This window comes from Papio anubis, chromosome 18 (assembly GCF_008728515.1).
Source record: "Papio anubis isolate 15944 chromosome 18, Panubis1.0, whole genome shotgun sequence".
Classification (NCBI taxonomy): Eukaryota; Metazoa; Chordata; class Mammalia; order Primates; family Cercopithecidae; genus Papio; species Papio anubis.
Window position 1 is genome coordinate 2,693,253 of NC_044993.1, and position 71,024 is coordinate 2,764,276.

The following is a 71,024-nucleotide window of genomic DNA, read 5'->3' on the forward strand; positions in this document are numbered from 1 at the left end:
GGTGGCTCAAGCCTGTAATCCCAGCACTTTGGGAGGCCGAGACGGGCGGATCACAAGGTCAGGAGATCGAGACCATCCTGGCTAACCCGGTGAAACCCCGTCTCTACTAAAAAATACAAAAAACTAGCCGGGCGAGGTGGCGGGCGCCTGTAGTCCCAGCTACTCGGGAGGCTGAGGCAGGAGAATGGCGTGAACCCGGGAGGCGGAGCTTGCAGTGAGCTGAGATCCGGCCACTGCACTCCAGCCTGGGCGACAGAGCGAGACTCCGTCTCAAAAAAAAAAAAAAAAAAAAAAAAAAAAATCCAGAGTATCAGAGTCTGCATGAAAATACTGAAAAGTGAGGGTATACTCAACCGTTTGCAAGAAATACAAATGGGAACTGGCAATAACTTAAGATAATTAGAGAGGCAGAGAGCACTGGGTTTTACTAAAATATTAAGACATTAATATTTTATGCGTCCTGTCTCCATGTCGGCAACTGCGCAAAGTACACGCGTTCAAGCGAAAGTGGGAAGGCTAATGGCCAGCCAGAGCTTCGGCGCTTGCACGCTCAGGCCACCGGGTGACGGCTGCTTCCAATTCCGCGGCCTTTAAACCCCAGGTTGTTTTTTAAAAAACAAAACAAACAAACAAAAACACTATTTCTCTAAAAGTCACGATTCGAGCCCCACCTGAGGACGCAACGATCCGGCGCCAACTCCTTTATCTATAAAGGAGTGACTTTACCAGAAGCGCCTATGCAAGACGCAGGGCCCCGCGCGGGCTGCTCCCACCTCTTTCTCTCCTTGCAGGGTACCGAGACCCTGGCTGGTGCGGCCGGCGGCCCCTCCGGCCCCTCCGTCGGAAATGGTGAGCGGCTCCAGGGGCCGGGGTCTGCAGAACCTACCCCAGCGGGAATAGCAGCCCTACACAGCCGCGCTCTGACCCGCTGACCCCGCGTCTCTGCGCGAGGGACCAATCAGCCGCCAGCTAAGTTCACATACCCAGAAGGCCATTTTGGATTGGCTGGGCGCGGGCCAATCAGCGGGACTGGCGGGCGCGCGGGGACTGTTGGGCTCCTCAGAGGGTTTGATGTTGAGGTTTGGGTTGGTCTCGGGCTGGCTTCGGGCTGAGGCAGGAGGGAAAGGCGGGAGCCGGGGCGTCAGGGCCTGCGGACGATGTGTGTGTGAAAGGGCGCGTCAGCCATAAGAAGCCATACGCGTGTGAGCCGGTCCCCACTGCCCCCGCGGCGTTGTCACCATCATCATGAGGCCACTGGAGCAGCCTCGGGCGCTGCTGACGGGGATCCGGGCGCGGGGTGCGTCGGGCTCTGCAGGTTGGCACTCACACCCGGCGCGCAGGATGGCAGGCAAGTGCGTCCTGAATCCTGCCCGCGGGCACCCGACACCGCGTCTGTGAGTTCCCGGCCCGGCATTGCTGCATTACCTGTACGTAGGCAGAACTCTTGACCGCGACCCACAGGAACCTCACATTGGCATAAGCACAAAAACGCAACCGATGGTTCCACATAACTGAAAATATCAGAAGTAGGCCTTCAGGCATGGATGTATCCAGGTACGCACTGACCATGGTCCTGGAAGGTTTCTCTCCATTTTTCAGCTTCCTTCCCTTTTACTGGCTTCCTTGCGGAGGCAAGATGATCACCAGGACCTCCTGAGGTTTACATGTTATCAGATTATCAACCTCAACAGAAAGGAGTTTCTTTTTCCCCCAGCCTTCTAGGCTGGGCAATGGTGAGTTGGGCCCACCTGAACTACCTGAGATGGGTGTGGGCCCCCTCCCCTACCAGGAATATAGCAGTGCTGTCTTTACCAGAAGGGGCCTTGGATGCTGTGGAGGGCAATGCCCCTATCCTCTGTTTTCAAGCATTAGCTGGGAGAGTTGATGCTTGAATCTATTACTCTAACAAAAAACAGCACTAATAATAACGGTTATTGTGACAATGAAACCTGAAAACACTTGTATCACTCTTACGGTTTCCACAGTACAAAGCACTTTGACCCACCACTGTCAGGGAAGCAGGGCTTTGCACCCACTGGAGACGCTTTATCAGTCAACATTCAAGCAGTTTGTTGTGGGGTGGAACAGGGAAGAGTAACACAGACTGTGTAACCCCAAATGCTTTGTCATCCCAGAGACAAAGCGCCTGGGTTTTTATAGTAGAAGGAGGTTCGTTAATGGACAGTTTGACGATATTTTCCTTCAGTATTTCAGTAAGCTGGGGGTGTCTGACAAACCATCCTAGGTGATGTGATTGGCAGCTCCATGTCTAGGAAGGTTCTCACCAGGTTGGAATGCTCCCATCTTTTCTGATGGTCCAAGCACAAGTTTAGCTGGAGTCAGCTTGAAGTTGGTTGGCTTGGGAATGCGAGATTCCACGACAACCAGCCCCCAGGATCCCCTAGACATGAACGTGTGAGCAAGCACACACCTGCTTCTGATGTCACCCTCTCACTCTTCTTGGGCTCAGAGGATCCTCCCCTGTCCCCGCCACCCCTGGGCTTTATTGTTAAGAGTCAGTTCTGAGAAGGCAGGCCCAGGCCTGTGCCCTAGCATCCCTGCCCCCTAGTTTACACAAACCCTAAGCTTTTCTGTTCTTCTTTTCTAGGAATAGCCCATTTCAAACCTACAAGAAAGAAGTGTGCCTCCCAGGTCATTCGGTAAGGAAAGCAAATCCTCAGCCACTTGGCCCTGACCCCAACATGCCCCTGTGGGGTGAGGAGAGCAGAGAATGTGGGTCCAGAAGCTGCATCCCATGAGAGAATGCGCCAAACACAAAAGTGTGGTTGCAGGAGCTATCCCTGGGCCTCCAGAACACCTGCCAGGCTGTCACAACACCTCAGAGTTCAGGAGGCCACCTAATGTACCTGCTCTGGGCATCAGCTTCTCCGTCTGCCCCTGGAGGTGATGGCAGCCCCTCTCCTTCCTGCCTGAGGGTGTTGCGAAGGTCACACGGGATGGATGTGGAAGCTCTTGCAGACCAGAGTGAGACAGATGGCCATAAAGGCAGTACTCATGTGCCCATAAGCTCTAAAGCTGCTTGTACATCCCCATTTTCAGAGGGGACCATGAGACTTGCTCATTGTAGCGTGGCAGTAAATGGCCGAGAATCCCAGTGCACCTGGTTTGCAAGCTCTGGCAAATCCCCCTCCAAATGACCTTGGAGGCCTCAGGGCAAGCCATGGTAGCCTGCCTCTTTCCAAGCTGCAGTAGGAGCCAGGGACCCTGCCCCTGGACACCATCTTCCTGAGCACGGATCTACTGTGCCTGAGAGCCTCCTGTATCCCTGCAAATGCAGCATCAAACTCAGTTCTGTTGTTTCTGGATCTTACTCAGATGCACCCTGGCCCCTGGGCCGTCTGCTGTGAGTGCCAGACCAGATTCGGGGGCCGCCTACCTGTGCCCAGGGTGGAAGCAGCACTGCCTTACTGGGTCCCTCTGTCCCTGAGACCCCGAAAGCAGGTAGGTAACTTGAACCAGGAGGTCTTCACCTAGGGTCCAGGGTGAATGTCAGGGGACCAGTCACCCCTCAGAATTAGAAGTATTATATGAATGGATATTTTAACATTTCAAGAAGACAGTTTGAGATTATTTATTTATTTTCATGTCAGATGGGTAATGTGCTGACATCGTAGCAAGGCCTGAGGGAGGCACACCTCACACATGTGCATGAGTGCCCAGTTATCATACTTATGAACTGTAAAAGGATCTGTGATTTTTAAACAGTTTTTTCTAAAAACTAGACTTTTAGAGGTTTGATTGGCATATGATAAACTGCACGTGTGGAAAATGTACCATGTGGTAAGTCTTGCCATAGGTATTCCCCCCTGAACCCACCACCACCATCAAGATAATGAGCATATACACAACCCTTAACCATGTCCGTGGGCTCCTTTTAACTTTACCCAACATTCTGTACCCTGACATCCCCAGGCAAACACTGACCTGCTTTCTGTCACTGTAGATTAATTTGCATTTCTGAGAATTTTATATAAATGAGGTCATAGACTGTATACTCTTTCGTCTGGCTTCTTTCACTTAGCATAATTATTTTGAGATTCTTCTACGTAATCATGGGCATCAATAGTCATTCTTTTTATTATTGAGTAATGCTGCATTATATGAATAGACCACGGTTTATTCATTCACCCAGAAGGACATTTGGGTTGTTTCTGCTTCTGATGTGTTACACACAAAGCTGCTATGAACATTTGTGTACAAGGCTTTGTACGCACATATGCCTTCATTCTTCTTGGGTAAATACCAAGGAGTGGAATTCCTGAATCATATGGTAGGTGTATATTTAACTTTAAAAAAGAAGTCTGTTGACTGTTTTCCACCATTTTACATTTCTGCCAGCAGTATCTAAAGTTCCAATTCCTCCACATTGTCACCAACACTTGGTTTGGCTGATCTTTTTAATTTGAGCCGTCTTAATAGGTGTCTATCTCATTATAGTTTTCATTTGTATACCCATCATAATTGGTGATGTCAAGGATCTCTTCATGTGCTTTTGATATCTGATGTCTTACTCGATGAAGCATCTGTTTAATTGTTTTGCCCCTTTATAAGAATTGCTTTTTTAAATTACTGAGTTTTGATAGTTCTTTATATATTCTAGATGCAAATTATTGATCTGAGATTCAATTTTTAAATATCTTTCCATGTCTTTGGCCTGTCTTTTTTTTTTTTTTTCTGAGACTGGGTCTCACTCTGTTGCCCAGAATGGAGTGCACAATCTTGGCTCACTACAAACTTGAACTCCCCAGCTCAAGCAATCCTCCCGCCTCAGCCCTTCAAGTAACTGAGACCACAGGTGTGCACCACCATACAAGGCTAATTTTGTTTATTTTTTATGGAGATGAGGTCTCACTTTGTTGCCCTGGGTGGTCTCAAACTCCTGGGCTCAAGTGATCCACCTGTGTCGGCCTCCCAGCGTGCTGGGATCAGGGTGCGAGCCACCACGCCTGACCTGGCTTGTCTTTTTATTCTCTTATCAGTATCTTTCAGAGAGAGAAGTTTTACCTTTTGGTGAAGTTCAGTTTATCAATTCCATGTTTTCTGGATCTTGCCTAGGTGTGCCTATCCCCAGCACAGCAGTGGATCATGCTTCAGGTGTCGTAGCTAACAGATCTTTGCTGAGCCAGAGGTCAGAAAAGGTTTTTTCTTATGTTTTCTTTTAGAAGTTTTATAATTTTATGTTTATTTCTGTGATCCATTTTGAGTTAATTTTTGTATATAGTGTGAGGTATGGATTGAATTTTTTTTTTTGGAGATACAGTCTTGCTGTTTCGCCCAGGCTGAAGTGCAGGGGCATGATCTTGGTCATTCTTTTTATTACTGAGTAATGCTGCATTATATGAATAGATCACAGTCTATTCACTCACCCAGAAGGACATTTGGGTTGTTTCTACTTCTACCTCCACCTCCCAGATTCAAGCGATTCTTCTGCCTCAGCCTCCCAAGTAGCTGGGACTACAAGCACGCACCACCATGCCTGGCTAATTTTTTGTATTTTTAGTAGAGACAGGGTTTCACCATGTTGGCCAGGCTGATCTTGAACTCCTGATCTCAGGTGATCCACCCACCTCAGCAAAGTGCTGGGATTACAGGCATGAGCCACCGTGCCCAGCCTTGAATTGGGTTTGTTTGCATATGACAGTCTAATTTTTCTAGCACCATCTATTGTAAGGGCTGTATTTTCTCTACTGACCCACCTTTATACCTTTGTCAAAGATTAGTTGTTGCTGTAGTTTAGATGTTTGTCCCCTCAAACCTGATGATAAAATTTGATCACCAGTGTTGGAGCTAGGGATCCCCAGTGTTGGAGGTATTCGGGTCACGGGGGGCAGGTCCCTCCTGCGTGGATTGGTGCTGTCCTTATGGTAGTGACTCAGTTCTCTCTCTACTAGTTGCCAAGAGAGCTTGTTGTTAAAAAGAGCCTGGCATCTCCTCCCTTCTTTCTGGCTTCCTCTCTCATATGTGATCTCAACATATGTGGGCTCCCCTTCACCTTCCACCATGAGAGGAAGCAGACTCCCAATCTCGAACTTTCCAGCCATCAGAATCGTGAACCAGATAAACCTCTTTTCTTTTCTTTTTCTTTTTGAGACGGAGTCTTGCTCTGTCGTCTACACTGGAGTGCAGTGGCATGATCGATTTCAGCTCACTGCAACCTCCGCCTCCCAGGTTCAAGTGATTCCCCTGCCTCCTACCTCAGACCCCTGAGTAGTTGGGATTACAGGCGCTCGCCACCATGCCCGGCTAATTTTTATATTTTTAGTAGAGATGGGGTTTCGCCATGCTGGCCAGGCTAGTCTCAAACTTCTGACTTCAAGTGATCCACCTGCCTTGGCCTCCCAAAGTGCTGGGATTACAGGCATGAGCCACCACCACACCTGGCCAAGCCTCTTTTCTTAATAAAATACACTGCCTCAGGTATTCCTTTATAGCCACACAAGTGGACTAAGACAGTTGTTCATATATGTATGAATTTATTTCTGAACCCTCTTCTGATCTAATTGTCTATCTTTATGCTAATACTACACTGTCTTGATTATTGTGTCTTGACTTTATAATGTCTGGAAATCAAGTAGGGCTCATTTTCAAGCTTTGTTTTTCAGAGTTGGCTATATATATATATTTTTTGCATTTCCTTGTGAATTTTACAATCAGTTTGTCAATTTCTGCAAAAGCACCCTACTGGGATTTTGATTGGTACTGTATGGGCTTTGTAGATCAGTTTGAAGAGAATTGTCTTGTGAAAAATATTGAGTCTTTTGACCCATAAACATGATACATTTCTACATGTATTTAGGTTTTCTTTAATATTTCCCAGAAATATTTTGCAACTTTTATTATATAGGCTTTATACATTTTTTTGTCAGATTTACCCGTAAGTATTTCATAATTTTGATGACATTGTTTTTGAATTTCAATGTATGACTTTGCATTGCTGGTATTTAGAAGTACAACTGATGTTTGTCTGTTGTTCTTGTATTCTACAATATTGCTAAGCCTATTTATTCTAGTAGCTCTTTTTGTGGATTCCATCAGATATTCTACACAGATGATTGTGTCATCTGCAAGTAGAGATGGCTTTCTTTCTCCCTTTTCGATTTGGAGACTTTTATTTTTCTTGCTTAATACACTGGCTAGACCTTTCACTACAATGTTGAATGGAGCAGTGAGGAGACATTCTTATCCTGCTTATGAGGGATGGCATTCCGTTTTTGTTTTTCTTTTCTTTTCTTTTTTTTTTTTTTTGAGATGGAGTCTCACTCTACCGCCCAGGCTGGAGTGCAGTGGCATGATTTTGGCTCACTACAACCTCCGTCTCCCAGGTTCAAGTGATTATCTTGCCTTAGTCTCCCAGGTAGCTGGGATTACAGATGCCTGCCACCACTCCTGGCTAATTTTTGTATTTTTAGTAGAGATGGGGTTTCACCATATTGACCAGTCTGGTCTCGAACTTCTGACCTTAAGTGATCCACCTGCCTTGGCCTCCCAAAATGCTGGGATTACTGGCATGAGCCACTGCTCCCGGCCTTCCCCCATGTCTGATAGCCCCTACCACTACGTGCAGGGCTGTAACTCCTCCTCCTGCTGTAACCTCCTTCTCATTCTGTTGCCCAAACCATATGCCTGGTCGAACCCGCAGCTGAGAGGTGGGACCACCCTGTCCTTCCGCTGGAGAGGCTGCAGGGTCACAGTGCCAAGGGTGGGCTGTAGGGAGGGTGAGGAACTGAGGCAAGAGTGTCATTTGCTATAATTCACATACATACGATTGCGTGCACATTCTTTTTTGAAAAATGCACATGGTAGTGTACTGAACTCACAGTGCTGCATTTTCTTCACTTTACATCCTGTCTCAGAGTTTATTCCATGTCAGTCCAGACAGCTCTGTTCCATTCTTCCCAAGGCTGTCTGTACCCTATTGCCCGATGTCTGTCATTTATTGTCTCTTACTGAAAGACATTCAGACTGTCCAGTCACTCCTGATAATGGTGCAGCGAATATTTCTGTGCAGAGTAACTTTGCAGATGTGAAAGCATCCTCATAGGAAACATTCCTGCAAGTGGAATTGCCGCATCAAAGGCTGTCTGTTTTAGAACCTGATAGACTTTGTTAAGATGCCAGCAGAGCCCTCTTCATAGCTGAGAGCACCGAGGCACAGGGATGCTAAGTGTCGTGCCCAAGGGCCCCAGCTGGAGACCACCAGGCCAGGACAGAGCCAGGTCTTCCAATACCAACCTGCGTGCTCTGCCAGGGCACAGGTGCAGATGAGGGGTAGAGAATCCAGGTGAGCCACGGAGGTCCCGTGTCTCCCAACAGTGGGCATGTTGTAGACGGTAGACCACAGTCCCTTATCTGGAGTGGTTGGGTGTGCTTGTGGGTGGGAACAGCTCTCCAGGGCCTGCCCTGATGCTAAGACCGAGCCAGGAGTCTTCTGGGGAATGGCTCCATCAGGGAGTCGCTGGGGGCAGGCGTGGCTCCATCCCCTTCTGAATATTCTCCTCCCATCCTCTCTGTTAGAGTCAAAAGATGGTTCAGTTTTATGTCCCCCAAACCACCAAGATGTGCCCCTGCCTATGCCATCGCTTTGGGGGCCGCCTCCCGATGCCTAGGGACCAGGCAGTGATGCCCTACTGGGTGCCCCAGGTTCTGAGGTCTCAGCAGCAGGTAAGGAGGAGGCGCACACTGCAGTGAGGACTGAAGAGTGAGGTGGGGGCCGGGAAAAGGGGAGATGGGAGGAAGACGGGGAAGAGGGGTACCTGGGCTCTGCTCCCACAGAGGCCTCTGTGGTGTCCAGAGAAGATCCCCTGGCAGTTGTGGCCATGGGCCTGGGAGCACAGAGGGCAGGTGTGGCTCAGGGAGGCCAGCTCCATTTCCCAGTTGGCACTGGAAGGGCAGGGCCGCGCTGCTTTCTGCAGAGGGCTGATTGTTCTGGCCCTCACTGCTGCTGCTGCTGCTGCTTTCCTCCCTCTCTTCCTCCCACTCTGCATTCTCCTCGACCTCTCTCACCTCCCTGCCTCCTCCTTCTCACACCACCTCCCTTCCCTGGCCGGGCCCCTCCTCTGACTCTCTCTTCTGGCCCTGGCTGCATAGAGGGAGGTGAGAAGGAGGGTGCCCCGGATGGACCACCACCAGATGGCCTGTCCTCTCTGCTCTTGCTGGCTGCCTCCACAGCGCTAGTTCTGGGCAGCGGCAGCAGGCCTCTTCCTAGCCCCCTGGGCCTCTCACTCCCCTGCTTTCCCCGTGTCCTGGGTGGTAGACAAGAGCTTCCTTCCTTCCCCCTGGCTTCCAGTTGCTGGTTTTCCATCATTGGGTGGCAGGCTGTCCTCAGAGAAAAGAGCCTGCAGGCCTCATAAGGAGGAGCCCAGGGCTTTTATCTTGAGGCAGCCAGCACCCCTCCTGGAGGTTTGGAGTCCCAATCACCAGGCTCTCCCCCCTTGGAGGGTCACCAGGCTGACTGCTTGCCTCCATTCTTGTCTTTTAGATGGTCAGGAGGCAGGAGAGTTTGAAAGGCATCCAAGGTAACTCCAGTGTGCGTGTGTCTCATGTCATCCCCCTCCCCAGAAAGGCGGGGTTCGTGAGCATCATGGTGGATGGCGGGGGAACCTCTCATCCCCAGACACCTGCCCACAGTGTAACAGTGACATGCATGTGGCTTCCCTCCCCTGCTCAACAGCCATCCCTGGTCACCCACTACGTTCCCCCAGTGAGCCCAGAGAAACCTCTGCTCTATAGCAGACCCTACCCATCTGCCAGCAGCGGCTCTCCGGATGAAGCCAACTCCCAGCCTGGGCTTAGATGAGACCTAAAGTGGTTTTATTAAGCTCTAATCTTCTATAATTTATGACATAGTATGTGTGTGTATATATATTTATGACATAGTACATATTCCTATATATATCCTATTATATACTCATACATTCATATATTCATGGCACATTGTATATTCAAAACACAAAACTTACGTATCTATTCATTACATAATATGCTCATGCATTCATACATTTGTGACCTGGTGTATATACATTCACATGTTCATGATAGTCATAGTATATACTCACATTCATGTATTCACAATACAATATGTATTCATATGAGGGGCCTTGAAAAAGTTTATGGGAAATGCATATAATATACCAGGTGCTGTGGCTCACTCCTGTAATCCCAGCACTTTGGGAGGCTGAGGAGACTAGATTGCCTGAGCTCAGGAGTTTGAGACCAGCCTGGGCAACATAGTGAAACCTTGTCTCTACTAAAATACAAAAAGTTAGCTGGGCGTGGTGGCACATGTCTGTAGTCCCAGCTACTTGGGAGGCTGAGGCATGAGAATTGCTTGAACCCGGGAGGCAGAGGTTGCAGTGAGCTGAGATCATACCATTGCACTCCAGCCTGGGCAACAGAGTAAGACTCTGTCTCCAAAAAAAAAAGAAAAAAGAAAAAGAAAATGCATATAATAAAAAAAGCGATGAAACAATGTATGGATTTCAATTTTTTTTTTTTTTGCACCAAACTAAACTCATATTAACTTATTATAACATATCTGAACAGGGTCTAGTTTGAGGTGCTAAGAAGGAGAAGACATCAGTTTAAAAAGAGTCGCTATCAGAGTGACATGAATTCTGCTAAAATCGAAGCCAGAACAAACATCATCTTTATGGTGAAGTTTGGGTGGAACAATGGTAAAGTCATTGATACTTTATGACAAGTTTATGGTGACAATGCACCACAGAACAGCAGTTTCCAGATGGGTGACTCATTTAAGAAGGGATGAGGCGATGTCGAAGGTACAGCCTGCAGCGTCAGCCCATCCACATCAGTTTGTGAGAAAAAACATTCATCTTGTTCATGCCCCAAATAAAGAGGACTGATGATTACCAGCAGAAACACTAGCCAACATCACAGACATCTCAACTGGCTCAGCTTACACAATTCTGACTGCAGAATCAAGGTTGAGCAAACCTTCCACTCAGAGGGCACCAAACCCATTGTGTTCAGATCAGCTGCAGACAAGAACAGAGCTTTCAGTGGAAATTTTAAAGAAGTGGGATCAAGATCCTAAAACATTTCTTTGAAGAATTGTAACAAGAGATGAAACATGGCTTTGCCAGTACCATCCTGAAGACAAAGCACAACCAAAGCAATGGCTGTCGAGGGCTGAACGTGGTCCCATCATGGTAAGAGTGGATGGGACAAGAGCAAAGGTTATGGCAACAGTTTTTTGGGATGCTGAAGGCATTTTGCTGGTTGACTTTCTGGAGGACCAAAGAATGATAACATCTGCTTATTGATTGATTGATTGATTGACTGAGATGTAGTCTCGCTCTGTCGCCCAGGCTGGAGTGCAGTGGCACAATCTGTGCTCACCACAACTTCTGCCCCCTAGGTTCAAGTGATTCTCCTTCCTCAGCCTCCCGAGTAGCTGGGATTACAGGTGTGCGCCACCACCCCTGGCTAATTTTTGTATTTTTAGTAGAGATGGGGTTTCACCATGTTGATCAGGCTGGTCTCAAACTCCTGACCTCATGGTCCTCCCGCCTTGGCCTCCTAAAGTGCTGGGATTGCAGGCATGAACCACTGTGTCTGGCCAACATCTGCTTATTATGGGAGTGTTTTGAGGAAGTTAGCCAAAGCTCTAGCAGAAAAACACTCTGGAAAGCTCCACAAGAGTCCCTCTCTACCACAGCAAGGCTCCCGCTCATTCCTCTTGTCAAACAAGGGCAACTTTGTGAGAGTTTTGATGGGAAATTATTAGGCATCCACCTTATAGCCAAATTACAGTCCTGATTCGGCTCTTTCTGTCTTCTTTGTTTTCTAATCTTAAAACATCTTTAAAGGGCACCCATTTTCTTCAGTTAATAATGTAATAAAAGACTGCATTGATGTATTTAAATTCCCAGGACCCTCAGCTCTTTCAAGATGGATTAAACGGTTGGTGTCATCACTGACAAAAGTGTCTTGACCTTGTGGAGCTTATGTTGAGAAACAAACTTGATATTTTTTATTTTTTTTATTTTTATTTTGTTTTGGGATGGAGTATCATTCTGTCATCCAGGCTGGAGTGCGATGGCATGATCTTGGCTCACTGCAACCTCCGTCTCCTGGGTTCGAGCGATTCTCCTGCCTCAGCCTCCTGAATAGGTGGGACTATAGGAGCGTACCACCACACCCAGCTGATTTTTGTATTTTTATTAGAGATGGGGTTTCACCATCTGCCAAGCTGGTCTTGAACTCCTGACGTCAGGTGATCCACCTGCCTTAGCCTTCCAAAGTGCTGGGATGACAGGCGTGAGCCACTGTGCCTGGCCTATTTTTATTTTTTAATTCCATCTTCTACATACTTTTTGCAGTCCCCTTATGTATTCGTAGTTAAGTATATTTACGTATTTGTGTGTGTGTGACCTGGTATGTAGATTGATCTGTCTGTGACCTGGCACATACGTGTATTTCTGCTCTCATGACATAGTATATGGGGAGATCAGGACCTCCACCCCCACCATTACTTTCTTTGTCTCTAAAAAGAGTGGGCTGGACTTGATCTTGAAGGTGTTTCCCGGTGCGAAGGGCTGCCGTGTCTGTGTTTTCTGGGCCGGCATCACGTCCTTCCCTTGGTGCGCCAACTCTTTGCAGTGGGTTTGCTTTGATGGAATGTATGAATGAGTAAATCTATGAATGGGGTTGGGGTCCCTGGAAAAGGTGAGTGATCTGAGTGGAACCCCCAGAGGCAGGAGTCGGGGAATGCTTGGGAAACAAATAATCACCAAACAACTGCTCACCTCTTACGGCTCTTCGAACCGTATAATCACACATTTTTGGGTTTATTTTTATTAAATATTTTTGGCTTTGAAAACTTTGCATCTTTAAGAAAAGCTAAAAGCTTAGTTGACATGCATCATCTGGTATCTGATACTTAAAATAAAAACAGCATTAATTTTTACTCCAATCATTGCTTTGCAGTTTAAGTGACTTATGTAAGTAACGTTTCAAGCCTCAAACCCATTCACGCCAGAAGATTTCCCAGCAGAGTTAAGAGAGCAGGGCTCGTTGCTGCCAAGAGAATTATGATCGTTCTCCCCTTTGGCCTCCAGTAGGGAGTGATTTAAAACTGTGAGACATTTTCTTTGGCCTCAAATCTGACTGATTTCCATTTTAACAAGAAAGTTCACATTTCTGATCTTACATTTTTTCTTGTAAAGACAGATGCTTTTCTCCTCTATGTTTTTGTGCCGTAATTTTTCAAAAGGAAAGTATATTTATGATATTTATGTTAACATAATTAGTATATATTTTATATTAGTAGCATATTAACAGTGTAATAAAAAATAAAAACAAACTCTGGTATCTGGAGGATCACGTGCTGACCAGACCCCGTGTGGAAAGTGCTGAAGAGCATCAGGGAAATGGAAATGCCAGAATTCCATCTGTGCTTGTGGCTTTCCTTAGATTTTTATCATGGAAAATTTCAAATACTCCCCGAAGTGGAGATTGGCTTAAATCCGCATCACTCAGCTCCAGTCATTGTCCAGTGTGGCTCCTCTGATCTTCACCACCCACTCCCGCTCCAAAAAAGATGATTTGGAAGCAAATCCTAGTTAGATGTTGTACACGTTCCATATGCGGTTCTAAAAGAGAAAGCCTCTTGAAAAACAGCCCCAAGGCCGGAGTTACCCAGGAAATCATAAACCCGCAAGATGGCCTTTATCTCGCTAGCTCCGGATCAGTGTCCCCACCCCGGGGCTGTGGCTGGGCCCTGGAAGTCCCCGTTTCCCAGAGGCTCTGGGGCTGGTGTTGCAGCCTCCTTGTGGCTCACAGAGTCCTGGGGAACACGCCCTGTCCTCATCCCACCTTTTCTGTGCCTAGCACCCCCGCTGGATGCATGCTCCTGGCACAACTGCTGGCGGATCTGCGGTGACGAGCGCCTGCTGCCCAAGTGCCAGCAGCTCCAGGCCCCCGACCGGGACGAGCTACCGGCTCGCCCAGTGTGTCTGCTGCGCCTTGCCCTCCTGACCCTCCTCCAGGCCATCCCGAGGGTCATTGTGGCCATTCGGTGAGCAGGTGGGGAATGGGGGACAGTGGGTGGCCCTGGCATGGTGATGTCCACCTGAGGGACGCTTGGTGACCGAGGGAGAGTTGGGGGCAGGGGTTAACTTGACAGGCAGCTGAGGCGGGGCGCTGTGAGTGTGTCCTGTGGCGCTCTGCATGGCACAGGCTCTGCCCCGCCTCACCTAGAGATGCCAGGGCAGTCTGGGGGCGGCGGGGGCCTCGTGGGGGCGGCGGGGGCCTCGTGGGGCACTTCCACCCCTTCTCTGTTCCCAAGTTCTAAAATGGCCCTGCTCCCAGCAGGACACGGGTCCCAGTTTCCACACATTTCCGTTGTTATGTTGGGGTCGTTTCCATACATTTCCATTGTTATGTTGGGGTCGATGGCGCATCTTAACAGCCACTCGCCCTCCAGCCTCTGAGCTCTGAGCACCCCTCCGGTATAGGGACCTCCTGCCTGTACCCCCAGCTCGAACCCTAGCCGCCAGGCTCCATACTAGAAAGCCCCTTTCCCTGGTCTCTAGTCCCTACCCTCACCTAGGCTTCGAGTTTTGCCCCTGGCACTCTTGCTGCTCACAGCCATGGCTTTCTGCTGGGATCCCTCCTCCAGGAAGCCTCCAGGGCCACTCCCCAGGCCGCAGCAGGACTTCATGGAACAGTTGCTTCTTCCTCCCCATTTACTCTCGGCCTAGGCAGTGGCTCCTCTGCAAAGCCTCCCCTCCCCTCCTCCTCCCCATCATTGCCCATTGCAGCTCCTTCCTGCCTGGAGGCCTGCGTCACCCTACGTGGACGAGGAGACCTGTGAACAAACGTGCACACACCATCGAATTTACATGCATTTACTTGTTTGCTCCTTGTCTCCTCCACGCAATTGGAAGAGGAAGATTCAAAATGTGCAGTGTCTGCAGATAGCTGCCAGGTGTCCTGCCCTATTTTCTAGTTGTTCACAGCAGGAGCTTAGCCCGGTCTTGGTCACTCTGCCACGGCTGGGAGTGGGAGCCCCTCCCCTGTTTTTTGGGTTATCCATTCTCATAGAGTTGGACATTACCTCCCGCTCCCTGGGCAGTCACAGTCGAGGCTGTGATGTGCATCAGGTAATGTGCATCAGGTTTGGGTCCCTTGTGGGCCTGGGGGCCAGCCTCTCCAGGCCATGGATGGGGAAGGGGGCTGGGAGCGGGTACAGTGAGCTCTGCGTGGTCTCCGAGCATGAGCAGTACCTGGGCAACAGTGAGAGCTTTCCTTTGTCATTTTTCTTGCGGATTTATCTTTCTTTTTGTGTTTGGCAACTTGATGATCACATTTTGTTTGACTCCTTTGTACCCACACTGGGAGGAGCAAAGAAGAACACGTGGCCTTCAAGGATGGGCGAGGCCGGGTGCTGTGGCCCACACCCGCATCCCAGCCTTAAAGGATGGGCAAGGTGTGGTGGCCTACACCTGGATCCCAGCACTTTGGGAGGCTAAGGTGGGAGGATCACTTGAGCCCAGGAGTTCAAGACCAGCTTGGGCAACATAGCAAGACCCCATCTCCATACAAAATTTAAAAATTAGCTGACTGTGGTGCTGTGGTCCCAGCTACTTGGGAGGATGAGGTGGAAAGATTGCTTGAGCCCAGGAGTTTGCAGTTGCAGTGAGCTGATTGTGTCAGTACACTCCAGCCTGGGCAACAGAGCAAGATCTTATCTCTAAAAGAAATTTAAGAAACAATTTTAAAGGATCAATGTTAAGTAGATGGTCAGGGAACCCAAAAAGGAATTGCTGAACCCTGGCCTCAAGCTCAAATTACCTGTAAGATGGAAGGAATGGAAGGAAGGAGGGAGGAAGAAAAAGAGAAAGATGCCTGGGCTTCATCTAGAGATTTGGGGTAACTGTTCTGGGGAGGGCCTGGGCATGCTTTTGTTGTGAAGTTCCCCAGAAGTGCAGTCCAGGTGGAGACCCACCTGCATGTCGGTGCAGCTTCCTGTTTTTCCAGCCCCCGAATCCTGGCACTTGGAGGCCCCCATCTTTTCCCATCCTCATCAACAGCTTGTCTAGAAAGTCCCAGGAAGCCACTCACCCTGTGGTGTTGGTGGTCCGTACGCTTCCATAGCAGGTGTCTGCTTCTGAGCCAAGCTGCCAGGGCAGCGGAGCAGGCACCAACCAGCATCCCAGGGGAGGGCACAGCTTGTCCGGCTGGGATGTGTGGGTGCCCTGTGAGGTGCCGCAAGCCACACACCCAGCTTATCTCAGGGGAAGCCTCGGCTGGCGGTCTGCTGGCCTGGAGAGATGTGCTGCAGCAGCCGGGGGTGGAAGGAGAGAGTGGACTTAGGATCTCTCGGCAGGGAGCCCCCAAGAGCAGGGCGAGACCTGCCTTCATTTCACCTGTTCCCTTTACAGTTCTGCAAAGCCAGCATTATCATCCCTTTTCAGAAGAAGTGGGCACTCAGAGGTGGAATGCCTTGCCCTGGTCCCACAGCTGGAAAGTGATGTGGCCAGGACTGCATCCCACCCCTCGTCCCCGCACCCCTTTCCTGCCTGGGATTCCTCCAGCCCTGTGCACCGTGGGGTGCCTTTGCCTTCCACTCCTGGAGGTTCCCCAAGGGCATGCTGAGGGCAGCTGGTCTCAGCCTGGGGCCGGGTCCTAGTAACTGTCTCTCGCTTTGCTTTCCAGCCAGTTTTTTGGGATTTGAAGTTGGAATCTTCAGCTACTGTCAAGAATATCCACAAAAATGTGTCACAATCAAGATCTTTAACGAGAGTCCTCCAATCAGGAGGCGTCTGTGACAGCCACTGTTTTCTCATAGAACAGAATCCACACCCAGGATTCAACCCAAATTATTTCTCATCAGGTGATTCTTGGTTGTAGCGACGTTCATATGAATGTGGGTGAGATTCTGTTATGAATGTGGTCAATAAATGTTATTCGTGAAACTCTAAACTGGCCACCTCTTAAATGATATCCTCTGATTTCCCTTCATTAAGGGGGGACTTGTCCCCATCTCCGTGTCCCTGGGGGAGGGCAGCCATTTCCGAGTGTCTCTTCAGGGACAGCAGATCCACTGGACAAGGGTCCGAAAATGGTATCAGCACCTGTGTCAGGTGGGTCTCACTTTAAGTAGCAGAACATTGTATATGTGAATTGAATTTTAAAATCTGAGATCTCTTTTACGTGTCGTAAAATTCACTCTTAGAGTATACAATTCAGTGGTTTTTAATATATTTACAGTGTTGTGCAACCATCACCGTTCATTCTAGAACATTCACCGCAAAAAGTCCCATACCATTAAGCAGTCACTCCTTCCCGTCTCCCCCAACCTCTGGTGACTTCTGATCTACTTTCTGTCTCTGAATTTGCCTGTTCTGGGACATTTCATCTCAATGCTGTCATCCGATGAGTGGTCTTTTATGACTGCCTTCTTTCACTTGGCATTAAGCTTCATCCATGTTGAGGCGTATGTCAGTATGTCATTTCTTTTGATGGTTGAATTTTGGGTTGTTTCTGCTTTTCGGTGATTCTACTTTGTGAATAATATGGTTTGAACATTTACGTGCAAGTGTTAGTGTGGACAGAGGTTTGCATTTCTCTGGGGTGTACGCCTGGGAGCAGAACTGCTGGATCATATGTTACTCCATTTTTCATGTTTTGAGGAACTGAGCGGAACTGCCGGATCATATGTTACTCCGTGTTTCATGTTTTGAGGAACTGAGCGGAACTGCTGGATCATATGTTACTCCGTGTTTCATGTTTTGAGGAACTGCCCAGCTCTTGTCCACAGCAGCTGCGCCATTTTCTATGCCCACCAGCAGTGCACCAGGGTTCCCATTTCCCTGCATCCTCACGACACTTGTTTCATCTGTGACTTTGCTGATAGCCATCCCAGCAGGTATGGAGTGGTGTCTCATTGTGGTTTCCATTTGCATTTTCCTAATAACTAATGATGTTGAACGTCTTTCCATGTGCTTGTTGGACATTTGTATAACTTCTTTGGAGAAGCGTCTATTCAAATACTTTGTCTATATATAGATACATAGATACACACACACATACACACACACACACACACATATATATATATATATATATATAGATGTGCCCCTACACACATATATGTAGTTTTTAGACAGGGTCTCACTCTGTCACCCAGGCTGGAGTGCAGTGGTGCAGTCATAACTCACCAAAGCCTTGGCCTCCTGGGCTCAAGGAATCCTCCTGCTTCAGCCTCTCATGTGGTTGGGAACACAGGCACATACCACCATACCCGGCTATTAATAGTTTTTTTTTTATTTTTGTGGAGACGGGGTCTCGCTTTATTGCCTAGACTGGTCTTGAACTCCTGGGCTCAAACGATCTTCCTGCCTCTGCCTCCCACAGTGCTAGGATTACAGGCATGAGTCACCATGCCTGGCCTTTTGTCTACATTTTAATTGTCTGTCCATCTTTTTATTATTGAGTTGTAAGTATTCTGTGTATATTCTGGATACTAGACCCATTTTCTTGATGATGTCCTTTGAAGTAGATGTGGGTTTTAAATTTTTGTGAAACACAGTTTATTTTTTCCTAGGTTGCATGGACTTTAGGTTGTATGCTTATAGCTAAGAAACCATTGCTGGATTCAAGATCACAGGGACTTGCACTTGTGTTTTCTTTTTTTTTCTATTTTTTTTGAGACAGAGTCTTGCTCTGTTGCCCAGGCTGGAGTGCAGTGGTGTGATCTTGGTTCACTGCAGCCTCCACCTCTCGGGTTCAGACGATTCTCCTGCCTCAGCCTCCCAAGTAGCTGGGATTACAGGTGCCTGCCGCCATGCCTGGCTAATTTTTGTATTTTTAGTAGAGACAGAGTTTCTCCATGTTGGCCAGGCTGGTCTCGAACTCCTGACCTCAAGTGATCTGCCCGCCTTAGCCTTCCAAAGTGCTGGGATTACAGGTGTGAGCCACTGCACCTGGCCCTGTGTTTTCTTCTAAGAGTGTTATCGTTGTAGCTCTTACATTTAGGTTTTTAAAATCTATTTTGAGTTTAGTTTCTGTATATGGTATGAGGTAGATGTCCAGCTTCATTCTTTTGCTTGTGGATATCTAGTTGTCCTGCATGACACCATGAAATGATAAAAGTATAGAAATGGAGAGCAGATCAGTGGTTTCTGGGAGCTCAGGAAGGGTCTGGGTCTGGTGGGAAGGAAGGGCCTGTGGTTATAGAGGGGCAGCATGAGGCCTTCTTGTGGCTGGAAACACATCAGTGGCAGTATTCTGGTTGCAGTATTGTACTGTGGTTTTGCCATGTGTTACCAGTTGGGGCAAACTGAATAAAGGATAACGTGCGGTTTCTCTGTATTATCTCTCTCTCTTTTTTTTTTCAGACCGGGTCTCACCCTGTTGCCCAGGCTGGAGTGCAGTGGCACGATCTTGCCTCACTGCAACCTCCGTTCCTTGGGCTCAAGCAATCCTCCTGCCTTAGCCTCCTGAGTAACTGGGATTACAGGCTTCCACCACCATGCCTGGCTAATATTAATATTTAGTTTCACCATGTTGGCCTGGCTGGTCTCAAACTCCTGACCTCAAGTGATCTGCCTGCCTCTGCCTCCCAAAATGCTGGGATTACAGTTGTGAGCCACCACTCCTGGCCTGTCTGTATTATTTGTTATATGTGTATGTGAGTCTATAATTATCTCAAAATGAGAAGTTTAATTATAGAAGCAACACAATTCACTGTGAAAGACTTTAAGGATACAGAAAGGTACAAAGAAGAAAATAGAAACCACTCAGTTCCTCCCCGTGAGCAGATCTCTGTTATTACTGCCTGGGCAGGAAGGAAAGGACACATTCCTCCGGGGGTGACCAAAGGGAGGACGTAAAGGTGACAGACAGGCTTGGACAGTAGTTCGCACCTGTAATCCCAGCTACTCAGGAGCTGGGGAAGATTACTTGAGGCTGGGAGTTCGAGACCAGACTGGGCAACATAGTGAGAGTCTGTTTCTACAAAAAATATAAAAATTAGGCAGGCATAGTGGTGCATGCCTGTAGTCCCAACTACTTGGGAGGCTGAGGCAGGAAGATCTCTTGAGCCCAGGACTTTAAGGCTACAATGAGCTGTGATCACACCGCTGTACTCCTGCCTGGGCAACACAGCAAGACCCTGTGTCTCTAAAAAAAAGTGTCAAACAGGAACCAGACTCTGGGATGCTCGAACTGGGGGGTCCACTTTAGAGACAAGGAAGAAAGATGTGGGGGTCTGAGATACACAGAACAAAGAGGGCTACAGTGAGTGGGCCAGGGCCTCGGGGTATCTTGGGCACATCCGTATCCCTGCAGTGGCCACCATGGAGGGCCCCTTGTCTTCCCTGGGGGAATGGAAGCTGTGTTCTCCTGGGGCACATCTTCAGTGGCCCTAGGGCAACATTAAACATCATTTATTCAATCAGCAGATATTTATTGGATGCCTGGCACCAGGGAGACAGCATAAGAAGACATATGCTGCCCCCAGGATGCCACTGGCCTGCGGGGGTATTGTAATTGAGGCGAGGGTCGTTGTTGTCATGACTGAGGCACACATGAACACAAGGAGGGCCCAGGAGCCCTGTCAGTGACCCTGCTAACCATTCCCACATTGCCACAAGGACCAGCAACCTCTGTCTGGGGTGTTCTTGCTGCGGGAGCCACTGCAGGGACAGGCTGGATGTACAGGAGGTGATGCCCCAGGAGCAGCCCTTGGTCGATGATGGGTGGGAGGTGTGGGTCAGCACTTCTGTCCCCTCGCCCTTCGACGGGGATGACTCTGGGCTGTGTTCCCAGCAGGACTGAGCCCCTACCACCCACAGGGGCCACCTTCTTGCCAACGTCCTTCATCCCAGCTCTCCTTCCTTGCCTCACCTCCCTACTCACTCACAGGGCTTCCTGCATCACCTCCCCCAAAAAACACTTGCACTCAATCCTTGCCTCAGGCTCTGCTTTTGGGGTGAAATCAAGATAAGACAAGGTGAGCAGACCCCATCTCACCAGTCAGGGAGGAAGCGCCATTGGAGCAGAGATCTGAAGACAATTCCAGGTAACCTGGCAATGAGAGGTGATGCCAGAGTGCCCGGGCACAGGCACAGCGCGGGGGGGACAGTCTGGAGGTGACAGGTGGGCGCATTCCGTCCACATAAGCCATTTAGGGTGGCTGGGTCGTGGCATGGGCAGCCAAGAGCACTGGAGGATGAAGCGGATGGCAGAGAGCCGGGGAGGCTGCCAGGGCATCACAATTGTGTGGCTAAAGCCTGCACCACAGCCAGGTTGAGGGCATATTCGAGAAGGCTGTGAAGTCCTGGGCCCCCTGGCCCTGTCAGTGGCCGGGGAGGACAGGTCAAGGCAGTGGCCACAGCAGCCTGTGCCCACAGGCTGCATTTTGGAGAAACCACTCCAGCTGAAGTGTGTTGGATGGAATAGAGTGGCGAGAGTGGACACAGGAAGCCAGCTTGGAGGCTGCAACAGGAAACCTGGTGGGGGACAACGGTGTCTGGACCTCGGTGGTGGTAGCAGTGGCTGTGTTCCAGGTGCATAGGGGTATTTGGCTCTGTTGTCTACAGCTGTGAGGATGTGCTCTTGGGGAGTGGTACCTGAGGCTGCACCACATGTCCTGATTAACCCAGGGACAATGTCGCTGCAGCCCACACGGGACCATGGCTTCTATAGACGGACCCCAGGCAGCCCTCTGCCTGCAGGCATCGTCTTGAAACTTGGCGTTAGGAGCCACAAGAGGGCACTGTTGAGAGACTTTCGCACAGAAGCCCCAGAAGGCCAGGGCTGGAGGGGGCTTCAGTTGCCCGGGTCAGCCCTTGGTTTGTGGGAGAGGGAGCTGTGACTTCCTGGACCTGGTGAGGCCCAGGGAGGTGAAATGTGGGGTAAAGCTGTTTAAAGGGTTTTGGAGAAGATGCTCCTGTTGTCTGTACCCCAGACTCAAGTCAGGAGCCCAGAGAAACACTCTGTCCCTCCCTCCCCATCTCCCCTCCACCCAGCCACACAGCCCTCCCTTCCTCCTCCCCTGCTCCCTTCCTTTATCCTCCCCTCTGCCTCTCTTCCCCTCACTCTGCCCCAGGCCATTAACTGGGTAATGACCACACAGCCCGGCCCTGCCCAGTGGAACTTTCTGCGATGGTGGAAAAGGTGGTCTGTACCGTCTGGTTCAGGGGCCATGAACCACATGTGGTCGGAATCCCACTGGCCCAGCCAGGCTGCCATGGCAGGTGGAAGCACTGCAATCTGTCCAGCCCAGCCCAACCCAGGTCTTGGTGGCTTCTCGGGCTGCTCCTGGCAGTGCCTGGCCCCATCTTCTGAGAGCGCTCTGGTGACCTATGTGCCAAGACTTGGGGCCTGGGAGGGTCCGTGGGGACACTGGTCCAATCGCCTCATTCACAGATGGGGACACTGAGGCCCAGAGAGGGCCATGCCCTGTCCCAAGCCACACAGAAGCTGGTGGCACATGCGAGACTTGGCCTTGGCTCTCCTGCAGCCCATCCAGGTCACCTTTCCTTCGGCGGCCTCCCAGTTCCAGGTGGTGCCTCTCCATTTGTCCGCTCTGGGGAGACCCTTTCTAAGCCTCCCCGTCAGAGGAACTGCAAATGGGTTGTGCTGCCTGGACACTGTAGCAAAGACCCCTGAGGTCACCCAGGCCCTTGAGGAAGCACCTCTGTGATCACTTAGTGATGTTTGGTGCAGGCTGGGCTGAGGCTCAGTGGTGTGAGTATCATGGGGCTTTTGCGGCTGTCCCAGGGACTCTTGCTGTGCTTGACACACAGTAGGTGCTTCGTCAGTACTTGTTGATTTTGGATACCTGCTGTTTTCTCTGGTGGGCATTGCACTGGGGGGTCTGGGAGCCCTGGGAGCCCACCGGGGCACTTGGAAGCTTCCTGTTTTCACTTTCGTCATTTCCAAGAGAGAGAGTGCTGTTTGAGACCCTGTTTTTTTTTTTTTTTTTTTTTTTTGAGACAGAGTCTCGCTCTGTAGCCCAGGCTGGAGTGCAGTGGCGCGATCTCAGCTCACTGCAAGCTCCGCCTGCCGGGTTCACGCCATTTTCCTGCCTCAGCCTCCCGAGTAGCTGGGACTACAGGCACCTGACACCATGCCTGGCTAATTTTTTGTATTTTTAGTAGAGACGGGGTTTTACCGTGTTAGCCAGGATGGTCTCGATCTCCTGACCTCGTGATCCGCCTGCCATGGCCTGCCTCGGCCATGACAGGCGTGAGCCACTGCACCCGGCCGAGGCCCCGTTTTTATGTGAAAACAACAAACCTTCAGGCCAACCCATGGGCAGTGGAAGGGGCGGCATTCTGGAGGAGGCCAGCCTGGCATTCCAGATGTGGGGGATGTTGTCTCAGCACCAGTCAGGCAAGTGTGTCCTTCCCAGCACACTGGCAGGGTGTGAGATTCCAGGAATCACAGGACACCAGCTCCCGGGTCCCAGGTGGGGAGCAGGAGGTGGCGGAGAGCAGGTGTCCGTGTGCGTCTTCGTCCACTCTACCCTGGCTGCTGGGGTTCGTCTCTCATATTGCCGACAGCATGGGCTTTGGGCAGTGGGAGATCCTGGGTGCTGGGGTGCTTATAGCGCCAGGCAGAGTCCTCTAGGAGGTGATTGTGAAGCACAACTCCTCACCCAGGTGAGCTTCAGGAGCCTCAGCCTCCTCCCTGCACCCCCAGCTGACCTCTGCTCTCTGTCTGAGCAAGGCCCCCCACCCACTGCCCTTTATCCTACCTTCTCTCCTTCCTCCCAGAAACCGTTCTGCCTATAAAAACAGGTATATGGATCTGAAATTTTTAAAAGGGGCAACGATAAAAAAAAGAATCTAACCACCATGCATTTTCCCTCTTCTCTGCTCTGTGTTTCCTGTAAACTTGTAGTTGACCTAAAAGTTTGATAGACTGGCTTGTCATATTTTCTGTAAGGCAGCTTCCTGGGCCGGGCTCTGTGCCCGCCATACATGTGTCAGCAGGCTTGCGACGCTGTTGGCCTCACTCTTGAAATGCAGAGACTGACCAGGAGGCCCCGGCAAGTCAACCTGGGCCCAGCAGACCTTGCCCATGTCTGGCATCCCTTGGTGATCACGAACTGGATACACTGTTTCACTGGGAGCTACAGAATAGGACTGAAAAGCTTTTAGAGCCGGGCACAGTGGCTCATACGTATAATCCCAGCTCTTAGGGAGGTAGAGATGGGAGGATCGCTTGAGCCCAGGAGTTTAAGAACTGCCTGGGCAATATACCAAGACCCTGTTCTCCACAAAATGGGGTGTAAACTCTTGTGGTGTAATGAATATTCAGCAGGCTCCTCCGCTTAGATAAGGGAGTGTGTGTAAATTCCTGTGGTATAATGAACCTTCAGTAGGCTCCTCCCCCTCGATAAGGGAGTGTGTGTGTAAACACCTGTGGTGTACTGAACCTTCATCAGGCTCCTCTGCTTTGCTGTCTCTCTGTTTCAGACATGAACTGTGAGTTGAATAGTCTGGTTCACATCCTGATTCCACAGCTTACTGTGTGTTGGATCTCCATGCCTCAGTTTCCTCATCTTTAGAATGAGGATGATAATAGCTCCTACCTCATAAGATTGCTGTGATGATTTAATGAATTAATAATTATCAAGCACTTTTAACAGTGTCTGGCAGGCAAGTGCTCAGGAAGTGTTTGATAAATAAATGACTAAATCGTTGGTATTTACCATTGAGGTGCATTGTTTGCTCTGTGTGTTCACGAATGGTTCTGGACTCTGAGCATTGCGGTCCATGTTGCACGCGGCCCAGGGGATGGTGAAGGGCAGCGTTCTGGACAGCCCTGTCATTGGACTGCTAATCTGACTCTCTTGTTTTGGTTTACACATTTTACGAGGTGCCTACTATGTGCTAGGGGACGCCTCAGCACCTTGTGGGCTGCTGACAACCAGTGTGAGGCCTCTTAATTGGCTTCTAACATAACTGCACTCTTCCTGAGCTGTTTAATGGCCTTGGATAACGAGCTCTCCCCATCTCAGTATTTGTTTAATGCTGTATTCATGGTCATGAATAGTGGCACCATTACTTTCAGGAGAACTGTAATGATGTATGCGTTTGGCGAAGTTTCCAGCTCCTGACCCCTAGGTGCTAGATCTGTTTGAGGCCATGTGAAATGTTTTGCGTCACTTGCAAGAAAGAAAAAAGAGGTGCTGTTTTTCCTCAGAAAAGGAAGAGGCATTTTACAGCCAAACCTTGTTAAACTGTGGAATATTTATCAAAGACTATAGAAAACGAACATGGACATTTCCAGTACTTCTCCTAAAGGAAGGAGTTGGACTTCTTACAACCAGAACAATGATTCTGTTCCTCCATTTGCTAATCTGTTCATCAGTACCCTCGTCCACTCATCCATCCATCCATCCATCCATCCATCCATCCACTCAACCATTCACCCAGCCAGCCAGCCAGTCACCATCCATTCATCTTCCTATCGCTCATCCATCCACCCACCCATCCACTCAACAATTCATCCACCATCCTTTCATTTACCCCTCCATTTACTCACCTACTCACCCACCCATCTACCCACTCATCCATTCATCCATTCACTCGCCCATACTCTCATTCACCCACCCACTCATCTGTTCATCCATTTATCCATCCATCTATCCATCCATCCATCCATCCACCCACCCATCCACCCACCCATCCACATACTCACCCATCCACCCAACCACTCATTCATCTATTATCTGTCTATCCATACACCTACCGATTGACTCATCCACCCATCGATGTAAAGTCAAAACATGGTTAGACCCAGCCATCGTAAGCCAGGGCTGCCCGTGTGTTTTTTTCTTTTGTGCATCTTGTGTCCCGTGTGTCTCCTTGCACTGGAGTGTCAGCTTCCAGAGACTGGGTACCACAGATGATTTGCTCATCCTGAATGGGACATAGGTGGGGACAGGATGGGGGAGGGGGCAGGTAGGGCTGTGTGGGGGAGGGGTGGGGGCAGGGGAGTGGAGGAGAGGAGGAGCTTAGTTGGAGGGGCGTCTGAGACACTGAGGGATGACACTGGCTCGCTGGTTGGATGAAGAGTAACACTGAGCTGCCCAGGCTGAGACGCAGTCTAGGGTCCAACAGCCCTGGGGACAATTGGTGAACGTAGCCCTCTGGGCAAGGCCAGCGACTTCAACTTTCTGGATGTTCATTTTTCACCTGCTAAGTGAGGTAGTGCTGGTGACATGCTCAGCCAGTGCCAGGCACAGAGTGAGCTGCAGGTATTGAATGCATCCTCCATAGTAAGGTCATACTCTGAAGTAGGTACCACTGGCATCCCCATTTTCCAGATGAGGAAACGGGGGCACACAGCTTGGACTTCGGCTCTGCTGCCTCTCACAGCGTAGATGTGAAATGTGCAGGGCCTGGGGCAGCCGGAGCCCTGGACTGCCCTTTGCTACCCAAGTCACTGTGACTTCCTTCCAGATCCCTGGGGTCCCTTAGGGTCCTGGTTCCAAGGGCTTGCTTGGAAGGAAGCCAAGAGGCTGTAATTTTCTACCTCCGGAAACAGTGAAAAGATGAAAAATGAAAAGATTATCATGTCATCATTTCTTTTCTATGGAAATAGTTACTTTCCTTCCCACCCACCCCACCTTCAACCACTCTAAATACGTTTCTTGGGATTTCCAAACATCTCTTTTACTTTTGTCCTCCCAGGTGAGAGAGAAGCTGATTATGACCAGGTCTGGCACAGAAAGCCCCTGTTTGTGCAATCCTGCATTCTTCCTTTTTAAATAAAATTTAAGACCATCTGAAACGACTTGCCATCTTGACCTCCCGGCTCTGGTTCTCGCTTGCGTTTCTGAAATGCATGAGTCCAGCCTGCTAATGTGCTGAAATGACTGTGCTCACCTTAGGGAAGTGTTAATGCCTTGAGCATTTTCCCACCAGTTGTCTTGCAGCTGGTGAGAAACATACACAACAACCTCGGCCATGAACTATGAGGTCACAGCCTTCCCATCCTTTTCAGGAGCTGCTGTCTCAGCTCTTGATTCTAATGGATGGCAGCTACACTTGAAGATGCACCAGAGGAAGATGTAGATGCTCCCATCTGTGTTACCAGATGGGATGGTGTCTTTGGGAACTGATCTCAGACATGTCGTGGTGGCCAGCCTCCAGGATAGCCCCCAGATGCTGCCATCCCTCTTTATAGAGAAGGCTATAGAAGCCCCCAGAGCCATCAGGAATTGGAGCTGATGCCTAAAGCCGGCAGCGACCAGAGCAGGGCGTTCAACCTTGCAGGGTTGTTAGGGCAAGAGGATGGGGACAGGGGGTGGGTGCAGCACACCCTCCTCCCTATACCACCTCACTTTGTCTCCCACTGCCCCTCCCAGCATCAGCAGCCCAGGCCACTGTGTGTGCCAAGTCTCCTGTATACCTTTCTCCTTTTGCTGAGGAAATGCTATTATGAAGACAAAATGAGAATCAGTTACTTAGGGGCCAGGTGCAGTGGCTCATGCCTGCAATCCCAGCACTTTGGAAGGCCAAGGAGGGCAGATCACTTGAGCCTGGAAGTTTGAGACCAGCCTGGTCAACATAGTGAGACCCCATCTCTATAAAAATTAAAAAATTAGCCGGGCATGGTGGCACACGCCTGTAGTCCTAGCTATTCAGGAGGCTGAGGAAGATCTCTTGAACCTGGGAGGTCAAGCCTGCCATGAGCCGTGATCGCGCCACTGCACTCTAGCTTGGGTGACAAAGTGAGACCCTGTCTCAAAAATAAGCCCCACCCCCCAAAAAAACCCAGTTACTTAGAGCTTTGCAGAAATCTTCAAAATCTATCAAAACCATCCCATCCAATATAAATTACTATACACATTTTAACGAGCTAAAATAGGCACATTTTTGGTAAATTATCAAATTTGGTAAGTTCCACAAGTTGGTTTCATCCAGCAAGATGCTCCCTTTGGGTAAGTGGCACGAGGAGAATCAACTCCAGTCAGGGCTGCCGCTCGCCCTGGCGGGCAGTCGGGACCCGGTTCTGTTGGGCTTTCTGAGGATGTGTGCAGGCTGCACCCAGGAAACTCGACAGGGGTTACTGCTGTCTGCCCACACTGTTGTGGGCTGTCCCACAGGGTGACGTGTCCTTGCATTTCTGTAGCTGGATGGCTTCTGCAGGTCCCATGAGGCAGTGGCAGAGAGGCTGGGCTGAAAGCAAGATGTACATGGTGCAGATAGGCAGGGTGTTGGCTATACCTGTGCACAGCTGGTTGGTGCAGAAATTGCTAGAGCAAAATGGCATCAAGGGCATGGAGTGTCCAACATGCCAGCCTCTGAGACTGACCTGCTCCTCCCTGCCATGCCCCGGGCTTTCCCACACACCTCCTTTGCTCACACAAACTCCCTTTCTATCCAAGCAGGATCACATTTCTCCTACGCAAAGTGGAAAATGGGCCATTCCGTTGACCAACAGCCCGTTTGAACATCTTTCCATGGACTTTACTGACTGCTCCTAGGCCTAAGATTTGGGCGTAAAGCCATTAAGATTCATGGTAACATTTACATGTCAAGGGCAGTTTGGAGAATATTTACTGGCTGGTTTGCTGTGAAATTTGCGTGTGGTTTATACATTTGTCTTCAAACCGGCCAGACTTTCCAGGGTCTTCCCAAGGTCAGACACAGAAGTGCAATTGCTCATCACAGGATAAATGTGCATTACAGATGTCGAGGAGATGAAAACATTCCTTTTCCCGACATAAGCTGTTTGTGGTTCTCTTTGTCCCTTTCTCTAGGCAAGTTTATTTTTCCTGACTGCCATTACTAACTAAACTCTGTCTGCCTCACTTACAAGCTCCTGGGAAGGAACCGAGTCTTGGAGGTAAAATTGGATGATGGACTGTTTTCCAGACTAGGGCTTGAAGACACAACGCTTGTTGGCAGTTAACCAACTTCCTGGTGAGCCCCATATAGGAAATCTACGTTCAGCTTTTTAGGGAGAAATCCTGACTCTCTTATAGTGAATGAATATATGACACCAAACACTTCACTTGTCCATTTAACAAATATTTACCAAGCACTCACCACACATCAAGCGCCAGGCTTGGTACTGTACATGTGTGAAGTCATTTAGTTCTTTTCATAACCCTATGACATAGACTTTCTTCTCATTTTACAGGTGTGGTTAGTTGGTCGAAGAGAGAAGAGTAAACATTTCTTCTACCCTTACCTTCATGTTATTTTTTCATACATTTCACTTCTACATGTATTACAAATGCTACAATACATTGTTATTATGTTTGCATTTTTGTTATTTCAGTATTTTATTATTAGTAGTAGTATTTGATATGGAGTCTCACTCTGTCACCCAGGCTGGAGTGCAATGGTGCAATCTCGACTCACTGCAACCTCCGCCTCCTGGGTTCAAGCGATTCTTCTGCCTCAGCCTCCTGAGTAGCTGCGATTACAGGTGCCCACCATGCCTGGCTAATTTTTGTATTTTTAATGGAGATGGGTTTTTGCCATATTGGTCAGTCTGGTTGCGAACTCCTAATCCCAAGTGATCCGTCCACCTCAGCCTCCCGAAGTGTTGGGAACACAGGCATGAGCCACTGTGCCTGGCCAGTATTGTTATTTTTAGACCTGTTTTTCCAAATAATTGTATTTGTATTAAATAGTTAATGATATCTCTTTGGCTATCCTAGGGTTTACAGTATATATCCATCTTTAATTTTTCACCATCTACCTACAAATAAGATATCATGCATGGATAATGTAAGAATTTCATAGTTCCAATTTATCCCTCCCATCTTTTGTATATTATTGTCATACATGTACTTCTGAATCCATAATCCTTTGCTTCTATTTTTGCTGTAGACCAGGGGTATCCAATCTTTTGATTTCTCTGGGCCACATTGGAAGAAGAATTGTCTTGGGCCACACATAAAATACACTAACACTAATCATAGCTGATGAGCTAGGAAAAAAAAAAAAAAAAAGAAATCACAAAAAATATCTGATCATGTTTTAAGAAAGTTTACAAATTTGTGTTGGGCCACATTCAAAGCCACCCTGGGCTGCGTGTGGCCTGTGGGCCATGGGTTGGACAAGCTTGCTTTAGACATTAAATATTTTAGAGTGATTTAAAAGTTCTTCCGTACAAACCTTTGTTTGAACAATTTCCAGAGCTCTTCGTTTCTGTGTATAGAACCAAGTTTCTGTCTGGTTTCATGTTCCTTCTACCTGAAAAAGTTCCTTTAATTTATTGTAGCACAAGTCTACTGATAATTATTCATCTCAGATTTTGTTTTTCTGAAATGAAAAAATTACTTTCACTTACGAAAGGTATTTTTCCCTGGGGTAGAAGTCTGTGCTGACAGTTATTTATCTCTCAGCACTTTAAAGATGACACTTCACTGTCCTCTAGATTATGTCGTTTCTGATGAGAAATCTGCTGTCATTCTTAACTTTGCTCTTTAGTTTCTTGGGCTGCCCTTAAATATGTTCTCTTTCTCTTTATTTTATTTATTTATTGAGACGGAGTCTCGCTCTGTTGCCCAGGCTGGAGTGCAGTGGTGCGATCTCAGCTCACCGCAAGCTCCGCTTCCCGAGTTTACGCCATTCTCCTGCCTCAGCCTCTGAGTAGCTGGGACTACAGGCGCCCGCCACCACGCCCGGCTAATTTTTTGTATTTTCAGTAGAGACAGGGTTTCACCGTCTTAGCCAGGATGGTCTCGATCTCCTGACCTCGTGATCCGCCCACCTCAGCCTCCCAAAGTGCTGGGATTACAGGCGTGAGCCACCGCGCCCGGCCTCTCTTTATTTTTTAGTAGTTTAAATATTATGTGTCTTTAAAATCCTGCTTGGGGTTCTCTTATCTTCTTGGATTTGTGAGTTGATGTCTTTGATTAGTTTTGTAAAATTCTCAGCCATTGACTTGGCAAATATATCTTCCACTGTTATTGTTCTCTCTTTTTCCTTCTGAGATTCCAGTCACATGTGTGTTAGATTATTTATATTGTTCCAAGGGTTTTTAAAACATCATCATTGTCATCATTGTTGCCCTCCTACTCCCCTTTCCCCTCCCTCTTTTCCCCTTCCCCCTCTCCTCTCCTCTTTTCCACTTCTTCCTCCTTCCCTCCTCCTCTTTTCCCACTCCTCCCCAGCTCCTTCTCCTCCTCTCCCACTCCTCTCCCTCCCCTCCTCCTCCTTTTCCTCCCCTTCTCCTTCCCTTCCTCCCCCTCCCCCTCTCCTGCCCCTTCCTCCTAGTGTTTAGTTTGAATAATTTCCATTATGCTGTCTTAAGTTCGTTGTTCCTTTCCTCTACTGTGTGGAGTCCACTGATGTGCTTGAGAAGGACGTTCTCTATCTCTGTCACCACCTATTTTTTTTTCATAGGGCTCGCTTCATTTGTTTCTCCTCCCTCAGGCATGATCTCTTGAATTGATGACCGTTTCATCAATTTCATTTTCTTAGCTGTATAGTATGGCAGGATGAGTCTGGTATTTATTATTCTAGCATTGCCAGAACCATGCTTTTATTTCAAACTTGTCTATGCCTTTAATGTTTATTTCTTGTAGGTAGCATATCACTATATAGCATAGAGTAAGTAAGTCTCCTACTTACTTGGATCAGAACGAGCAGGATTTTTCTGAGTCTAGGCCAGCATTGAGAACAATCTCCAGCATTGAGATACATTCTTTATGTGCTCATAGAGACTAGAGCTTGATGTTTCTGAGGTGAAAAGGGAGTGATGGATGTGCAGTGTCAGGACTGCTGACTCTGGGATCAGACAGACCAGGTTCACATCCCACTTGGGCAGGACACTTAGCCTGTCTGAGGCTTGGTTTCCTCATGCATGGAAAGGAATGACAAATGATTGTTGTGAGAATTAACTGCAGTGATCCCTATCACCCTCTCTCTCTCCTTTACCACAGGCCTGGTGTTCAATAGGTGCTTTTTTCTTTTTTTTTTTTTTTTTTTGAGATGGAGTCTCACTCTGTCACCCAGGCTAGAGTGCAGTGGCACAATCTTAGCTCACTGCAACCTCTGCCTCCCTGGTTCAAGGGATTCTCCTGCCTCAGCCTCCTGAGGAGCTGAGATTATGGTATGCACCATCATGCCTGGCTAATTTTTGTATTTTTCATAGAGACAGGGTTTCACCATGTTGGCCAGGCTGGTCTTGAACCTCAGGTGATCCACCCGCCTCGACCTCCCAAAGTGCTGGGATTATAGGCATGAGCCACTGCACCTGGCCTCTTCAATAGATGCTTATTAAATACTTTTGAATGAATGGGAGTTTTGAAGTTCTATTGGTTTCTTAAAATAAATACCTAGTCTCAATTCATTCATTCAATTCCTTAAGATCCTGTATCTGGAAGATTCCACATGCCTTGCCACCAGTTTTACTGCCTCTCCTCATGCTTACTTTCTCCAACATGCTTTTTCAAATTAATTAGAATATGTCAGTTTATGCAGCTGCCATCCTGTGATAATGCCATTTGTACTTTGCTTTACCTGCTAATATAGACATTCGATTTAGGAGACTCTGATATTATAGAAAGAACCTGACTTAGGAGTCAGGAAAACAAACATTTTTTGTCAGCTTGTTTGCCATGTGACCTTGGACAAATCCTTTAGCCTTTTCTGAGCCTCAGTTTCTTAAGTCTGTAGAAGAGGGGGATAATAATTATAAAGAGGGATAAGGGGCCTGAGGTGTCGGAACCAGACCTAGAGGAGGTCCTCAAATGCTTTTCTTTCTCATCCTCCAACCCCCAACCCCCATTTCTCCTGCAATTCCATTAGATGTAGGCAGGGGCTCCAGCCATCCAAAGATCCCCAGTGAGGATGGGTGGGAGAGGTAAGGAAAGAGAGGCGGGCACTGTGTTTTCTGGTCATCACCCGGCATTAGCTGTTGCTTTTTTTTTTTTTTTTGAGACAAAGTCTCGCTCTGTAGTCCAGGCTGGAGTGCAGTGGCACGATCTTGGCTCACTGCAACTCCACCTCCTGGGTTCAAGCAATTCTCCTGCCTCAGCCTCCCGAGTAGCTGAGACTACAGGTGCATGCTGCTATGTCTGGCCAATTTTTTGTATTTTAGTAGAGACAGAGTTTCACTGTGTTGCCCAGGCTGGTCGTGAACTCCTGAGGTCAGGCAATCCGCCCACCTTGGCCTCCCAAAGTGCTGGAATTATAGGCACGAGCCACTATGCTGGGCTTTTTTTTGTTTTGAGACAGTCTCTGTCACCTAGGCTGGAGTGCAGTGGTGCAATCTCAGCTCGCTGCAACCTCTGTCTTCCATGTTCAAGTGATCCTCCGGCCTCAGCCTCCCAAGTAGCTGGGATTACAGGTGCGCACCACCATGCCTGGCTAATTTTTGTATTTTTAGTAGAGAGAGGATTTCACTATGTTGGCCAGGCTGGTGTCGAACTCCTGACCTTGTGATCTCCCCGTCTCGGCCTCCCAAAGTGCTGGGATTATTGGTGTGAGCTGTTGTGCCCACCCTAACTGTTACTTTTGATCTCCTTTCATACTCAGCTAAACTAACTTTTAATTCACTTGCTGTATTTGTCTCTACCCTCCTGGAAAGAAGGCAGAATATCAACCTTAGAATGCACAAGAATTGCAAAATTCTACCCCTAAAGAAAGATGGTCGTCTTTCTTTAGAGAACAAGCTCTGAGGGTGGGAAATTACTCTGCTGGTGTTCCCCAGGCTCCTCGCCTTCCATATCTCCAAATCCTGACAGCCTAATTGTCAGCAAGGAGACAAATACGATCCCCGGACACTGCCCACAGAGCAGAGCAGCCTCCCCAGGGCCTCTGGACAGTGTGGGAAGCAGGTGGTTCAGGAAGAGAACCTCATATCCCATTACTTGACTCAGTAGCAGGGTTTTCATGATCTTGTAGCTCAACGTGTGTTCCATGGACCAGGTTTTCACCTCCCTTGGAACCTAGAAAAACAGAAATGCAGCCTCATTCCTGACTCCAGATGCAGAATCTGCACCTTAACCAGACCCAGGTGACATGTCTGTGCATTAAGGTTTCAGATGTCCTGCCTTGTATGGTCAGTGAGGGGAGGTTGGGACGAGCCAGAGCTGCAGGCATGTAGGAGTGGGTGGCATTTGGTACAGTCTGGGGCTGTCAGGCAGGCTGGACAGCAGGTCCACAGGAGCCTGTGGAGAGGTGGCTCGAGTGGGGACAGCTCTGTGCCCAACAGGCTGTGACCCAGTTGAAAGTCTGCCTCCCATTCCTCCCCTAGTTATGGGGGCAGGGAAAGTGTCACCCTGTGGACAGGGACAAAGAGACTGCCCGGGTGTTCAGGGGATGCTGGAAATGCCAGTCTTTTGGCACCTGGAGACCTGGAGGGGGTCATGTGCCCTGGTGATGGTTGGGGGTAAGGAGCAGCCTCTCCTGCTGCAGGGAGAGGAAACCCAGTTCAACCCTTTTCCCCAGCCTAGTGAACAGAGAGTCCCTGGGCAGCTGTTCTTTGGAGATTTGCTTGTCTCTACTTCTTTTCTTTTCTTTTCTTTTTTTGAGACAGGGTTTCACTTTGTCACCCAGGCTGGAGTGCAGTGGTATAATCTCAGCTAACTGCAACCTCTGCCTCCCAGGCTCAAGCCATCCTCCCACCTCAGCTTCCCTAGTAGCTGACACTACAGGCACACACTACCATGCCTGCCTAATTTTTGTATTTTTTGTAGAGACAGGATTTCACCATGTTGCCCAGGCTGGTCTTGAACTACTAGACTCAAGTGATTCGTCCACCTCGGCCTCCCAAAGTGCTGGGATTACAGGTGTGAGCCACTGCACCTGGCCACATTATTTCTTTTTAAGAGATGGCACCTTGCTCCATTGCACAGGCTGGAGTGCAGTGGTGCAATTATAGCTCACTGCAGCATCGACCTCCCTGGCTCAAACTATCCTCGTGCCTCAACCTCCTGAGTAGCTGGTACTACAGGCATGCACCACCAAGCCTGGCTAATTTAAAGAAAAAAAAAATTTAGAGATAGGGTCTTGCTGTGTTGCCCAGGCTGGTCTCAAACTCCTGGCCTCAAGTGATCCTCTCACCTTGGCCTCCAGAAGCATTGAGATAACAAGTGTGAGCCACCATGCCCAGCCTATGTACGTGGTTTTTAGGGACAGAGGTTTGCATTTCTCTTGGATGTATACCTAGGAGTGGAACTGATGAATCATATGGTAAATCTATAGCTAACATTTTGAGGCACTGCTAAGCTGCTTTCAATAGCAGCTCCACTACTGCCTTCCCACCAGCATTGCATGTGGAATCTAATTTCTTCTCATCCTTACCAACTATTGTCTGTCTTTTTGATTCTGGCCATCCTAGCAGACATGGCGTGGTATCTCATTGCGATTGTGACTTGCTTTTTTCCTGATACATCCTCTCACGTGCTTATTGGTATCTATCCATTTCTGAATCTTCTTTGGAGAAATACCTCTTCAATGCTTTGCCCCGTTTGTTTGTTTGTTTGTTTGTTTGTTTATTTAGAGATGGAGTCTTACTCTGTCTCCTAGGCTGGAGTGCAATGGCGCCATCTTGACTTACTGCAACCTCCGCTTCCTGGGTTCAAGCAATTCGCCTGCCTCAGCCTCCTGAGTAGCTGGGATTACAGACACGTGCCACCACCCAGCTAATTTTTGTATTTTTAGTAGAGATGGGGTTTCACCATGTTGGCCAGGCTGGTCTCGAACTCTTGACTTCGGGTGATCAGCCCACCACGGCCTCCCAAAGTGCTGGGATTATAGGCGCGAGCCACTGCCCCCAGCCCTTTGCCCCGTTTTAAATTAGTTATTTTATTTTTATATTGTAAGCATTCTTTCTATATCTTGGATACATGTCCTTTATTTGTTATATCTATGTAATATTTTATAACCCACTTTTTTTTCCCCCACTACACAATATGCTATGACAATTTCCATGTCAAAGTTCCTTTATGATTTCATCTTCAGAAGCACAGCGCTCCATGGCATGGTCTGGGGCACCGTGATGCATTTAATCACTACTTAATGTTACTCATTTAGGTTACATCCCATCTTCTGATATTACGAACACGGCTACAAGAAACATCTTCGTCGTCCAGTCTTTATATCAATCTGTGAATATTCCTTTGGTGTAATTTTCTAGAAGAACTTTCCTGGGTAAAAGGGTGTACCCAGGTTTAAGGCTTATGGTTGATAAATCACCCTCTAGAAAGACAGTTCCAATGTTCACCCCCCACCCAGGCGTGCATGAAAATGCTCATTTTGCTCATATCATATTGAGTCTTGGTCTAATTTTGGCAACTATTGAGAGTCTCGGTGAGCAACAAACTCCTGGTCTGGAATTTCCCAAACTTTGTGCTATGAAAACACTAATCTAGAAGATGGTTGTTGCGGGGAAATCAATGCTAGTACAATAGTAGTTTTCTCTCTTAAAATGACTATTGTCTTGAAGGTAAGCACCATAGTAAATTTTGTGTGTGTGTGTGTGTGTGTGTGTATGGTTTTCATTAATTCATTTATTGAACAAGTATTTATCAGGCACCTGGGTTATCTTTTAGTTACTGAGTTGTAAAAATTAATGATATATTCTAGGCACAAGTCTCGTACTGGATATATGACAAGATGTCTAGTACAAGGTATTGCAAATATTTATTTCCATCCATGGATTATCTGTTCCCTCTTCGATAGTGTCCTCTGAAGCTTTTTGGGTTTGATGAGGTTTATATATATTTTTTTCCCTTTTGTTGCTTGTGGTTTTGGTGCCATAGCTTAGAATCCTTTGGAAATCCCCAAGGTCATGAATATTTATCCTCATGTTTTAAGAGCTTAAAGTTTGGGCTCTTACATTTAAGGGCTTGATCCATTTTGAGTTAATTTCTTGTGTATGGAATGGGATGGGGGTTCCCCCTTCATGCTCTTGCATGTGAACATGTTTTGGCTTCCTTGTTTAGAAGCCCTCTCTGAGTATTGTGGGGAGAACAAATCGTAGGAATGAGAAGGATGCCGGGAGATGGATTTCCCACTCTTTGGTGAAAATCAGCCTTGAAGAAGGTCTTCTCCAGAGCCAGCCGATGAAGAAAGAACGTGATTGGAAAACCACAACTCGGCCACCATCATGGTAAGGATTGATTTTGGAAAGAGTCATCAGTAGATGCTAAAACTACTGGGTGAACATTTCATGGGTAACAGGAATTTTACATGGTCTCCAAGAACCTCCTCACAGGATACTAATTACGAAGGGTGAAGTCTTAACTTTCAAATGAAGAAAGCTGGCAGACACCACCTTGATCGATGTCAGCATCTTCCAGGCATGGACAGACAGACTTCATGGCCTCCCGACATGCAGCACCGAGAAGGATGCAACGTCACTTCTGCAGATTTCCTGCCTGGAACGCAAACCCTGAGTCTAACCATCGGGAAACATCAGGCAAACTCCAGCTGAAGTTATTCTGCCAAATAACTGGTCTGAGAGAAAGGCCAGAAAGACTGAGGAATGTTCCAGATGAAGGAGACTAAAGAGATAAAAAAGACGTGACAACTGACTGCAATGCATAGTTCAGTATTTTCTTTGGTACATGAGCCTTTATTGGGACACTTGGTAAAATGGGAGTCAGGTCAGCAGATTTGATAGTAACATTGTATCCAGGCAGTCCTCCTGGTTTTGAGGATTGTGCTGTCTTGAGAAAGAGAATGTCTTTGTTTTCAGGAAATACACACTGAAGTATTTAGGGGCACCAGGAGTGTTATGTCCTGAGTGTCAGATCTTTTTAAATTTTCACATCAACTTACTTTTATCCCTGTTTTCCAGATGATAAAACTGAGGCTCAGAGCCATGAGACGCAAGCTAGGGTGGAGGCAGCTCTGCTTGGTGCCTCTTCTCTTGCTGGTTTGTGCATCCACGGCTTCCCTCTGCCCATCTGCTTGGTGTGAGCAGGTGCAGCTCTGTTCTGGTCCCCGGTGTAGTCCCTGAGCCTGGCTCAACTGCCTGCCCTGTGATAGGAGCTCAGGAAATACCTTCTACATGAAGGGCCACTGTGGAACTTATCACAATTAATACCTCGACTTTGGGGCTGAACCTTGGCTCAAATTCCAGCTCTGCTACTGAGAAGCTGTGTAACTTTGAATAAGTTAGTTAACCTCTCTGGGACACAATTTTCTTTTTTTTTTTTTTTTTTTTTTTTTTTTTTTTGAGACGGAGTCTCGCTCTGCCGCCCAGGCTGGAGTGCAGTGGCCGGATCTCAGCTCACTGCAAGCTCCGCCTCCCGGGTTCACGCCATTCTCCTGCCTCAGCCTCCCGAGTAGCTGGGACTACAGGCGCCCGCCATCTCGCCCGGCTAGTTTTTTGTATTTTTTAGTAGAGACGGGGTTTCACCGTGTTCGCCAGGATGGTCTTGATCTCCTGACCTCGTGATCCACCCGTCTCGGCCTCCCAAAGTGCTGGGATTACAGGCTTGAGCCACCGCGCCCGGCTGGGACACAATTTTCATATCTGATTCCTATCACATGGGGGTTATGCTGAAGATCTAATAACACAGGCTGGGCATGGTGGCTCATGCCTGTAATCCCAGCACTTTGGGAGACTGGGGCGGATGGATCACCTGAGGTCAGGAGTTCGACCGCCTGACCAATATGGTGAAAGCCCATCTCTACTAAAAAAAATACAAAAATTAGCCGGATGTGGTGGTGTGCACCTGTGCACAGGTGGTGAACAGCTGTAATCCCAGCTGCTCGGGAGGCTGAGACAGGAAAATTGCTTGAACCCAGGAGGTGGAGGTTGCAGTGAGCTGAGATTGCACCATTGCACTCCAACCTGGGTGACAGAGCAAGACTCCTTTCCAAAAAAAAAAAAAAAAAAAATCTGATGATACAATGATGTGGATAAAGTGCTTACTGCAACACCTGGCCTGGCACAGAGGTGCCGTTCACATTTACTGAATGAATGAGCGAGCAGGTGAATGAATGAATTAAAGTTTCAAGTGGCCTCTACCTCCGGGGGACCCTGGCTTGTCCTTCAACAGTATTTATCGGAAGTGCCAGGGAGGAAATTTAATTTAACAAATGATGCATCCCCATCATCTGTGTGCTTGTGCATGTCCTTCCTGCTCTCTCTCCCACCCCGTGGAAGCTCCAGGCAGCGGCCCCTGCCTGCCTCATCCATGCCTTTCCCCAGCACACACACACTGTCGTGCGCGGCCGGCACACATGCCTCCTTGCTGACAACTTCTCCAGTTTCTCTTTGTGACATATTGGCTAGGTGTCTCCTGGTGCCAGGTTGTACCCAGGGCACTGAGAAACTGCGGCTTCCGATTTTGTCTGCCCTGCACCTCTAATTTCTTCCCCTGGCCCCCCTCCCCACCAATCTTGCTCATGTATGGGACTCCCTTGGCCCAGTCGTCCTCCTCCTGGAGCTCCCCTGGGCTCCTCTCCAGGGTGCTTCCCGCTCCCAGCTGCAGGGAGCCCACGTCCTCTGGTTCATGGGCCAGGCTTGGGCCTGCCCTTTGACCGGTACAGCACCTGCACTCTCGCATCACTGCCTGAGCCCAGCGAGGCCAGCCCACCCTACTTGCCTTACGGGAACCTCGTGCCTCGTTGACTTCCTCTGCTAACTGGCACTGGAGAGACTGGCAGCTCAGGACGTCCGAGGAGGGCTGCTGGGGTCCTGCAAGCCAGACACCAAGCAGGTGCCGCATCCCTGCCGGCCAGGAGGTGGTGCTGTCCCCCGGTTTATGGCCCGAGGTGAAGGGGAGCAGAGACTCTCCCGCTTGTCCCGAAAATGCTACCTTAAGATCAAGGGAAAACAATAGATATTTGGGCCAGTTATCTAGAAGGAAAAGTCAAATCAATGAGCACAGGCGTCTATTCAGGTCCAGCATCTGGGCTTTTAGGACCCATCTTAGAGTGAGGAAGGGGTTTCTTTGAGCCCTGCTTGGGAATCCTGCAGGAAAGGCTGAGACCCAGGGCTACTTTTCTGAGGGATAGAGACGGCGGCTCTGGGCTGTGCACAGTCCCTGCCTCTTGCCCAGTGCTCCTGGAAAAGTGATGGGGCCCCCCGAGCCTCAGGTCCTCACCTGAGAAATAGAGATAAAAGTCTAGGCGCCATGGCATGGTCAAGGCATGGTCAGGCACCGTGGCATGGTCGAGGCGTGGCCAGGCGCCGTGGCATGGTTGAGGCGTGGCCGGGCGCCGTGGCGTGGTTGAGGCGTGGTCAGGCACCGTGGCATGGTTGAGGCGTGGACGGGTGCCGTGGCGTGGTCGGGCACCGTGGTATGGTCAGGCGTTGTGGCATGGTCGAGGGCTATAACTGAGCCCGTGAACATGCAGCATAGTCCCAGCCTGCTGCCTGGGATGCCCCCACTTCGACTGGGGTGTTTGTCCTGTTGCTATGGTCAGAGACTGTGGGGGCTCTGAGATACACTTGTCACTGAGAGGGGCTTTGTTGAAGAATGCAGCCCTCTTGATGTCTAGGGGAGTGGGCCCAACATTTATGGAACACCTGCCATGTTCAGGGGCCAAGCACGCAGATGAACACCCGACCCCGCCTCTGAGACTCACAGGGGTAAGCATGTCCTGCTCCCTTTGGAGTTTCTGCAGAACACGGGCAGAGTGTGGTCTCTTCTGTCCCAGGTGCATTGAAGGAAATGACTTTTGAGCTGGGTGTTGAAGGACAATTAGGATTTCTTAGGGGGAAGTCATGTGGGAAGGGCATTTGACAGAGGGAACAGCCTAGATGGAGGTGTGGAGGCGGGACAGCATCCTGCGTGGCTGAAGGGCTGCGGGGCAGCCTGGAGGAGGAGGACAGGCGGTGTGTGCTGGGTCCCTGCGAGTGTGGGCATCACCCTAGGCCCATTAGTGCAGGCTGGGATGTTCTTTAAGCCAGGGCAAAGAAATCCCTTACAACGAGGGACAAGCGCAGGCTGCACCAGTGTTTGCTCGCCTCTGAGAAAGGGCGGAGGCCACTGGCAAGGTTCCAAGTGGCTCTTCTCAGAGCCCAGAGATCTCAGCCTGAAAGTGCACAAAGGGAAAGAATTCTCGGATTCAGCAAATCTACTATTTATGTCTCTTCTCTTCCTGCTCCTTTTTTTTTTGTTTTTGAGATGGGGTCTTGCTCTGTTGCCCAGGCTGGAATGCAATGGCATGATCTCAGCTCACTGCAACCTCTGCCTCCCAGGTTCAAGCAATTCTCCTGCCTCAGCCTCCCGAGTAGCTGGGATTACAGGTACCTGCCACGACGCCCAGCTAATTTTTATATTTTTAGTAGAGAAAGGGTTTCACCATGTTGGCCGGGCTGGTCTCAAACTCCTGACCTCAAACGATCTGCCTGCCTCGGCCTCCCAGAGTGCTGGGATTATAGGCGTGAGCCACCATGCCCGGCCTTCTGCTCCTTTATTTTTCATTTTCATTTTTATTTTTTTGTGGCGATGGAGTCTTGCTCTGTTACCCAGGCTGGAATGCAGTGGTGCAGTCACAGCTCGCTGCAGCCTCAACCTCCTGGCCTTAAGCGATCCTCTGGCCTCAGCCTCCCAAAGTGCTGGGATTATGGGCGTGAGCTGCCGCACCTGGCCGTTGCCTCATGGTTTCTCCCTCTGCTCTCAAGGCTTGGGTGTTTTTTCTTTTCCTCCGACACTCTGCAGCTTCACGCTTGGGCAGGCGACTTGCGGAGCTGTCTTTGCTCTGGGTTCCTGGGCCTGGGGCCTAGGATACCTCTGTCCCTTGGACACCCCAGTCTTGTGCTCAGAGAACCACCCCTAGGCTTCGGAGGCGGTCACAGGAGGTGGTCTTAGGCCCCAGGCCCCTTCCGACGCCTCCTCTGTGCTTTCTCCCACCCGCCTGTGCCCACCACCCAGGCAAGGTTAAGTTTGTAAAAGCCCCTTTTGAATCTCCCAGAGTTTTATCTGGAGGGCCGTCTAAATCACTTCGAAGGCTGTTGGCTGAACTCAGTAAATAAACACAGGGAGCCCTGGGGTCGCTGTGACTTATGGTCTCCTTGTCATTTCCCTCCAGAATGCGCGTCAGCGAACAGTGCCTGCCATTCTAAGGGGCTCTTTGACTCTGAACACACACAGTCCCCTCCTGGGCTGATTCCCTGCACGCTGGCATTTGGCTTTCTGTAGAGAGCCAGCGTCAGCCGTGGCCAGGGTCGATTCACTGTGGTGGGGACAGTGCCAGGGTTGTCTGGGCTCAGGACCCAGGGATGGTGTGGCTGCCCCTCTGTGTCCATGTCGGGGGCAGGAGGGATCCTACTGGTGGCAGCACCCTTGGATTTAAATGCTTCGAGGTGACACAGGGCAGGATGACTCCCCCCAGTCACGAAATCATCTCAGTGGAGTGCTTGGGGGAGGGGGCAGGGCCGAGCGTCCGCCTTGCCTCGCAGAACAACATTTTGGTTTTCACACTCACCACTGAAAAGTCATTAAATTGAAAGGAAACCTGTGCCCCATTCCCTCCGCAGTCACGCCAGCGCCGTCCCCAGGCACCTCACAGTGTAGCTTTTGTTCGGGGGTCCAGAGTGTAAAATTGGAGTGGCAGATTGTCGGTGCACACATTTAGAATTTCCTGGCTTTCATCAGCTGCGCCACTCAGATGACAATATTTAATCCCAAATGTTTCCTTCCCTTCCCCTACCCCCCATTTCATAAGTCAGAGGGCTTTGCCCCCACATTTACAAAGTAGACTTCTCTTCCATTTCTTCAACCATAATGAAAAGTATATTTACGATTTTTTCCCCCATGTATTTGCGATTATACAAACTCTCCTGAATATTTTAAGGGGCCTTTCTTAGGAGAAGTTGACTTCCTGGTTTTGAGTTGAATATAACTCTCCTTTGCTGGCTTCTCCGCTCCCACCATTCATTTCATAAGGACAAGGTCATGCATATTTGAATTCTACAGGTCGAATCGCATAGCAGCAATCTTGTGCCATTTCACTCCATTGGATGTGGCTGGAGTGATATTGCTCATTGATTTGAGTCAGGCAGTTTTTCTGTTATTTAGGAAGTTTTTTCATTGCAGTCATTTTTATTAAAGAAGGGTTTGTTGTAGATGAGAGAATTAGCTGAAATTTAAAACTTGAAGTTTCTTTTTGTTGCGTGGTCACTTTGTAGAATCCCTTGTTTAGCAAAACAGCCCTTCTGAGGCAACCCCACAAAAAGATTTTAAACAGCACGTCGCATCTGGATCCTCTGATACACAGGCACATATGCATACAATCACAGTTTACATTTTGCAGTGTGCTGGAGAGTCTCCCAAGTAACATTTCATATCAAAGAAAGCATGTGAAAGCACGTCTCCGGGAAGCACTTCGGAGTGAGAAGCAGGTGTGACTCCTTGGTGTGTCAACCCGAGCAGGTTCCGATCCTCTGGTATCACTGGGTCCTGGGTTCTGACACTCGAGTGGGTTCTGATACTTGGCTCAGACTGTGATGGGCTGATGGTGAGGTTCACATGTCCTGTGGCCAGGCTTCCGTGCCCAATGGTCCAGTCAGACAGCCATCTGGGTGCTGCTGAGAAGGTGCTGGTGGACATGGTCAGCCTCTCCCATCAGCTGTCCTCAAGGGAAGCAGATTACCCTTGACAGTGTGGGTGGGCCTCATCCAATCAGAGGAAGGCCTTATGAGCAAACTCCGAGGTTTTTCTGGGATGGAGGAATTCTGCTTCAAGACCGCAGCATCAGCTCCTGCCTGGGTTTCCAGCCTGCCGGCCTGCCCTGTGAATTTCAGACTTGCCCGCCCCCACGGTAATTCCTAAACATCTCTCTCTCGCTCTCCACACACACGTGCACGCACATATTAAACCTCCTGTTAGTTCTGTTTCTCTGGAGAGCTGTGGCTGACACTGGCTGAGAGGAGCAAGGGCTTCAGGCTAGAGCTGTATAACAGTGTTCTCTGGCCACTGGGTGTCTGCAAACATCAGAAATGTGTTCTCCACGCCTCTCTAGGTCTCCTAGGGATTTTGGGTTGCTTTCCAATACACACATGTTCATGTGCGTGCATGTGTGTGGGCAGTGGTGTGTGCATGTTCATTCAGGACACACGCCACTGCAGGTGAGTTCCCTGGTGGACACACCCCCTTCAGTAGACACAGGCTGTAACGCCCACAGTCACTGCCTTGGGCAGGGTCCTGGGAGAGGGCGTCTCAGGCAGTGAAATTCTGAGTGAGTCATGATGACCTCTTATGGACCAAGGCTAACTCAATGGCGGCAAGCCCCGAATATCTACTCAGAGCAGGTGGCATTGTATGTGGGCCAAATGCAGAAGATGTTGGGGGACCGTGCAGCCTCATCGTCAGGTCCCCACCCAGCTCCTCCCCTTGTGAACTTGTACCTGAGCCAGCTGACTGACCCCCTACCCACCGGGCTGCAGGTGTAAAAGGGGAGTGAAATTAGCAGTTGTCTCATCGGAGGGTGGGGAGCAGGGGGTGGGGATGCGTTATGCAGGTGAAGCCCTCAGAAAGATCCCCCACTTTGGCGCACCACATAGGACGAGTGCTTTCATTCTTAGGAGGACAAGCTCCTGCTTGGGGGTCAGGTGGAGTTGGGCTCATGCTCCAGGCTGGCTCCTCACATGCTCTGTGGCTTTAGGGAAGCTCCTAAACCTCTCTGAGGCTCATCTGTAGGAAGGAAGTTAAGAGACCGAGATGTCTCATAGGCTTGCTGAGATGATTATGTTCAAAGAGAAGGAGGACAGTCTGTGGTGAGATGCCAGGCCTGGAGGAAGCTGTCATTGGCAGCCTGCTGTGCAGGGCACTGCTGTGTGTGCACACCTTGTTAGGGCCCAGCCAGGGCCAGGACAGTGAGGCACCTAAGTGTAAAACTGGAGGTGACGCGTGTTCTCAGGTGTCAACCCTGCATTGCATGGCTTTGAGAGTGAGCACCTCCTTAAATTTTGCAGCAGTGGGCACCTCTCTTGCTTCACCCTAGTCCTGGACCTGCACATTACCCCACGGAAATGCCAAAACAGTTTTGCAAGGCCAGGGGATCGGCCCCTTGCACAGATTAGGACAGAAGCTCAAAGAAATGGGAAAACAGACCCAAACCCCCTGCCCCCCGACCTCCCGGGCTACTGAGATCTTGGAAGGTGGTGACCGCACCTTATTCATCTCATGTAATCGCATACAGCACCTGGCATGTAATGGGTGTCAAATAGATGCTTACATGTATTCAGTGAATGGAAGGGAAGAGGGAGGACTCAGACTCTGATATGGCTTCATAGGAACCTGGCCATCCACTCCACCCACCTGCCTTAGCAAAGTGCCCTTGGTGAGGCTGAGGGACTGGGCAGCCAGGACTCCCAAGGGGACCTTGTCAGAGGGGGAAACCACCTCCGACTGAGTGGCGAGTGCTGCTCTAGGACTGCCCTAAAACTGGATTTGAACAAAAGACCACATGCCATATGACTCTGTTGGAATGAAATGTCCAGAACAGGCAAAGCCACAGAGAGGGGAAGCAGGTGAGTGGTTTCAGGGGCTGGGAGAGTGGGGCCAGGAAGTGGCTGCTCAGGGAGTGGACGTCCTTTTGGGGTGATAAAAATGTTCTACAACTAGAGGGTGGCAATGGTGGCGTGGCTTTGTAAATGGGCTAAATGCCACGCACTTCTACATTTTGAAAATAGTTAAAATGATAGATTTTTTTTGAGACAGGGTCTTACTGTGTCTGGCAGGCTGGAGTGTAGTGGTGTGATCATGGCTCACTGCAGCCTCAACCTCCCTGGGCTTAGGTGATCCTCCTGCCTCAGCCTCCCAAGTAGCTGGGACAAGTGTGCGCCACTACATCCCAGCTATTTTTTTTTTTTTTTTTGGTAGAGGTGGGGTTTCCCTGTGTTGCCCAGGTTGGTTTTTTTTTTTTTTTGAGACAGAGTTTTGCTCTTGTAGCTCAGGCTGGAGTGCAATAGCGTGATCTCAGCTCACTGCAACCTCGTCCTCCCAGATTCAAGCAATTCTCCTGTCTCAGCCTCTTAAGTAGCTGGGATTACAAGCATGCATCACCACACCCAGCTAATCTTTTGTAATTTTTTTTTTTTTTTCTTTTTGTAGAGACGGGTTTCACCTTGTTGGCCAGGCTGGTCTCAAACTCCTGACCTCAAGTGATCTGCTTGCCTCTGCCCTCCTTGGCCTCTCAAACTGCTGGGATTATAGGCATGAGCCAGGCTAGTCTTGAACTCCTGGGCTCAAGCAGTCCACCTACCTTGGCCTCCCAAAGTGCTGATATTACAGATGTGAACCACCGTGTCCAGCCTAAATTTTACATTATATATATTTTACCACAATAAAAACCCTGGAATCAACAGACCTCTTTGGGTGTAAGTGACAGAAACAAGATTCAGGCGAGGCAGTGAGTAGTTCCTAGAATGGAAGCTGAGGCTGAGCAACCAGGTTGCAGGAAGGGTCTCAAAACTGCCAGACTCCGTGGCATCTCCACTCCTGCCTCGTTTTCCTCCATGACCAGCGTCCTCAGGCCACCAACACCTCTGGAGCTGAGGCTGGCAGAACGTGGTGGGGGCTCCTTCAAGAGCATGGCAGCTTCTAATGGACCTGCATGATTAGTTTTGGAGAAGCAGTTGCTGGAAGACAGCCGTGTGTGTCTGGGCTGGGGAGACCCAACATTTCAGAGCCACCAACCCTGCATCATTGACTGACAGGTGGCTGGATACTGTGTCACCACTGTCTTCTGGGAATAAACATTTCTCAGTGACATCTCAGCTTTCCATGGGAAGTCTCTGTCTGTGTCTTGTTCTGGCTCATTTAGAGCAACTATCATTTATCAAATATCCTCCCCTCCAAAGCCTCCTGGATGCCTCCAAAGGCTTGGGCCAGATGGCAGAATTCACCAAAGATACAAAAGCCCCAACACGGGGATGCACTTGGAGAGGGATGAGAAGGTTCGTGTGGGGAAGGGGTCATGAGTGGGAGAGTTGGGATGGGAGAAGGAGAAGATGCTTCTAAGGTTCAATCTGAGATGCAGCTGGGGGTTTTCCAGCTCACGGAGTGTTTGTGCCAAGGCAAGACAATGGAATAGGTCCCCACAAGAACAGAAACAGTCCCCACACCCAGAAGCTGCGAGTCTCCAGGGAGAACTGGGCAGTTAAGGGATGATCTGGGGACTTGCAGACTTGCAGCTCTGCTCACCCGCAGCGTGGTCCCAGGAGTGCACAGCGTGCGTTTGGGGCGTGGCTGTGCCGGTTTGCAAATCTGTAGGTACTTGTCCAACAATGGGTCTGTTGGTGGTTGGGTCTGTTGCTGCTGGAATGTCTGTTGGCTCAGCTTTTGACTAAAAGCCAGTGGAAGATCTCCTTGCCGGATCCCCCAGAATAGTTTCACCTATTGTTCAGGAAAGAGATTGTAAGAGCTCTAAGAGAAACAAACAGAAAACCAACATCAAACATGAGTAGTGTCCTAGGGGATTTCCTTCCTAACCTTGGTTTTGGAATTGATCTGCTTTAGAAGTTCTTTGGTGTGTGTGTGTGTATGTATGTGGGCACATGTATTTGTGTGTGTATGTGGGCACATGTATTGTGTATGTGTGTGTATGTGGGCACATGTATTGTGTATGTGTGTGTATGAAAAGAAAAATACTGAGAATAAAATGTTCTTATTTATTTAGTTATTTTGAGGCAGGGTCTCGTTCCATCACCTAGGCTGGAGTACAGCGGCCCAGTCACGGCTTGCTGCGGCCTTGCCTTCCAGTGATCCTCCCACCTCAGCCGTCTGAACAGCTGGTCCCACGGGTGTGCGCCACTACGCCTGGCTAATTTTTGCATTTTTTGGTAGAGATGGCATTTCGCCATGTTGCCCAGGCTGGTCTCGAACTCCTGGGCTCAAGTGATCCTTTTGCCTTGGCCTCCTAAAGTACTGGGATTACAGGCATGAACCACTGCACCCAGCCTATCATGCTGTAATAAAGAGCAATGTTGCTCGCCAGAGTTTCCTCTCTGTACGTTGGGGATACCCCTTGCTTAGGTAGAGGGGAGGGAAATTACTTTCCTTCTTACCTCTCCATTCTTCTTGTACACAGGCTTTGAAGGAATGAGAGAGAAGTGGGCCACTGCATTCTCATTCCTGTAAGGCTCTGTGCCAGGACTCGCTGCATCTGTGTATTTTGAGCCTTTTATTATTAACCAAAGTGATCTTGGTTGATAACAATACAAAGGCAAAGCTGGGAGTGCTCTGATTTCTAGCTTCAGCCCCTTATTCATTGATTCATTATTCGTTATTGATTAATACATAGTAATTATTTTAGTTGTCTTATCAGTTCCTCACTCCTGGAAGGTTGGAGAAGGGAAGGGTGTGGCACAAATTTCTTCTTGGAATTTTAAATTTTACTTTTAAATTATGGGTCCTTAATGACTCTTTCTAATGACTCCTGAATTCTTGTGATTCAACAGAGGGTATTAATCACAAATGTGTTTCTTTCTCCTTTTTTTTTGGTGAGGGTGGAGTCTTTATTTCTTTATAGATTGTTTTATAGATTATACAAGCCATGCAGTAATATATCTTCAAGGTTAAACATTCAAATAATTCTGAAGTTCAGAGAAAAAGGTGATACCCCCTATCCTCCCCAGATAATTGAAACCTGAATGGTTTAGGTGGCTCCTTCCTGGGCACTTCTGCACGTGTATGGAGAGTAAGCCTTTTCTCATAGGCTGCCACATCAGTGGAAAAATCCCATACCTATTAATGGGTTCACTGGTATTTCCTAGCACCTGTTGTGTGTCAGGTGTAAAGCTGGGAGCTGAAGATTGAATAATGAACAAAAATGGTCCCCTCATTCCACGGCTCACAGGCTCCAGGCATATGATGCTGGAACTTAGTTTTTCCTTCCCATTTCACAAAATATCTAGGATTTCTCCCTATGTCTGTCTGCCCTGTACTCTTTAATGTCCAGAGGTAACATTGAATTTTGATGGACATCAAGTTGACTTCTAATTGATTTGCCATTATTGAAAAGCACAACAGCAGAAGTCTTGGTTTACGTCTCGCTTTGAGAAGCTGAGTGTTTGCTAAGATTTAAAATTTTTTGATGGCAGGACACAATACCCTGATAGGACAGGACACTATTACTTACAGCTGCAAATGGGAGCTGGCTGCCAGGCAGGACCATGCAGGGGACTGCACCCAGGGATGGGTAACAGTGAGCAGCTGTAGCCAGCAGCTTATGTGTGGTCAGTGGAGTGGACTTAACTAGTTTTTGTTGGCTCCTGTGGACCAATTTGAAAAATTTCATGGGCTCCAGAGCATAGGGCTGTCCGTAGCTGTCCGGTTTACCTGGCCCTGGGGAGATAGGTAAGGTGTGTAGGGGCTCAGGGCATGAGCTCTGATAGGGCAGTGGATGGAGCATGGGCTTGTTCAAGAGGGGACTTGACAGCATCTCAGACTGGTTCGGGATAGGATTTTTATTTTATTTTATTAAAAAAAAAATATATATATATATATTTATTTATTTTTGAGATAGAGTCTTACTCTGTTGCCCAAGCTGGAGTGCAGTGGCATGGTCTTGGCTCACTGCAACCTCTGCTTCCCGGATTCAAGCGATTCTTGTGCCTCAGTTTCCTGAGTAGCTGGGATTACAGGCGCCATCACACCCAGCTAATTTTTGTATTTTTTAGTAGAGACGGGGTTTCGCCATGTTTTCCAGGCTGGTCTTGAACTCCTGACCTCAACTGATTTGCCCGTCCCAGCCTCCCAAAGTGCTGGGATTACAGACGTGCGCCATTGTGCCCGGCCAGGACAGGACTCTAAAGGAACACTGTATTACACCTGGCCAATGCACAATAGACTTTAAATGAGTCTCAAGCAGGGGAATCACTGCATAGATTTCATTTTTTTTGGAAATGAAAGGTCTTGTGTATTTATTACTAAACCTAGGCAAACAACGTGTTCATAACAGATTCAGAGAAAAAGAAATTCCCAGTAAAACATGTCTGACTCTCCAGACAGTGGTGACATTTTCAGCTTGATATGGTAACGTGATTGTGACCTTCAGACAGCAGAAGTATGTGTGCCGTCTCACGTGCAATTCCTGATAGACCTAGCTTGGTTCTTCTCCAGTGTCTCCTTTTGGAGTCGTACCTGACTTTGTTACCAGTTTTCATCTGAATCCATTGAGGAATGGGACGATTTTGTTTTTGTTTCTTGGCCAGGAATTGCTTAATTCTGAAAGTCTCATGAGAAGACATGGCAAGAAGTGGAGTCAAGCACACACCACGATGGCAGAGAAAGGAAGAGCGGTGGGTGGCTACTCCATAGATTTCTGAGACTGACCTTCTTTCCTATGAAGCTTTACTCTCTACACTCACAGTGAGTGAGTGAGAAGTAGTATATCTGGGTCATTCCCGGGCATGAATGAAAAGAGAACAAACAAATCCATTTTCTGGGTAAGAACAATAACAGCTCCCATCTGAATGTTGTGTAACAGTTTATAAAACATCTTCAGGTCCAAGGTCTCACTGAATCTTCGCTGCAAACCTGTAAAACGGGTAAGGATATTTCTATCATCAAACAGATAAGGAACTGGAGACTCAGAGAAGTCAAGAAACTGGCCCAGGGTCACACAGTCAGAAGTGGAGAGTGAAGGCTGGAATTGGGGTTTTGTGGTGCTTCATCTATGAGCTTTCAATTTCAGCCATCATGGGTTGTAGCTTCTCTGCTCCATGTTTGATCTTTGCTCCACGTGGGTTTCTCTGGCTGTTGCCATGAGTCTGAAGAACATGCCCATGGTCACACAAGACAACCACAGTCTTCAACAGAAAGTGCCGTGTCTTTGCTTCATGCCCGTGGTTGATTTTATGCCTGGAACAAGGACACTTTCCTATTCTAGGGGTGCTAAGCCATGGCAACCTTGAAAGGTTGTAATATCACAGTATGAACGATTTCCAAACGTCCCTTGTAAACGCCCACCGCGGCGCTAACACCTGGAGAAGTGAAGAAGGTTCCAGAGGAAGAAAGACGCCCATTTCGTCAGGCGCATGTCACTCCACTTGAATTGTTTTTCATGAAGGCGAATGCTTTTCAATCGTCCAGGGCAGGGGTCCGTCACTTTCAAGCACACTTGATGTGCTGCTGTTTTAAAAATTAAATACGCAGAGTTGGCAGAATGGACACGGCCTTTCAGTTTTTTAATTTAAGGTTTAAAAAGTGCTTTCACGCTGTAATCCCTGGGGGGACAGGAAAGGCTGTTTGCTCCGGCCCGTGGCCTCCAGGAAATCTGGCCAGACCACCTACGGGAAATTAGCCTCCAGCACTCGGCTTAGCTGGGAGGTGACAGCAGCACCCCCCCTCTCCACTGTGGCCCCGAAGTCCGAGCTACATAATCTAATCTTTCAAGATATTTTTCTCTGGAGAGGCAGGGAGCTGAGTAACTAAACAGACACACCACTGCTAATCCCTTTTTCCTGAGGCTGAAGGGTTTAACTCTTTGCCTTCTGTGTTAAGGCAGTGAGCTCAAAATGGGCTATTGGGATTGACATCAGAATTTTTTTTTTTTTTTTTTTGAGACAGAGTCTCGCTTTGTCACCCAGGCTGGAGTGCAGTGGTGTGATCTCGGCTCACTGCAAGCTCTGCCTCCTGGGTTCACGCCATTCTCCTGCCTCAGCCTCCAAGTAGCTGGGACTACAGGCGCCCGCTACCATGCCCAGCTAAGTTTTTGTATTTTTAGTAGAGACGGGGTTTCACCGTGTTAGCCAGGATGCTCTGGACCTCCTGACCTCGTGATCCGCCCGCCTCAGCCTCCCGGAGTGCTGGGATTACAGGCATGAGCCCCTGCGCCCGGCCGACATCAGAATTTTTTAAACAGCACTTGGTTTTGTGTTCTTTGTGCAAACAGAATAATCAGAGCTGACGCTCCTCCATTTCCCTGGACCTACCGTGTGTCTGGCACTGCTTTAAGTGCTTCAAAGAGAGCAACTAGGTTACTCCTACCTCAAGAAATGGGTACTATAATTATGCACAGAGATGTTAAGTACCTTGCCCAAGGTCACACAGTGGTGGGGAGCGGGTTCAACGCCAGACCACTGCATGGGAGTCTGTGCTCTTCATCCCTGTGCTCCTTGTTAAACAGGAAGAGCTCAAAATGACTCTGAACTGTCCCCTCGTCAATTTTCTTTTACTCATTCATTCGTTCACTCGCCCAGTTTGTATTCAGCACCTTCAGTAAGCAAATGCCAAGATGGTTTAGATCAAGGCACCCATGGTCTTCCCTGGAGCTGACAGCCAGCTGTAGAAATGAACAAATCCATAACTAATTATGCTGCAGAAGGCAGAGGGCACCCACAACTGTGCTGGAGCCAGTGGAGCAAGGGGAAGATTTAGCCCAGAGGAAGCAGGAGAGTCAGGGAAGCCTTTTCTGCAGGATCAGGAGGAGGGAGAGCAGGCACCTGCCAGGATGAGGTGATGGGGTACATTCAGGGCAGTGCACTCTGGGAAACTCCCTGGGCCCAGCTGGTATTGCCCCCTCCCTTGGAAGCTGGTAATCAGCATGGGGCCTACAAGAGGGAGCAGAGCCAAGGCAGAGAGGAACCTACGTTTTATTAGCTTGGCATGGGCAGGCTCTTAATCAGTCTCTTGAAAAAGCAGGCCACATGAAGGATTTCACCTGACCTTATAGGTCAGTGTCTTTTGAGACGGCATTTCCAGGTGGTGTATGGTGCAGGGGATTCCCTCCTGACATCATAGGATGTAGGACTCTATTTCTGCTTGTCAAAGTCTGCATAGACTGCCCCTGACAAAGGCTTCTTTAGATAGCAGCTTTTGCTGTGAGGCTCAGCTGGCTTTATTCCACCCCCCCACCCCAGAAGACTCTGGGGCTCCACTGAAGCCCCTCCCACTCCAGGACACAGGCGGGGGGCAGGTTCTTGACCCTCATCCATCACAATGCATCTACTTGCTGGTGTAGGATGTGAGTGGGTTCCAGCTGGTTCCATCCCAGTGGCAGCAGACAAACCATCCTTGCATTCTCTCTCCATGGTCTCAGCCTGGGGTGGCACATGGAGGGACCCCAGTGGAATGCCCCTCTCTTCAAGCCCAGGCTGAGATATTTTCCTTCAGCTTTGGCAGAGCTAATGCTGAAAGCTGCTCTCAGCCTGCTGGGTTTAGAGGCCAATAGGCTCTGCAACAGGGGAGCACAAAGATATTTGGAATTGGAAGTTGCTGTCTGTTGTTTTGAAAGGTGCAAAATGTTTAAGTAATTACTTCCAAACGTGGAGACCATTTTCCTCCTCCCACCTGAGCTGGGTGTGCCTTCCTCCAGATTCGCCTGGTTTCTCCCTGCTCGATTTCCTTCCCCATCTTTATAGCCCCTTTCTTCCACCTGATTTCTCTTTTGTTCCTCTCCCTCCCACTTAGAGCTTGGAGTGATTTCTAAGGGCGCCTTATTAACGACTTGTATTTCTCTTGACTACTTCTTTCTTCTCTTGTTTGTTTTCACTGTTTCTCTTAAGTAACCATGTGGAGGGGGCCCTGTTTGTTTTTCTTGCTTAGTGTCTCCCTGCCAGTCAGTTCTTCAGCAAACAAAGGCTTTGTGAGTCCCCAGGGCTTGCCAAGATGAGAGGGAAGGAAAGAGCTTTTCCCAGAGGAGAGGAGTCCATCAGACACACCTGGGGGAAGGGCCCATTTGGAAGCACTCTTTTCCAGGTGGTGGAGCCTGCGGAACAGCTGTCAGGTATAGATCAGGAAGCTGGGCGTGCGGGGACAGTTGCCTAGGGTCACACAGTACATGATGCAAGTGGTTTGAATCCATGGTCTGTCTACCCCAGCACCATCCTATAGAGACATAATATGATCCATACGTGTGATTTTAAATTTTTCAGCAGCCACATTCTAAAGAGTGAAAGTGAAATTACGTTTGTTTATTTATTTATTTAGAGATGGAGCCTCACTCTGTTGCTCAGGCTGGAAGGCAGTGGCACAAGATCTCGGCTCACTGCAACCTCTGCCTCCTGGGTTCAAGTGATTCTCCTGTCTCAGCCTCCTCAGTAGCTGGGATTACAGGCACCTGCCACCATGCCTGGCTAATTTTTGTATTTTTAGTAGAGATGGGGTTTCTCTATGTTGCTCAGGCTGGTCTCAAATTCCTGGCCTCAAGTGATCTGCCCGCCTCGGCCTCCCAAAGTGCTGGGATTACAGGTGTGAACCACTGCGCCTGGCTGAAATTAATTTTAATAATATATTTATTTAACTCATCATATCCAAAATATTACCCTGTCCACATGTAAGCAACAGTAGAATATTAATGAGATATTTACATTCTTTTTTTCATATGAAGCCTTTGAAATACAGTGTGTGACTTACTCTGAGGTCTGTCTCAGTTCCAGCTGTGTTTCGGGTGCTCTGAAGCCACAGCACGAACCATTTTCCACACCACGGTGTTTACGACTCCTTCTGTGTGCCTCATCCGTAGTTCCTGGGGAGGCCTATGTCTGTGTGGCTTAGTGGGGCTGGTGCTGACTCCAGGGATGGACAGCGCCATCTGAATCCTGCACTGCCTCTGGGTGGTTTGGGGCTCTTTGAATCTCAGCCACGTGCTTCCCCTACGTTTTCTCTCACAACCTTCACAGTTCTGCAGTGGGCCTCTCTCTTTTACAAACGAGGTAACTGAGGCTCAGAGGGGAAGAGCTGCTGACTCACCCAAGGTCACACAGTACGTGGCAAGGTGGGGACAGAATAAAAAGCCCTTCTATCCCAGTTCACCTGACGCCAAGTCCTGCCCTCCTGATGATGTGGTTTGCAGTGTCAGACCCTAGAAGCTTTATGGGTTCCAGGATGCCCAATGCCCTTTGCATCTCCTTCTGAGACATTCTGGGCTTCCCTGGCTCAGGGCAAGCAGCAGGACTCAGCCTTCCACTGAGGGCCCCCTTTTGCCAAGCCCCAGAGCTGGTCGTCCAGCTTTCCTTGTGCCTAGTGCTCAGGGAATGCCCTGGCAGGCTGGTTGGCATAGTGCATGAGAACGCACCAGGGCGTCAGATTCCTCCCCACAGGAACAGTTACTAAAGAATGGGTCACCAGCCAGGCACAGTGGCTCACACACCTGTAATCCCAGTACATTGGGAGGCTGAGGCAGGAGGATCCCTTGAGCCCAGGAGTTTGAGACCAGCCTGAGCAACACAGCAAGACCCATCTCCAGAAAAAAAATACAAAAATAAGCTGGGGATGGTGATGCACGCCTGTAGTTCTAGCTATTTGGGAGGCTGAAGTGGGAGGATCGCATGAGTCCGGGAGGTCTAGGCTGCAGTGGGATGTGATCATGCCATTGCACTCCAGCCTGGGCAAGAGAGCAAGACCCTGTCTCAAAAAAAAAAAAAAAAAAGGAAGAAAAGAATGGGTCAGCATCCAATGATAGAATCTAACATTTATGGAACAATTACTAAGCATAATGAACCGGGCAGGAGATTATAGACCCCCTCACATGGCATCCCTTTGATGTGTTCTGCCGGCAGTCTGGGAGCTGGCGCAGGATACCTCTCTGGAGTGTGTACATCATGTCATGTCTGTGTGAAATCAGCCGGGCTGGTGGCATTCATACCACAGCAATTGGCAAATGCTGCAAATCAGGGTTCCCTGACTTAAGAGCCGCTTGTTGGACACTGGCCTGCACACCACTGCGTCGTCCCAGAATAGGATCAGCTGAGCCTCTTGATTTTGTGGAAAGAAAGCTGAAGCAGCGTGACAAGTTCAAGTTAGATGTAAAGCCTGCCTAGGACCATTTCAAGGTATTTTTTTAATCAAGAAGGTAAAATTAATTTCAGACCCTTTCCTTGTCAAAGACAAAGGAAAAAAAAAAAGAAAAGTGGTCATGTACGTTCTTAGTCTTTCACTTTTATTTGCCTAGAGTGACCCTGGTTTTTTTTTATTTCTCGAGAACTTTATTATATATTTTAATAACAAAAAATATTACTTTGGAACAATGGGGAAATATTGAAAGCATATCGTAAAAATAGTAAGTTGTCCTTAGAGGCAAATTTGCACACATGTGGATTAGTAGTTTTATAAAATGTATAATGTAACTATATTTTTTTGATGCTAATTAAATGTACCAGTCACTGAAAAACTTTTTTTTTTTTTTAAATAAAGAGATTAGTCCTTTATGTGAACTCACTTTGCCTAGCTCTCTAAATTTGGAAAGCAAGAAAATGGGAAGATATAAGAGAAAACAAGGTGAAAACATTACTTTTCGTTTTGATGTGATGCTGCTGAGCTTCAACATCATCTTTGGAATCAGAGAATTCTGCTTGCACATTTATTTAACAAATATCTGCGTCAGACTTCGTGCTAGGAACTGGGGAAACCCCAGAGAATAAGACCAGCGTGGTCCCAGCTTACACAGGCTTGAGCCCAGGAGGGGAGACGGACAAATGCTGTAGAACCACAGTGTGGTTAGAATTATAAGGGGAAGGTGCAGGTGCGTGGGAGTTTGTGAAAGGGAGCCCTAAGCTAGTAGAGGGTGGGATTGGTGTCTGCGCCCTGGGAAGTTGTCCCTGGAAAGTCATGCTTATGCTGAACCTGAGGATGGAAGGAGATGGCTGGTGAAGAGCAGAGGAAAGGGTGTTGTAAGTTGGGGGAACAGTGTGGGCCAGTAGGAGGGATAGCATGTGCGAAGACTCTGAGGCTGGAAGGCGCTTGGTGAGTTTGACGCAAGTCTGCCCCAGGTGTAAAGTGATGGAAAAAGCCCCTCATGGGAGGCCTAAGCTGTGGAAGGAGCCATATCTTTCAGTGCCCCGTCTGCACCCAACTGCCCAGTGGGCAGGCTTCGTGCCATGGTTGCCCGTGTTGTTAGATGCCAAGTTTCCATCCCAGAAGGCAGACCTGGAACTGGGTGTGTGGAGAATCCTGGGAGCAGCATGGAGAAAGGGTGTCTTCCTGTGACAGCCTCTCCTTTCCTGTGAGCACCGTGAACCCCTGGCAGGGCTCTTCCTCCACTGAGCAATGCCTGGTTCTGATTGTCTGCTGTGCTGTGCAGCTCCTGGCACACAGATTTAGCTCGGTAGTTGTGGCATATTCTGTTACTACTTTACCCAGTATCCATCCCTCCTTTTCCTTTCTGCCAAAACTGTCCCTCAGGGCACCCAGCCCCACTGCTGGCCTACGGTATGGTTTGGTCCCCACCCAAATCCCATGTCAAATTGTAATCCTCAGTGTTGGAGGAGGGGCCTGGTGGAAGGTGATTGGATCATGGGGGCGGACTTCCCCCTTGCTGTTCTCATGACAGCGAGTTCTCATGAGATCTTGTTGTTTGAAAGTGTGTAGCACCTCCCTCTTGCCTCTCTCTCTCCTGCTGCCATGTGAAGATGTGCCTGCTTCCCTTTCGCCTTCTGCCATGACTCTAAGTTTCCTGAGGCCTCCCCAGTTATGCTCCCTGCACAGCCTATGGAACTGTGAGTCAATTCAACCTCTTTTCTTCATAAATTACCCAGTCTCAGGTAGTTCCTTATAGTAATGTGAGAACGAGCTAATACAGACCATGACCTGTCTGACCCTGCAGCCCCCATTCATAAGTGAAGTATTACTGGAATGCAGCCACCCTTATTCATTGAGGGGCTGTGTCTGCTTTTGCATTACAGCAACAGGGTTGAGTAGTTTTTGTTTGTTTGTTTGCTTAATTTGGGAAGGAGAGCTTTATTTCTCATGAAGGGTTACAGCCTGCAGGGTGACCATTCTGACAGGCTGGGAAGCAGAAACAGACACTTCAAGGAAGGGGAGAAGGGAACAGGAATTTATGTAGAGCAGGGAGGCCAAATATACATATTCAATATGCTATAGGAGGAGTCATGAGTATTTATGAAAGGAGAAACACACATATGCACAATTGAGCTTCATGCTCCTTCATGGGCCCCATGTAGAAAAAAATGGCGGCCTTGGCGTAATCTGAGGGTGGAGTTTTCAGCACTCTGTCGTCAAAGGTGAAGCGGAGGACAGGAAAACCCTCACTGCGCATCCTCCACACGCTGGCCAGAACCACTCCGTGGTTGGTGGTCTCTTATCAGGCATAAAGGAGGAGCAGCCTCAAGTGGTAGGTGGATGGCTTTTGTAAGGACTGCTTTCTGTTTTGTAAGGACTCTTTCTGTTTAGCCCTTAGGGGAGAAAGCGAGATCATGGCTAGTGAGGGAGGGGTATAAGGAGTGTGTCTGACCCCCCAGGCCATCATGGCTGAGAACTCGGTTTTCAAGTTTAGTCTGGGGTCCAGAGTTGAGTAGTTTTGATGGAAACTTTTACTTCCTCTTCCCAAGTATTATTGTTATTGATTGATTAATTGATTGAGATGAGGTCTCGCTCTGTCGCCCAGGCTGGAGTGCAGTGGCATGATCACGGCTCATGGCAGCCTGGAATTCCTAGACTCAAGTGATCCTCATGCCTTGGTCTCTCAAAGTGCTGGGACCACAGGGCTTAGCTACCACGACCAACCTCCAATTATTTTGGAGGCCCACAGATTTCTACCATCTGGTCCTTTATGAAAACGTTTGCTGACCCTGGTCTAAGTCAACCATGATGATCCTGTTCTCGGATTTTCTGGTGTCCCTGGTGGCTGGTGCGCAGACCTGGAGTGTGAAACATTGAATGAATTCAGTAGCTTCCCTGAATCTCCATCTGGATCTGCGCACACTCTACGTACGTTATTTCAGATAATAGTCACAACAGCCTGTGAGGCAGGCACTATTGTTATCTGGGAGCTGGGGAAATGGAGGAACAGAGAGGCCTAGTAACCCACCAGAGATCACATAGCTTGTGAATGGTAATTGGGAATTTTTTTTTTTTTTTTTTGAGACAAGGACTTGCTCTGTTGCTCATGCTGGAGTGCAGTGTGCAGTGGTGCAATCTCAGCTGACTGCAACCTCTGCCTCCTGGATTCAAGCAATTCTCCTGCCTCAGCCTCTCAAGTTGCTGGGACTGTAGGTGCGTGCCACCACGCTTGGCTAATTTTTCTATTTTTAGTAGAGAGGGGGTTTTGCCCATGTTGGCCAGGTTGGTCTCGAACTCCTGACCTCAGGTGATCCACCTGCCTCGACCTCCCAAAGTGCTGGGATTACAGGCAGGAACTCCTGTGCCCGGCGAGTAGCTGGGATTCGAATCCTGCCTGGCTCCCGAGTCTGGGTCTTAACCTCAGAACCCTGGAGTTGATGGCAGGTGGGAGTGGGCAGGAAGGTGGCAGTGCCGATTCCTACTGATTCCCAATAGGAATTAGGGTTCATGTTTAGAGAATGAGTTTGCCCAGGTCCCTGTTCCTGACCCTTCATGAAAGATCCATGTAGCATGGAGTAGGGGTCAAGCTCGGGGGCTTTGGGTCTGACCACCTGAGTTGAAATCCTAGTTCTACTGCTTACTGAGCCTCGGTCTCCCTATCTGTTGAATAGGGAAATAACATCAGGAACTCACAGGACTCCTGAAAGGGGTAGGTGGCTGATGATAGGATAAACACTTGGTATATAGTAAGTGGCCAATAAAACCAGCCATGATCGTTGACTCAAAACCAGTCTTTGGCAAAGAGAAAAACACAAGCTTAAACTCAACCATTTGGTGAGTCATTTATTAGGTCAGTACAAAAGTAAAAAGTAATCACGGTTTACTTTTGCACCAACCTGATATTAAAAAAATAATTAGAGGCTGGACATGGTGGTTCACATGTGTAATCCTAGCACTTTGGGAAGCTGAGGTGGGAGGATCGCTTGAGACTAGGAGTTGAAGACTGCACCACTGCACTCCAGCCTGGGTGATGGAGCAAGAACCCACCTCTTAAAGGAAAAAAAAAAAAAAAAGACCAAAAAAAAAAAAAAAAAAAAATTGGGAAGAGGAAGTAAAAACCATTGCATGAAGTCCAGTGTGGGGTAAACCTTTGACCTGTGAGTCCCAGTTTTATCAGTTTTTTCTTTTTTCTTTTTTGAGACAGAGTCTCACTTTATCACCCAGGCTGGAGTGCAGTGGTGCAATCATAGCTCACTGCAGCCTCGGCCTCCTGGGCTCAAGGGATTCTCCAAACTCAGCCTCCTGAGTAGTTGGGACTACAGGCACATGCCACCATGCCTGGCTAATTTTTGTATTTTTTGTAGAGACAGGGTTTTGCCATGTTGCCCAGGCTACTCTCGAGCCCCTGAGGCCTTAGCCTCCCAAGGTGCTGGGATTACAGGCATGGGCCACCATACTTGGCCCCGTTTCATCTTTTAAAACATTTTTAAACTTTTTCCTAGCCTCCCCGACTCACGCACCAACCCCAGTTTTGTCTCGTTCATTTTGATAAGGGGTGCTTTGTTACTCCCACTTTTCTGCAGAGGAAAGTGAGGCTCGGGAAGGAACATTCTCTAGCTTGTGGTCTTTAGTGGGTGAGTGGCAGGTGGGCGCTGTGTGTGGAGCCCCGACCTTGCCCTCTCTGCCCAAAGTGGACAGCAGGTGGGCACTATGTGGCCAGTCCCAGCCCTGTCAGCAGAATCCACAATGATTTTTAATTCTCTCTGCAAAGAAGTGGAAATCCAGGCCCGAGTCACCTGCCAAGGACCACAGTGGGAGTTAAATCTGAACCCAGAGCAGCACTGGGAGCCATGGGGTTTGTGGTGTCAGGCCAAGGTTACCAGCTCAGGACTCATGATTTTAGCCTATGAATTTCTGTGGAGTCTGTTAATAAGCAAATGGATCTATTTAAGTGAAAACGCTTAGAGGCAGGGAATTTAATTACTCCATGACTTTTTCTTTTCTTTTTTATTGCTGAAATTAATTAAAAAATAATTTTGAAATGTATGGCTGACACTTTGCCAGGAACATGCTATGTGTAAAATCATTCCTCTCTACATCACGTATTCATAAACTCATTTTCATGAATTCATGTGTTCAGACTGGTCACCTGTTTCCACAGATCTTTTGGAGCCCACCTTCAGGGATGTTTTCTTTTTCTCAAACAAATTAAGATTTGTAACTTTTCTTTGAGGGAATAAAATCCTGATTGACACACACAGACTCACATTATCTATCTATCTATCTATCTATCTATCTATCTATCTATCTATCTATCTGGTATATATTTATGAATGTGCATATATGTATGCATATATGTACTCTGTATGGATAAGTATGTATATTCAAATTATCTTGATACAGTTTTTTTTTTTTTTTGAGATCTCACTCTGTCGCCCAGGCTAGAGTGCACTGGCACGAACTCGGCTCATTGGGACCCCCGCCTCCCAGGTTCAAGCGATTCTCCTGCCTCAGCGTCCCACGTCGCTGGGATTACAGGCACACGCCACCACGCCTGGCTGATTTTTATATGGTAGAGATGGGGTTTCCCCATATTGTCCAGGCTGGTCTCAAACTCCTGACCTCAGGTGATCCGCCCACCGTGGCCTCCCAAAGTGCTGGGATTATAGGTATGAGCCACCTCGCCTGGCCCCTCTTAAAACTTTTTTCTACCTACTACCTAAAGTATACATACTCATTAAAGAAACGCATTTCCATCTTTTCAATAGGCAACCCTATTAAATGTGATGTCTTTCTTTCTCGTGAGTATCTGTTTTTTGATGCCTCAGTATGCATAGTTACAATTTTATAGTTTGCTTCTTTTGCTTGAAATTATAAGCATTTCCCCAGGTATTACACAATCTTTAAATTATTTTTGGTGGCTGCCTGATAGTTCATCAATTGGATGCTTAGGTGAATTAATCACATTCCTATTACTGAACCTCGAGCTGCTTCTAACTTTTCAATATTACCAATAGCATACAGCCATAAATAGCACAGTATAACATATTTTCTCCCTGCATTTACTTTTATTTTCTTAGGAGTAGATTCCCCAAAGTGGGATTGCTGAATCAAAGAATGTGAATATTTCCTTACATTTTTAAATTTTTATTTTTTTGAGACAGGGTTTTGCTCTGTGTCCCAGGCTGGAGTGCAGTGGAAATCACAGCTGACTGTAGCCTTGACCTCCTGGCCTCCAGTGATCCTCCTGCCTCAGTCTCCCAAAGTACTGGGATTACAGGCGTGAGCCACCATGCCTGGCAAAGTATGAATATTTTGGAGGCTCAAAAATAACAGGAATAAAAATCATGACAGGAATTGATGTTTATTGGCATCACTGTCAATGGACGGGCCCTGCACTCTGTCTTTTTATCAGCATGAGCTCGCTGACCTTTCACAAAACCCCTCTGAGGAAGGTTCTGTGCTCCCTGAGCTCAGTGAGACCCTGCATCTGGGGAGGCTGAGCCAGACCTGAATCCACAGGCTTCACCACTGCCACTGGGCCTCCCACTTGTTTACAGCTTGGCCCATGTCTACACATCACCAGCTTTGCATTTTATTTTTTAATTAATTTTTTTTTTTTTTCTGAGACAGGGTCTCACTCTGTTACTCAGGTTGGAGAGCAGTGGCATGATCCCAGCTCACTGCAACCTCCACCTTCTAGGCTCAAGCAATCCTCCTGCCATAACCTCATGATTAGCTGGTGCTGCAGGTATGTGCCACCATGCCCGCCTAATTAAATTTTTTTTTTAAGAGATGGGGTCTCACTATGTTGCCCAGGCTGGTCTCAAACTTCTGGCCTCAAGCAATCCTCCTGCCTTGGCCTTCCAAAGTGTTGGGATTACAGACATGAGCCACTGCGCCGGGCCTGGCTTTGCATTTTATGGAACAATCGAGGGTTGCAATGAGGAGCTGTGTTGCTTCAGTCACAAGGAGGGTCCTTCCCAGGAGTCGCTGCAGTAACAAAACGAGGCACCTGCTCAGCTAGGCTGGGCCCCTCAGGTGGGGTCCTTCTTCTGAGCCGAGACTGGGGTGTCTGTGCATCTCAGGGGTCCTTCTTTCGAGCCGAGGTTGGGGTGTCTGTGTGTCTCGGGGCTGCCACAGCAAAGCGCCATACATCTGGAGGCTTAGAACAAGAGCAATTTATTGTCTCACAGTTCTGGTGATGAGAGTCCAGAGTGGAGGTGTCGGTGGGCTGGTTCCTGGTTGTTATGGCCCCTTTAACAACGCGGGCACCTCTTAGGTGGTTCCCTGCCAGCTTCGGAGTGGTGGCTCTGGTGAGACGTAGTGGCTGCAGCTGTGATCTGGCTCCACACGCACAGAAATGCCATCCTCTCTCCTTGCTCTCTGGTGCCTCCTCCATCCCTTCCTCTCTCTGGAGCTTCTCAGGCACAAATGCATCAACCAGACAAGCAAGGGTCAGAGAGAGGAACATGGAAAAGCGAAGAAGGAAAAGCTGGCCCTGCCTGCCTACCTGCCTGAGGGGGAAGGTGCCACGCTGTGGTTTTGTGGTGCGGGGAGGGGATGTGAGAACACCAACCCAGCGTGGGGCTTAGTGAGGAAGGACGTGCCAGAAGGAGCAGGTAACCTCTCACCACTGCTTCAAGACCCCCCAAATCCAGCTCCAGGAGGACCCCTGTGTTGCCCTGTAAAATGTTGAACTGACCTCCTCTGAGACTCCACCCACTTAGCACATAATTTTGGAGGCCCACTTGGTGCCAGGCCCATGGTCCCGGGCAGTGACCCCAGCAGCCCCCAGCCTTGTTCCCGTGGACCCCCGCTCCTCAGCCAACAACCCCCATGCATGGATTCATGTCCCGTGGTTGCAGAAACAGGGGGCTTCCAATAACACGAATCAATTCTTTCACGGTTCAGAAAGCCAGAAGTCACATTTCAAGGTGCCGCATGCCCTCTGAAACCTGTGGGGAAAATCTGATCTGTGCCCTTTTCTTGGCTTCTTGTGTGGCCGGCAGTCCTTGGCGTTCCTCGGATGGTGGCTGCGTCACTCCAGTCCTGGCTCCGTCTCCATGTGGCCTCTTCCCCATGTGTCTGTGTCCTCTCTTCTTACAAAGACAGCAGTCGTTGGATGAGGGCCCACCCGCCTCCAGTATGATCTTGTCTTCACTTGATCACATCTGCAAAGACCCTCTTCCAAATAAGGTCACATCACAGGTACCAGCGGTTTAGGACTTGGGTATATCTCTGGGGACATGATGAAACCCACCAATGGAGAAAATAAAGCAGGGAGAGGCAGTGCCAGGGTTGGAGAGGGAGCGTGATTTTGGAACCAGGGCTGCTCCAAGCATCTGCACGGTGTGGCTGAGGCGCCAACATCCCCATGTCCATGGCCTTAAGGTCCAGGACAAGAGTGACCCACCTGCTTCTGACCCAATGAGTACTGCTGTCCATCTCCACCCCCTTTTCATTTTATTCTTTCCCTTTGAAGCTGAGATGAAAGTCCCCGAGGGTGTCACTTGGGCACCAAGACCCCCCCCCCGCCACCTCCCATTTTCTTGCCCCTTCTCTGCGCCCCGACGCTTGCCTGGATTTGTAGGGCAGGGCTCTTTTCAGCCTGGGCTTCAGGTGAGAAGTTGACACATTCCCACCAAAGCTGCCTCATAAAAGCTGGAAGTATATTGAGCAAAGGATTCCATCTCCTGTCCTCCGCCGGCAGCAGTGTGTACCCGGCTTTCATTCCTGGCCAAGTACTCCAGGGAGGTAGCACTGCAAGCCAGGTTTCTGAATAAATGTTTGCACTGTATAATTTTCCTTTGGTGTAAAGCATTCCGTGCACACAGCAAGAAAGGTAGAAATAAAGCCAGTCTGGCTGCATAAAGATAGTGAATCTACGAGACTGAGGAAGGAGGAAAGAGGACGGACACTAAAGGAGGGAGGTTCACTGTGGCTGCTTTGGACGCCCCTTGGGGTTCCTTGTTTTTGCCCTGGAGCCGTGAAACAGGGCACCCCATGATGTATTTCAGGAGGGTGGAGAGAGGGACACATTTGTCCAGTTTCCCCTGTGCCTATTTGTTGCAAATGTTTCAGATAATTTTTTCACTTGTTAATGCTCCTTTTGTTTGAGATCATGAACTAGCTCTCGGATTTTCTTTTCTTTTCTTTGTATTAATAGACTGTTTACTAGAACAGTTTGCAATTTATAGAAAATGAAGCCCTCAGTAGAGCTCCCCGCCCAGCCTCCCGCATTGTTACCATCTTGCCTTGGTGTGGTACGTGTGTGACAGGTGATGAGCCAGCATTGACACATTGTTATTGAATGAAGTGCATAGTTTACACGAGGCTTCCCTCTGTGTTGAACATGCTGTGGGTTTGGACACATGCATCCTGACACGTCTCCAGCATCATAATATCCACAGAGGAGTTTCACGGCTCTAAACATCCTCTGTGCTCTGCCTGTTCATCCCTCCGCCTGTTCCCTTTCACCCTGCCAACCCCGATCGTTTTACTGTCTCCATAGATTTGCCTTTTCCAGAATGTCCTAGAGCTGGGAATCATATAGCATGCAGCCTTTTCAGGCTGGCTTCTTTCTTTCTTTCTTTTGTTTTGTTTGTTTGTTTTTTGAGATGGAGTCTCACTCTGTTGCCCAGGCTGGAGTGCAGTGGTACAATCTTGGCTCACTGCAACCTGCGCCTTCCCAGGTTCAAGCAATTCTCCTGCCTCAGCTTCCCGAGTAGCTGGGATTACAGGTGCCCACCACCATGCCTGGCTAATTTTTGTATTTTTAGTAGAGATGGGGTTTCACTATGTTGGCTAGGCTGGTCTTGAATTCCTGACCTCAAGTGATCTGCCCACCTTGGCCTCCCAAAGTATTGGGATTACAGGCATGAGCCACTGCACCCGGCCAGGCTGGCTTCTTTCTTATGCATTTTTATGCATTTAAGTTTCTTCCGTATCTCTTGAAAAAGCGTTTTATGGAAGTAAAACATGCATGCAGATAACGTGCACCAGTCATACTTGTCAGTGCACCAAATTTTCACAGCATGAATCCACCCGTGTAATCAGTGCCAGACTCAGTGGCAGTCAGTGGCCAGCCCTGGGAAGGCCCCATATGCATTCTCAGTCACCCCCCGTCTCTTCTCACTGGAGGTGTCCACTCTGGTGGTCACCATGGTTTTTCCTGTTTGTGCATCTTTCTGTGTCTGGCTTCTTTCACTCACCATCGTATCTGTGAGATTCATCAGTGCCACTGGGCATGGTTGTAGGTGGCTCCTTTTCTTTTCTTTTCTTTTCTTTTTTTTTTTTTTTTTTTTTGAGACGGAGTCTCACTTTGTCGCCCGGGCTGGAGTGCAGTGGCCGGATCTCAGCTCACTGCAAGCTCCGCCTCCCGGGTTCACTCCATTCTCCTGCCTCAGCCTCCCGAGTAGCTGGGACTACAGGCGCCCGCCACCTCGCCCGGCTAGTTTTTTGTATTTTTTAGTAGAGACGGGGTTTCACCATGTTAGCCAGGATGGTCTCGATCTCCTGACCTTGTGATCCGCCCGTCTCGGCCTCCCAAAGCGCTGGGATTACAGGCTTGAGCCACCGCGCCTGGCCTTTCTTTTCTTTTTTTTTTGAGATGGAGTCTAGCTCTGTCACCCAGGCTGGAGTGCAGTGGCATGATCTCTGCTCACTACAAGCTCCACCTCCCGGGTTCACACCATTCTCCTACCTCAGCCTCCCGAGTAGCTGGGACTACAGGTACCCGCCACCACGCCTGGCTAATTTTTTGTATTTTTAGTAGAGACGGGGTTTCACCATGTTAGCCAGGATGGTCTTGATCTCCTGACCTCATGATCGCCTGTCTCAGCCTCCCAAAGTGCTGGGATTACAGGCGTGAGCCACCACGCCTGGCATGGTGGCTCCTTTTCACTACTGTCTGCTACTCCATGGCAAGCCTCTCCCTTGACTTTTTATTCATTCTATTACTGCTGGGTATTTGAATAGTGTCTAGTTCGGGACTATTACAAATCATGTTAGACCTGACTATGGGGGAGTGCAGATATACAACTACTTTCGACCCATGAACATGGCAATTCCAGATGGCTCATCTAATACATGTCTTTTGGCGAGCACATGCCCACATTTCTGTTGGGTGAGAGCAGGTTTCAATGACACCATTTTGCAGTAAGCATATGGTGAGGGGCTGGCTGCCACCATGCAGGCACTCTTCTCTGTGCATCTATGAATGATACACAGTTTGGCATCTCTTGAACTCTGAGGCCGACTAAGGGTGGGCTTTGGCTTAAAAATAGTTTTTCATTCTTTATGTCTATTGTCTTGGTTAATCTTTGAGCATTAGGAGGTATGTGGGTGGGTTGACTTTGAGTGGGACTTCAATGCATGCTGTGATCAAGTAGGTTCTGGGGAACCCCAGATGTTTGCCCCGATACCCCTCCTCTTGTCCTCAGCTTATGTTTGGCTGTGGCCGGGTGCGGTGGCTCATGCCTGTAATCCCAGCACTTTGGGAGGCTGAGGTGGGCAAATCACTTGAGGTCAGGAGTTTGAGACCAGTCTGTCCAACATGATGAAACCCTGTCTCTACTAAAAACACAAAAATTAGCGAGGCATGGTGGCTCACGCCTGTAATCCCAGCACTTTGGGAGGCTGAGGTGGGCAGATCACTTGAGGTCAGGAGTCTGAGACCAGCCTGGCTAACATGGTGAAACCATTAGCTGGCCGTGGTGGTGCGCACTTGTAGTCCCAGCTACTTGGGAAGCTGGGATGGGAGAATTGCTTGAACCTGGGAGGTGGAGGCTGCAGTGAGCTGAGATTGCAAAACTGCACTCCAGCCTGGGTGACAGAGCGAGACCTTGTCTCAAAAAAAACCAAAAAAGAATATTGGGGGGCCCTGCTCCTCACCTGGTTATTTCATGGTCCAGCTTTGAGGGTCCTGTCACTTGATTTTCAATTTGATGAAGAAGCCATCAGGATGGGGAAGGCTTGGATTCCCCTTCACACCCAGAGCCATTCTCTCCAACAACCCAACTGGAGGTATTGCTGCCTCCCACAAAGAGATGAGAAAGGGTGTCTTGGCAATAACGTAACTACTGTTGATTGAGCACCTGCCTGGAATGTGCTGTATCCATACCTGAATATGAACACATATTCCAGGCACCATGCTGAGGATGACTGAGCCAGGTGGTTGGACTCTGCAGCCCACGTGCTTAGCTGTACCTTTCACAGGTTCTCAAAGCTCACGAAAGGGCAGCTGGGACTTTCTCAGATGGCATTCTAGCTTCTCATTGGTCAGTTTCTCATAACAGTGGTTGCATTTTCTAATTCTTCTGAAGACCTTAAAATTGTTCTTAGCATCTGCTCCCCTCTTCTGAAGATGCAGCCTCTTGGAAATTAGACGGAAGGTGCAGGCATCTCATATGGCCTTCGGGTGGGGCGTACCAACTCCCGGGGGGATCAGGTTTTTCTCAAGTTTGGGGAATTTTCCCCTCTTTTAGGTTCAGTGTTGAGTGTGATTCCCAGTGACTGCTGTGTGCCTTGATCTTGGCTGGTTCCTGTCCCTCTCAGCTCCCGGAGTCAGCCGGTGTGTAGGGGACCTCCATCTGTTTCACTCTGCACTTGGCTGAGCCCTTTCAGCCCCATTATCTCAGTCGATTGAATCTTTTCTGCTGAAGTCCATGCAGCTGTAATGATCCCTCCAGCCTCCTGCCCAAGTTCACTGCCGGCCTTGGCACTTCTGTGTGTTCACACACTCCTGAGTGTTCTTCATCCTTTCACATGAACTAATTGTGTTTGGCTGATGGAAGATAAATAAACACGTCCAAGAACCCCAGGGATTTAAAATTGGCCAGATTATTAAGACTCAATCTCATAATATTTTTGGCATAAGTATACACTTAAAATTAATTTTGGTTGAATATCCCACTGGTAAAATCTGGACTTCTCCATTGCATTAAATATAATCTAACTGGATATGTTAAGTATCCTTTAAGTGAGTATTTAGTGAAATGTGCCGATATCATGCTGGCAGGGGCGGGAATACGGAGATGAACTAGGGCTGGGTCTTGCTGTCGAGTTGCTCACAGACTGATGAGTAAGTTCCATCCGTGGGGTACTCACTATGTGCAGATCCTCATGCTGAGACCCCACCTGTGTTAGTGCCAAGCTCAGTCCCATTATTTTCTAATATTTCAGGTGTTGAAGAAAGTGAGCCTTTTTGTTTTGGCATTGATGGTAAAAACCATTTCTTCCAAATCATTTTCTGCCAACAACTGCTTTTTCTTTCTTTTGGGCTATGTTGTTAGGATACATCTCTCCAAATGGGGTTATATGGCCATGGCAACATCTTTTTTTTTGAGATGGAGTCTCACTTTCTCGCCCAGGCTGGAGTGCAGTGGTGCAGTCTTGTCTCACTGCCAGCTCTGCCTCCTGGGTTCACGCCGTTCTCCTGCCTCAGCCTCCCGAGTAGCTGGGACTACAGGCGCCCGCTACCGTGCCTGGCTAATTTTTTGTATTTCTTAGTAGAGATGGGGTTTTACCGTGTTAGCCAGGATGGTCTTGATCTCCTGACCTTGTGATCCACCTGCCTCAGCCTCCCAAAATGCTGGGATTACAGGCGTGAGCCACCATGCCCGGCCGGCAACATCTTTTTAAAAAAATATTTACAATTGTTTTACAAATGTCATAAATTTTTTAAAAACTTTTTAAAAACGTTTAGGTTTAGGGTACACGTGTAGCTTCATTATATAGGCAAGTTGCATGTCATGCGGGTTTGGTGTAAAGATTATTTCGCTTCCCAGGTAATAAGCATAATATCTGATAGGTAGTTTTTCGATCCTCTCCCTCCTCTCACCCTCTACCCTCACATAGGCCCCAGTATCTATTTGATCCCTTCTTTTTGTCCATACATACTCAATATTTATCTCCTACTTATAAGTGAGAACATGCGGTATTTGATTTTCTGTTCCTGTGTTAGTTTGCTGAGGATACTGGCCTCCAGCTCCATCCATGTTGCCACAAAGGATGTGATCTTGTTCTTTTTTGTGGCTGCACAGTATTCCATGGTGTATATACACCACATTTTCTTTATCCAGTCTACTGCTGATGGACATTTAGATTGATTCCATGACTCTGCCATTGTGAACAATGCTGTAATGGAGACGTGTGCGTAAGTCTTTCCTGTAGAATGATTTATACTCCTTCGGGTATATACCCCATTTTGGGGTTGCTGGGTTTTAAGTTCTTTGAGAAATTGCCTCACTTCTTTCCACAGTGGCGGAACTAAGTTACATCCCCACCAGCAGTGTGTGGGCATTCCCTTTTCTCCCGACCTCAAGAGATCCACCCGCCTCGGCCTCCCAGAGTGCTGGGATTACAGGTGTGAGCCACCGCGCCTGGCCGACGGGTTCCTGTGGAACAGAGTTGCTGGTCCACCCCGGCCAGCTGAACTAGAAGGTCACTGATTTGTCTGCAGTGACTCAACTTCTGTTGCTCACAAAGCCTCCGCTCCCCTTCTCTCAGGGACAGTCTCTGGCATGTTGTCTAAACCTTCCTGGTGTCTCTCTTGAGTTTTGGCTTGCCATTGTTCATCTGTGGAGTCACCAGTGGGATGGCGGGTGACTGTCATAAATGATGTATTCACTTACTGAAATTTGGTTGTGTCTGCTGGGTGCTTGGTTCAGTGGTGGGGCAGGCAATGCAGGGGTGAGTGCCGTCAATGTGGCTCCCTACTCCGAGTGCCCAATCTCGTGGATGAATCTCGGCAAAGCCTCAGTTGCTCCATTTGCAGAAAGGGCATGGGGTTATTTCCTGGCCTCTCTCCCAAACGAAACCGCTGAAAACACACTGGAAGCCCAATCATTTCAGCTTCCTCATTACCAAAATAATTTTGGGTGTGTCACGAGTTACAAATAGTGCAACCCAAATTAAGTGGCAAGAAATGTATTGGAATAGATGAAATTGTGGGAGGGATTTTGTTTTTCACTTTTGCTTTTGAAATGACTACAGCTTCATAGGAAATTACAAAAATAGCACATAGGGTCTCCTGAGCTCTCCCCGCAGCTCTCCCCAACGGGGGTGTCTTATGTAACTGCCGCAAAATAGCAGCCCCAGGAAATTGACGTTGGAACAATACTAGACTCCAGACCTTGTTCAGATTCCACTGGTTTTTACATGCGTGTGTGTGTGTGTGTGTTTCTGTGCTCTTGGTCTCTTGTATAGATCTGTGTAACCACTACCACCATTAGGATACAAGATAATTTAATCACCAGAAAGGAGCTCGCTGGCACTACATGGGGGAGATTAAAAAAACTGACAAATAGGCTGGGTGTGGTGGCTCACGACTGTAATCCCAGCACTTTGGGAGGCTGAGGCGGGCGGATCATGAGGTCAGGTGTTTGAGACC

At 48.6% G+C, this 71,024-nt stretch overlaps 1 protein-coding gene and 1 non-coding gene across 7 annotated transcripts; one reads left to right on the forward strand and one right to left on the reverse strand.

Annotated features, from left to right (window-relative positions):
• The first annotated feature begins 377 nt into the window (after window positions 1–377).
• Window positions 378–27,537, forward strand: C18H16orf95 (chromosome 18 C16orf95 homolog). 6 transcript variants are annotated; one of them, XR_001898370.3, is made up of 9 exons: window positions 378–1,554; window positions 2,609–2,660; window positions 3,337–3,462; window positions 8,536–8,682; window positions 9,500–9,536; window positions 13,873–14,059; window positions 16,702–16,879; window positions 17,013–17,129; window positions 26,700–27,537. XR_001898370.3 is itself a non-coding variant. In XM_017953647.2 (7 exons), exons 1-7 carry the CDS (start codon window positions 1,541–1,543, stop codon window positions 16,718–16,720), a joined length of 582 nt encoding a protein of 193 aa, XP_017809136.2. In that variant the 5' UTR covers window positions 378–1,540; the 3' UTR covers window positions 16,721–16,968. The 6 variants fall into 6 exon arrangements, 3 of the variants coding, with proteins under 3 accessions (XP_017809136.2, XP_017809138.1, XP_009195270.3); XR_001898367.2 differs by lacking the exon at window positions 26,700–27,537 and adding an exon at window positions 17,679–18,104; XR_002519351.2 differs by lacking the exon at window positions 26,700–27,537 and having other exon boundaries at window positions 17,013–18,104.
• On the reverse strand, window positions 3,606–3,709 carry LOC116271382. The gene has a single exon (XR_004179940.1). It is a non-coding gene; the product is annotated as a small nucleolar RNA U13 (small nucleolar RNA).
• Window positions 27,538–71,024: the final 43,487 nt, after the last annotated feature.

Coding starts and splice junctions, on each gene's coding strand:
- C18H16orf95 (XM_017953647.2), top strand. Junction 8,683..9,499: donor TTCTGAGGTCTCAGCAGCAG/GTAAGGAGGAGG, acceptor CTTGTCTTTTAG/ATGGTCAGGAGGCAGGAGAG. Junction 9,537..13,872: donor GAGTTTGAAAGGCATCCAAG/GTAACTCCAGTG, acceptor TTCTGTGCCTAG/CACCCCCGCTGGATGCATGC.